Genomic DNA, 53,711 nt, shown 5'->3' on the forward strand with positions numbered 1-53,711 from the left:
TCGCAGAGCCGCGCTGGCTCAATGAGTATGGCGCTGGTTAGCTGACCAAGAGGTCACGGGTTCGTTCCCGGTGTTGACCGAGAAAGTTCCTCGGGATTTTCCGGTGTGGTTTGCTCTTGTAAATGGTGCAGGACGAAGGGCCTAACAAAAATAAAATGTAAACTGCGGCAAACAATGGGACAATGACTATTATTAAGGATGAGGTAAATTTGAAGAGTTCAGTTGTTTTCCTACTATTTCTAATTTTGAAAGAAAAACTGTAAATAATAAATAAATAAATAAATACAACATACGGCAATTATAAAGAAAAGGTGTGTACATTTTCTTTGAGACGTATATCTAATGATTGTTTTTATAAATTCAGTCTTTATTATTATAAATATATTAGTTTTCGTTTGAAGAAAATGAAACTGGCAGAAACTTAACAACAAAAATAAAGCATTGCGAGGAATGTGTAACTTTTTTTCTGTTGTTCTTATTATTTCATCAGCGTAGATTTATTTAAAGACACTATGGCTATCGCCACTGATCAGCAATGTTTCTTTTTTTTTTTCGTTTGAGTACGCATACAAAGTATGCAACAATTCAGACAAACCTGCCCATTCATATTTAAGTCAGAAGAAAACCTCAGAGACTAAATTATCTTGAAATATAATTTTGGTCGAAAACCTTTAAATAATGATTATTATTATTTCATCAGCGTAGATTTATTAACATACATAATTAATGAATTAAGTGGATAGAAGAAGACATGTCTTTAAATGGCATTTTAAAAAGACGTATTATCAGCACATAACATTTCTTCGTTTCGTTGTGAATTTTCCGGCAGTTCTAATTTTTCCAGCAGAATAAAATATGTGGGAAATAAAGGAATCCCAATCATCAATTCGCATTAGCCATATCTTTTGGGGAGAATCACATACACCGGTGGGAAAGCGTATGATTGACTTCCAAAGCCTTAAACTTTCGAGTTCTCGTGTTCCTGCCGCCGTCAGAAGCCTGTGTGATGAAACAAATTATTAGTATTCGCTGGGATCATTTCCGCATTGAATACAAAATCTCATGGGTAACATACGGTTGCAATTTCATCAATTAATGTGAGGGTTGGGTAGTGTAATGGAAGTGACAATGAAAGGATGCATCATTTAACCCCCTCTCCTCAGGACGAATTCAAAGGATTAACTAACAGTTATAAGAGAAATACTTCCATAAAACTTACCGCATTCCTTTATATTTGGGTCTACATGGTTGTACATTGTTAAATCGTTGAAGAAACGTCGAGAATTACAACAAATTTTAATTTAAAACTTTATTATTAACGCCATATTTTTTTAAAACCATCATATTTACAAAACTATAATTTTACTGGGTGTGATTTGATGTGCCATTAAAGTTTAAATTCAATAGCTCTAACCCATTATTATAGCTTATCCCTGTGAACTTTGGTTAACGGTGGTCTTCTGCAGAGATGTTTAAATATGAACAATGTTTAAATAAAAGAAATATTTAGTCACTCGAGGCTGTAGTTTAACGGCTAAGGAGTAGTCCAGAAAGCAAACACATCCACAATAACGGATTTTTTGTGTCAGGCCACGGAAAGATTATTAGTCTTCAAATGATGATTTGCCTGAATAATCAAACACGTCACTTTGATTCTAACAGCGGCGACCCTCCTCCTCTTCATCGAATTCAAACTTTCAAAGTTTATTTTACGTGCACGTCAATGTGTACACGGATGAACCTCGGTTTGCCTCCCCATGCGAACGATCACCAACCCCTGTCAAAAATAAAATCTCCAAGTCTACGTCGAGGTGCGAATCAGTGAATTTTCCAGACAACTGGTTAGCTAATCACTAGTTATGCCTAAACGGTGATTACTTAAAGGGACTATCCCGATTTGAATAGAGTCTCAAAAATAAAAGTCCGGGTACGTATGAAAATTTAGCGCCAAAATGTAGAGGAACGGTCTACTTACCCTGTCTCAAAATTTCAGCTCAAAACATTAGTCGTTTGGACGTGAACTACAATATTGCTTATCTTTTAAGATTTCGGGTCATTTTTTTCGTTGGGTGACCTGATAATCGATTCCCGTTACTTTAGACCAGTGCTTCTCAACCTTTATGATACAATTCCCCACGCGAGAAATATTTTCTCCGCTATTCACCCCTGGCACTATAAAACTTCAAATTACTAAAAACTAAAAACTGAAACATGCTCATTAGGTATCGTTTCAAACACATATTTAATGAACGGATGCCATGGATTTACACATTAAAAGCACAATGGAGATGTCATGACCCTTGTTTACTGAGCACCTTGTGCTTGGTGTTTTTGAACAAGGGTCTTAACATCCGGAACTAACTTTGTTAACTTCAATTGAATATTTTCGAACTTTCACCTTCGCTTTCGTAGCCATGATGTTAATTCACTAGGACACTAGCATTGGTGTGTGATACTACAGGTAATAATGCACAATCGCACAATACAGTGCTTATTGTCACATTGACACGGAGAAACTGAGAATTGAACAACCAGTACTAAGGACAGGTTATTGAAATTAAATTTGGAACCCCTATTCAGCTCGTGCAGAGTTAGGGTGTAAAAAGAAACCAAGCGATCGACGATCTATCCTACCTAGCTGCCTATAATCTATTTCACATTGAGATAAGACTAGGTTATCTAGATAACAAACCTTAATCTCTCAACCCTCCGTGTTTCGAGATAAGAGATGAGGCCATTGCCTTCAACGTAGCACATGCGGGAGCGATTCGCACCCGAAATTTTAAAACAAGATTGACAATAATTTTAATTAAAACAACGATTGATTATTGTTATTTATAATATTTCTACCACACCCAACTACAATTAAGCATATAATCCTACCTGAAACGGGTACAAATCGTCGTTTTTAAAATCGAGGCGTTAAGCCGTTACTAAGGCCGCCATCTTTTTAAACGATACGCTGTCATCATGAAGGCGGGGCTAAATATAAGGCTTTTATAACAGCCAATCAAAAGGGCAATCTAAAGCACAGTAACTATGAATGGATTTCGATGTCGGTGAAATGTCAGACAAAAACAACGCTTCATTAATTTAAACGCGAATATTTGGAGTTAGACGACAGTTGTGCCACTACATTGGCCTCTGTAAGTTTAATTAATCATAATAGCATAAACTTATCTTATTTTAAAGATGTTACATGCATTAATAAAGAAATTGAGTTTGCCACTTGGAACTAAAGGCATCCAATCGTAGCTAAAAACAAACACATCAGTATATCTCAACGTTTTTAGCTACGTTCTCGTAGCTATAGGTTACCCACTTCCCGGACAATCAACAGTACAGCGAGATATGATAAGCGCCATTATACTCAGCGTTGAAATTAATTATGCTAGTGCTAGTCAGTCATTTAGTTTCCGACCAATGACTACGCAGGTTTGTGGTCGGTAACATTTTGACTGATGGCTCCCGGTCAGGAGTCTGAAAACTCAATTCATGCAAATTCCCCCCTAATCACAAAATTCACCCCTTTGTGTATAATTCACCCCCCAATTACCCCTTTTTCCAAATTTCACCCCCGAGCACATGGACCCCGGTTGAGAAGCACTGCTTTAGACGTATATACAGTGAATGACCAATGGAATGTACTTGATAATGAAAGGAAAATTTCACCTACACATTATTTTATCCAGATACCGTACAAAAAAGCTTAGGAGACCGATCTCCATTTCGAGAAGAAGACTTACGGGTTTAAGTTGTTTGAAAACGTATCACGTATATTGAGTTAGTTGCTCGGACCTAAGGTAAAGGGTTTTAAGGGATTTTAACACAAAATTAAGCAGTTTTTTTCTCCAAAATATTATCGGGATTGGCCCTTTAATAACAGGAAAAAGTATCGTGTATTATTCTCTTTATAGTCAACTGAGACCTATGCGTGCCACGGACTTCGACTAAGGCCAATAATGTACTGGGTTAAATAGAATTTTATATAATAATTGGCTAGGGCTATTGATGTTATAATTTAAATTGAATGCTATGATATGTAACGATAATTGGTGTGCAAATGAACTGTATAAGATTATTATATCATAATGTACTCTGTTCTTCAATATTCTCATCAAATGTAATTAAACGCCCTTCTGTTGGAAAATTTACCTGCAAAAAAGAAAAATCAATATATTATGCGTTATATGTATAGAAAATCAAATGTCACCTAATTCATTGAGTTACTTCCCTTCAAGTAAATAATTCGTACATTGCTCTCTTGTGCAGGGGGTGGGGGGAGCGCACGTGCGTTGTATCATAAGGTCTGTCATGTAGTCAAGTGGTCAAGGAGTAGGTCACCTGACTAACCTCGTGCGTTTTCTCCGATATCCTCCCACCACCAAAGCCCATTAGGCTATATTAGGCTATCCTGTAACTACAAGCTAGTTTTCTTGTAAATAGCTTGTAATTACAAGATACGGAGAACCTTATTAGGGTCAATCACATGAAAAAAAAGTGTTCTAACTAGTTTATTTCAAGTTCGCCCTTGGCTCCTTTAAACATACATTATGCACGAGCTAATTCTGCCTATAGCAGGTCTTTCTTTGGACCTTAAATGTTATATTAACTATTAATTAGACATTAATTAACATAACAAGACAATAATCAACCCCGATTTTTGACATATTTGAATTATATCCGTTGATGATTAACCGTAAAAACGCTTTTTGTTTTCGTTCGTTTTGACTTTGCACAGTTTTTAAATTTCTGTTTAAATGTAAAAAAATTGCTAAACTCGACAACTTCTGCAGACAATAAAAACTGTGCCAAGTCAAATCAAACGAAAACAAAAACAGACAAAAATCAAAATTTAAAGACGTTTTCCGAAAAATATAGCGTTCTGTGGCTTTAAGGGGAGCATTAAAGGAGCTAAATCGCTAACATTTCGGACCTAGAAATTAAGCCAAATGGATCGCAACGCATATAATAATGTAATCTGATTGTATATGAACTGATTTACATTCAATTGTTTCCGTTTTGACTATAATTTCAATTCAGTTATGTCCAGCGAAATACGGCATGAGTCTCAACCGAATAGAAATTTCTAGCGCCTGGTTATTCCAGTCTATTGCGCATGCTCTCCAGATAAGTTATGGCGTCGCCGTTTGGCATGAGTTGTGGAATACGTCTAGCCTCGTTCTTTCTGGTCACTTGTTATAAATGACGCCGAAACGCACTATGGTACACGATTCGTGTACCAATGGTAAAATGTTTATTTTGTCTTAAATATTGGATATCAGAAGCCCACCCTTTCCCGGTAAGATAGCAACATCAATGTTGATTTGAATTGACAAAAAATTCGTGTTTTCAACGTGTACGACTTTGGGCGATATTGAGTTAGAGACTTAGCATTTAGCTACTTTAATATTGATGAATCATGATATTAATAAATGATATCAATGCGTGTATGAAGTTGGTGGGAGTATGAAGTTAATGAGAGAATGACCTGTATGATTTTAATCGAGGCATGAAAATAACGAATGATATTTATGAAAGCATGACATGAAATTTGCCGATTCTGTAATATAAAATACAGTATGGCGTTGGCCTAGCTATTCGATAAATCGGTGTATGGCGGCCTTAAAATAAGTTACTCATGGTCTTCTCCGTATCTTGTAATAACAAGATAGGCTGTCTTAGGCTAAGATAATCAGATTTTTTTTTTATTTGATTGACCCTAATGGTCTTCCGGAGAAATGACCTAATTTGTGTCGAGTGGACGCTAAGCCTCCCCCTCTCTCTCTCGCTCTCTCTCTCTCTCTCTCTTGTTTATATATGTACGGTTGGTGTGTTATGGTTACTATAAGTCATGCATAATCTGTGGTAGCCTGCAGTCCGAATTCAAAGGTCAAGTGGACGAATTCCGTCAAATCGTGCAAATGGCACGTCTTTTATGAGATAATTCCCAAAATTTCAGTGCAGAAAACCCCCCAGCACAACCATTTTTAATTATTTCTTTAAGAATGTAGGATTCGATTTCGTCTTTAACGTTTACAGCCATGTTTGTGCATATTTCACTCTGATGCATTTCGTGGTTATACAGAATTTTAACACCAGTTATGTTTGAGCTGAAAATCTATAAATCGGTTGTAAAGGTTAAAACATTTCACATACTCCTCCATTTCCACTACCTTGACCATTCACTGGATCTATATTCACAATTTCTCTGGATTGATGTCTCCGATTAGATTTTTCTGATATATTTAATGTCCCATTTTTAAGCTAAAATATAAAACCAATACGTATTGCATATATTAATACTATTTATATTTAAACCATTTATCGTATTTTTAAATATTTTTAATTAAAAAATATTGATAGCAAACATTCTTTTTTTGTTTACAAATGATGTATTTTACAGATTTAAGAGAAAAATTGTAAAAAAAATTGGAGGAATGGGGGCGATCTTCAAATGACATGAAATTTCGTTCATTACTATTTAAATTTTTGAACTTTTGATTTTAAACTTAGTTTTCTAATTTTAAAAAATCATTTCCTATTTGAAGTTCAAAATAATAATAATTTCAACTTAATCTTTAAAATGAAATAGGAAATTAGAAAATAATACAAATTAGAATACACAATCGTGTACTAGTTATAAAATGTTTATTGTGTCCTAAATATTGGGTATTCGTTTCTCATATTTTCACGGCAAGATAACAACATCAGTAAGGATAGAAATGGACCAATATTGAATTCTAATTTGGATTTTTAATGTCAAACATTATGGGAAATATTGAGTTAGGGGTTTAGCAGCAGTCCACGCTATCTGGAGGATATAATTGGTGGAAGACGATTACATTACAAGCTAATATATGTATGCATACCTGTAATTTTTTACCTCTAAATTTTCTTTTAAAAATGAAATCTATAAAGGCTGTCAACATAGCTAACACTAGTCCACCAATTAAAATATGAAAAATCCCAGACACATTACTTAAAGTAAGGGCACTAGTTGATGTATCCTGAAAAAATATATAGAATTTAAACTGTCAAAAACATATTAAGTACGGTGCCTGTTTTTACTCAAATTACAAGCGACAATCTAAAAATTATCTGAAAACTTCCAGAGACGACAGCTTGCTATATAATAGTAGGTTATTCTACAAGAGAAACATGATTTTTCAGTGTCAAGTATTGTTTATCAAATTGGAAATAACGAAAAAGCTTGTCTGTACACCCCACAATTAAATAAAGATCTGCTATTGGTTCTACATAATAATTATGAGTTGGGTTTGGCAATTTTTTTTTTTGGCGGGGGGAGTCTAGTTTTATTTCATTCTATGCTCTTCGTTGTTCCAACAGTTATTCTAATCTTTTAATTTTCACGCCTTTTACCGTAACGCCATTTTATATGTATTTGGTTTAAACATATTATATTACAGATATATGTCTTATTATAGTAAGGGGGGTTGGATGGCCGAATGGTTAGCACGTGCGTGCTGTATCATAAGGCCTGTCATTGAGTCAACTGGCGTGGTTTCGAATCCCCGGTTGTACGTGACAAGGATTAGGGTCGCCTATCCAACCTCGTGGGTTTTCTCCGGGTCCTCCGGTTTCCTCCCACTGCTAAAGACCCCTACGCGCAAGCGAATTATTGAAATAAAATTGAACCATTTGTTAGTCCCGAAATGACCTAGTTTGTGTCGAGTGGACGTTAAACCCCATTTCTCTCTCTCTCTCTCTCTCTCTCTCTCTTATTATAGTAATAGACGGAGTCGTGCCCAAGGTAGACCAGCCTCTGCTTGGTCTTCCAAAGACCTGAAACCACTTCGTCATGGGAATATTATTTGTCTTTTGTGTATTTAACCATACTTTGAGTGATAATTCATTATTGAACAGTGCTATCAGGGAATTAATTTTTTTTCACATTTTGACTTGCATGCTTAAACCACATTTTACCAACAAATACAAAGTAAAATAAAGGACTTTGCAATTAAAACATACATCTCTAAGAAATCGATATTTTATTTGCCGACTTGAAAATCAATTTAAATCTTACCTTACCGCCTCCATCTGGCCCACACTCTCCCTTATCATACCACCATTTCTGTTCTAGTTTATGAAGTTCACCAACTTCTCTTAATTCTAACACAGCAATATTTATAGGGTCTCTGCAGTATAGAAATCGTTATCATGACATGTGTACATTTCCCTGGGGGCGGGGGATGTCCCCCGTTTCAGCTATCTCGACCATAAATATTCCACTTTAATTCAATTTTCTCCTCTTGGCATAGTACTGATAAGACGTCCATTAAACAATTTACTATTTAAATGTGACAGTAATTGTTATTTACATCCTAATTCACAATGAAACAACATGAGATATTAGGCCCGTGCATATGCATTACCTACATTTTGAACTAAAAGGGTAAGACCTTGTCCATTTGCAATTTGTGTGCACATTCGTGTACTCTTCCATTGATAGGGTTTAACGCCGAACTCATAAAGTAATTTATATATAACAGATTTAAATAGAGTACTTAATTTTCTTGACAAGGTAATAACCATTATCTAATGACTCATATTTCCATTTTAAAAAATAGATCCGTTAGGCCAGAAGCTGACATCGAATATCTAACCACCGTTGCTCCATCAAAAAGCAATTTGATATTTTAGTGAAAAAATGTGTTAATTATAGCATTCTCATTCCAAAAATCGAAGTTCTAAAAGAAATAGCCCGTAGTTCTGATAAAATCCGCTTTTAAATTTCGCGCTCCATATCTTCGCCCAATCAAACAAAATGGAGTGTTTTGAGAGGTTCCTTGTTGACTAAAATGGCCAGGTGATATGATTCGACCAATGAGGCGCTTCATAATATAAACATGGCAGCCGCCGTGTATATTATTCGTATGTAATAAATTAGCCTCTATCATCCAGAAAAATATTCTACGAATATTAGTCTGGATGCGTTGTCAACATTTGAAAATAATAGGTCATTGGCTAGATTATCCGGTCTTTTACATTATCATAAACAAAGTCTAAGGAGGATAACAAGGCCTAAAACAAGATGTTGACGCCCATGAAATTGATTTAAGAATGTCATTTTAGAAAATCCATTTGATTGCATTTCCAGTTCAATACCCAACACTTTTATTTTTTTTATTGTAAAATTTCTCTCTTCGTGGGACTTATTGTGGGAAGGGGCGCAACTCTTACTATAATCAACTGGATAATCAACTACATAAAAAAACAAACTACCGGTTACGCATGGGCAATGAAACTTTTCGTCAAATATTGATAACGGTGCCAGACCCCCGTACGTTGAAGACTAGGAGGTTCTGGGTGACCGAGACTAGTAATCAATTAAGTGGAAGGTTAAGGCTTGAATACATTCAGATAGGACAAATTTAGGACCATTGCTGAAGAGTGGCTGAAAAAAGTCGGAAATGAAAAAGGTTAGGGCTATGATTACAGATGATGGCGAATCTACGACCATATTATAAGTTCCATGTACCGGTACGGCGAATTTGAAAATAATATCAGGTATAAAGTGTTTCACCAAATTTACTAATAGAAAAGATACAAAAATAGGTTTGATTTGTATTGGATCAGTATTTCATTAAATGATTACAGTTGGAAGACTAGAAGCGATTTGCCAAGGTAAGTAGTTAGTTGAAAAATAATGTTTAGACAGTTTGTTAATAATTAAATCTACATTTGTTCATTATTATTGTCTTTTGATAAATGAGTTTCTATGTGCAAACTCATAGTACACATTTGATATTTCGAGGGAATTAGATATCTATAAAAGGAAGCGATTAACATTGCACAGCTAACCATAGAATGTAAATAAACTTGTGTTTTTCCTGATATAACCAACCTAGGCCTTGCTTATGGACGATAAATTCCATTTCTTTATTCATTAATACATCCACCTGCATTTATTTCAGAACCATTCCATAATTTAAAAGTGAAAGGTTATATATATTTTACCAACAGAAAATATGACGGATAAATTAACAACCTGATCTACTGATACAAACAATACTGACACATGAATCCAACAAGAACTTTGTATAATTAATGCCAATTCGTTATGGATGCATCCATGGGGAATAAATTCTACTTTAGACTGTGATATTACAGTGACAGTTATGATATTTGTGTTTTAATTTGTGTTTTGTGTACACTAAATATTTGTCTGTATAAATGCTGTCTATTTTTTTTAAGACTTTTATGCTGTTAATAACCGCCCTCTCTTCAACAATGTGGAAAAACAGATTGGACTATTGAAGAATCAACTGAGCTTAACACTCTAGATCTTTGTGGGTTAGTCCCCGAATTGCCAAATAAGCATTCCCCCGACCTATGCGCCTGACCATATTTAGAGTACATTAAGACCTTTTCTTTCTTGGAACCGTGAGGGGTTGGTTGCTGAATTGTTTAACATGTGCACGTTCGATTGAGTCAAGTGGCGTGGTTTTGATTCCAGGCTTGTACGTGACAAGGAGTCAAACCTCAGGTTTCCTCCCACAGCTATATGTTGTCCATTGCCAGGCCCGCTGTCCTACACCACTGACAAGCGGGGAACCATTTCGGAAAATACAGTTGAACTTTCTCGACCAACACCGGGATCGAACAATTAAGGGAGCTCAAGGTTTGTGAGCCACCGTGGACCCCAGTTATGGGGCAATGAAGACAGGTATACACAAGATTATAGCATTCTATGAGGTACTTTTGCTGAACAGCGGCGCTATAGATTAAAATCTTATTTCAAATTCTGTCAAAGGCCCTTCGTCTTGCAGCAGTGAAAACAGGAACCAACGCTGGAAAATCCTACGGTATTTTCTTGGCCAACATTTGGAAGGATCGAACCCAGGACTTCCTGGTCAGTGGGCCACCATGGCTCCTGATTTCTGGACCAACCAGGCTGATGAAAACATACGTATGGAAGCCGATGGTTACTATTTAGCTCCTTCTGGACTTCACATGCTAAGCTGAGAAGCTGCGACAAGTGGCCAGTCTCGTTCAATTGTGGGTTCACTTCCCTATGAGATTCAGCGCAAAGGAAATAAGCAGTACGAAGCCAATAAACTTCTTAATTTCGCCTTGTTCATTTCTGTCCTTTGCGCTGTTAACGCATATCAAAGCAAGTCGAAAGAAATAAATAAGGCGATACAGAGAAGTGAATGATTAATTTTTGCCTTTGTACTGAAACTCAGAGCGAGGCTGCGATATTAGGACCACTTGTCACGGCTTCCTGGCTTTACACTTAGTAATTGTGAAGGCAAGAAGGAGCGAAGGAACACTTGTCCATACATATGCTGTGTAATGTGCTATAAGGAAATTTTGTCTGTACAGCGGTACTATGACCTACTTTTATTATTTTGAATACCAACTGTTTAGGGTTCTTTTATGCGCCACACGAACGGATCTCTTGGTTAGTGATGCACCTTACTGCCTGAGTGGCGGGATGCAGAATTTATTTGTTTTGGGTGGGGTGGGAGATCCCTACGTCAACCCAAGCAACAAAAAAAATCAAATTTACATGTTTCGCAGAAATAGAATAATTAGTGAATTTCGTACGTTTTTTGGTGTAGGGGCGGGGCTAGGGATCATAGGCTACTGCCTGAGTGGCGGGCACAGAATATTTTGTTAGGGTGGGGCACGTCACATCACTCCAAGCAACAAAATATTAAAATTTGCATGTTTCGTTGAAACACGTACAATAATTTGTGAATTTATACTGTTATTGGTGAGGGGATGGGGCTAGGAACCCCACATATGGATCCACCACTGGTCACAAGTAGAAATAACGTGTAGGCCTACGACAGAGTTTACAAAATTGGGTCACAATTTTTACCAGCCAAACCACCAGCATACATATTTTATCATAGTTCTATACATTTAAAAGAGATAAATTGTGACTAGTTTCGTTCATATTTTACTGATTCAACTCACGTTGCGTGGTTCTGTTTATCTTAAAGTGTTTCCATATATAGAAAAAAGTGTCATTGTGTCTGCATGTGTAGTAAATATTAAACCACGTGTTATCGTTTGTTTACATATCAAAATTAGCCAATTAAAGACACGTGTCCAAATATGGTTTAAAGAGTAATCCGCCAAGTGTGAGCGCTAAATAAAAATACTGCGGTGTTAGAACCTTAGAACTATCGATATTTATATCCAGAATACATACCTCTATCAGTTAAAGGAAGGTCTTTTACAGTTCCTGATCCTGGAGCAAAATGTGTTTTTTTCTGATAACATTATTTGGTGTCAGCTACTGGCCTATATTTCGGTTTGAATTCATGCACTTTGGGCTACAACAGGAAAGGGGTAAAAACGGCGGAGCGATCATTTGGTCTTAGATTTCAGAAGCAAAGCTTCCTGGTTGGAAATAATCGTGAGACAATGGGAACTAACATATTCTCGGCCAATGTGAAACCTACACCAAAAACTATTTACATAAACACACACAGAAACACAAATGTAACAATATATTATTTGATTTAAAGCTGTACCCTGCTATTGGTTTACGTGCTTTTATTGCAAAGGTAAAAACACTCGAATGGAAAAAAACCCCGACCGAATCCAGTTACACCTAACGTCGTGGTTAATTAGTGTTCAATTATTTTCGGTAATTTACATATTAAACCAATTTTGACTAGTAATTTTCTTGATTTCATGATGCAAGTTTGATATTCAAGCAATATTGGTATGAAAGCATAATATTCAGTAAGCCCTTCTAAGGACGTTAGCAGTATGATCAATAACACCATCTATAATCGTAGAAAATTGTAAGATATAATCCAATCTTTGTATTGGTGAATCTATGTAAATGATATCAAGTATATACTTTAACATATAATCGATAGTCCTGGAAATACAATATACCCTCACTGTTATTTGTTAGATGATAAATCGTGAAGATGATAAATAAAGCAAGTATTTTCTTTACCTTATATCTGAATTTAATGGAGTAGCAATACCATAGCCTTTAAAATCTAAATTTCTTCCTACTTTCATTGTATCACAGGGTTGTCTTTGATTTTGATATTCATTCATTGCTGATTCTAGTAAAAAGGCATACTTAGCCTTAGATTTACGAACACGCTCAACACCTTCATCAACCGTATCAGCAAATACACTTGGTCTAGCCTCTTTCATAAAAGTCCACATTCTACTATAAACTAACACCTCTGTTTCCTATCATGAAAAAAATATAAGGGAGGTTTAGAAATAGTTTTAAACTAAAAGTATTCATTTTCTAATAACGCGCGGAAAAAGTTGCTCGATTGGTGATTTTTAGCTGACGTTTTTCTCGTATGAAGTGTGCGCATGTGGAGGTTTACGTTCTGGCGCTCAAACACGTGTTATCTTCCAATAAGTCAATTAACCCCTCTTATTTCTGCAAATTCAGCTTGCAAATGGCAGATATTTTGGACAAGGCGGCGACAGAACGTTAACAATGTTCGGCCCCATGCTGTAAAGAAAAAATCCTCACTTATGACGTCATTTACACGGGATTCCCTAAATTTGTCAGCGAGTTTTCTATACACGTGAAGACACAAAAAATCGCGCGCGAAAACGCGTACATGGAAAGCTGGCCTTTAAACTGGTCGTTAGCATGTGAAAACGTAATAAGCTATACTGTGCACAGTAAAGTGTATGATTTTAGACACCTGACAACATACACTGAATAAATGTTTATAACTCGGCCACATTTTTGTGTAATTCAGTTGTACGGCTGCAATAGGCAAAGTTCGTTATACATGATTGTTGACATTTTCTATTCTTACGGGAGTACTCCCAGAGAATTAGTGATTTAATCTATATCAATGATGACCTTCATCTATAGTTTGTGTCTCAAGTCGCTCAGTCGGTTTGTTCGTATCATACAGTATTAGGTTCCTAAATAAACACACTTAAAAATGTATAAAGAAGTTAATATAGTTTGATATCGCTATCGATGGGTTGGTTTGGGGCTATATAACTATATTACTAATTTCTCTGTATTTAAAACAAAATGTCCATATTTGCCCCTTACTATATAAATGTTAATATTCCTACAATTTTTGTGTAAGTGGTATTTGTTTTCTCTTAAAGGGGCTAAGCAATTTCATTTCAACAAATCTGAACCCAAGCAACATATCTACAAAAAAATGATTGGATTTATTGGGTGCTGTGGTCAATAGCAGAAAACACCAAAACCCACCTGTTTAAGGTGCCCTTTCTCAGCCTCTATGGGGCCGATCAAAAACAATAACCAAGCAACACTCCTACCAAACAGGAACGAAATCCATCAAATAGTTTACGGGGCAAATCGAAAATGTGTTAAAAGGTTTGATATTTCACCCGTCCCTATAGTGACGGTCAACTTCATTTAAACATCACACAAACAGACCCTTTAATTTCACTTAAACAATGAATCAAAACAGGGAATTGCAGAATTTAAAAAAAAGATACATTAATAACTAAAATTTGTCGCAGTATTTTACTTCTTAAATCCAGTGAAGTATTCTTTCATTTCGATTGAACAAAACTGGACAACTCAACCATTTAAATACGCATACCAACCTTAAAAAATTCGTACGAGGAACCTTTTGCTAAGGTTCCATATTTAATAGTAGTCTGTCTTTCTAAATCATCTGCTGACCCTATGGGTGTTAGCATTCTTTCTATAGTTAAAAAGGCAGCAAGGTTGGCCGTATAAGATGAGATTATAATTAAAGTAAAAAACCACCAGGCACTTCCCACTATTCTCCCGGACATCGATCTGAAACAAAGTACAATAGATTGTAATATAACAAGCAGGTGGTTCTTAATGTGTATATGTTTCGCTCTCGTCGAACATCCAAATCCGATCGCAAAGAAAAATAAACACGGCTTAGCATTGGGTTGTCAAATCTTTCACGCCTATGTTGGACATTGCCAAACAAAAGAAAAGAAAAACAACAACCAACGACCATTTTATTACTTACTTAGTGAATAATATATAATGTTTTAGTTAATGATGATCGCCATGAGAATATATATATATAAAACAAGACATATTTACTCGTAAATTCACTTTAAAGTTACGTAGTGACGAGATATTGCCTAATTCCTAGTATTTAATCCCAAAGGAATATTACAGAAACAATTTGCATTAACAACCGCCAAATCTTAAAAGAAACAATGGTCTACGAATTTCGGTTGTCGACTAATCAAAATAGTTGATACGCCATCCCTTGATGGTTTTACTTCGTAGTATTATAAAACCTTTAACCGCTATACAACCCTCATGATAGTCCGCCCTTCATAGAACTGGATTCGATTCAAATTCGCCCCCTCTTTATTTTCTTTCGAGTCAAATAAGAAAAGTCTGTTTATAGTGATGACAAATATCAGATTTTAAATGTAGTGATACATTAAAAGCCATGGCCAGGAGCGCTCAACAAGGGTTGTTTTTAGGAGGAGAGTTTGGGGACCCCCTGAGTTTAGTTCAGTTAAGCAAATGGGCTGATTTTGTTGCCGAGTGGGCCGTTTTTTCGAGAAAATGGGCTGGTTTACCGGAATCTCTTACACATTCAAACAAACCAAAATAGGCCTACAGATCAATATTCAATCGAGTCATTTAAACATTAAATTATACTATACTTACTGACATAACTGGGGGTAATAATTGATTTTCTAACGCTGAGTGGGCCGATGTTTTGATGGCGCACTATCCCCACCCCCACCCTACCTAGGAGAATATGGCATTACCGATTGTGAAAAACATTAATGGAATTTTTATGGTAAACAATCGTTCTTATAGGAGGATCACGTGGCTAAGTGGGTAAGACGCTGGCTCGCTAGCCTGGCGGTCGGGTGTTCGATCCCTGCATTAGCCGAGAAAGTTCATCCAGATTTTCCGGCGTGGTTTCCCCTTGTCAGTGATGCAGGACGGAGGGCCTGACAAGGACAGCTGTCTAGTCGTTCGGATGGGACGATAAACCGAGGTTCCGTGTACACATTGGCGTGCAAGTAAAAGATCCCTTGGCAGTTGGAATTCGATATAAGAGTAGGCCGTAGCGCCGCTGCCCGGGGCAAAATTTCCCTCATAGCACACTGTATGGCGTATGCCCGTCTTCATTAGCCCAGGTTAGGAGTAGAACAGTAGGACGTTAAACCTCATTTCATTTCATTTCATTTCAATCGTCCTTAATATGAGAAAACCATGGACTCTTTCCCTGAAAAACTGTGTTCTGTTACGACGAATGTGTTTAGAATTATATATTACCTTGGTGAAATATCCGATCCCTGCTGCATAAGCGCTCCGAGAGCAAACCATAAGGTGTTGCCTAAACCAAATACATTTTTTGTTACTCCTGTATGTTCATCTACCATCCATTCTAGCGGACTAAAACGTCCGACAAGAAATAAAATAAAACCAACAGTAAGAAAACCCAGGATGATACACAACCATACATTATCAGCTAATGGACTCATGAAGGAAAACACACCAGGTTTTTGTTTTACGGGTTTCTTAATCATTATACTAATACCGGTGTTGAGAAATGGTTTCGAAAAGTCCACGACTCTTTCTCGAACCTGAGTTATTGTTAACGGTGCAATAGCTATATCGGCTTCCTGAAATAACAAAAAAAATGTTTTAATACTATGCTTTAGCTAAGTATAACCAAAGTTATTGTTCTCTTGGAATGTGTTTCAGTTGTATATAGATATACATTTGCATATTAATATTTTCATTATTATTTGTGGGCTATCTGGTGCGGTGGACCAACCCCTCTTCTAATGCCAAACACCACGTTTTGGCAGCCATTTTATTTTAGATACGCCAAATACGATACATTTTAAAATATGAAAAAAAATCTGAAAATTGCACTTCCTCATTTCGGATACGCCACTGAAAAATCAATGACTTAATGACTTAAAGGGAGTTAAAAGAATACGCATTTATATACATACTGAACAATGGGAGTTGCTGTGCATGACATAAGAGACCTTATCATTTGATATTTTGATGTTAAGTCTGCAGGTTGGATCGATAGTACTTAGACCGCTAAGACCATCAATTATACAAGCTCACAAATATCCTTCTTATTTTGTATTCAATTGAGTAACAACAAATTGTTGATTATGTAAACACAAACATAGCCAACATTCTGCGAGATTGTTTATCTTCTTAAACCAAGTTTTTGCCTGTCGATAAAACCATAAAAGCACAAGTAGAATCATAGACTTATTGAAGTTCTCATCCCGTTAATAATTTGTGATATGTGTACATGATTGAGTGAACACATTATGGGAGGAATGTTGAATGTCACACTGCAGGGATATTGTGACACATCTTTGGTATAAATTATTCAGTATGCCTGCTTGGTTAACGTATTAGAACTGTGATATCATTAAAAAGTGAAATCCCTTCTCATACTGATCAAATTAAAGAGCTGTTAGGTCTCTTAATAGGTGTTTGTTATTTATTGCAATGGAGACCTGTATTTGGCTAAGTAACTTGTTAGATCTGCTTTTATACGTACGTTTCACTTGTAGCACTGATCAGCCTCTCTATTATTATCGGTCTATTTTGTTTTAAATACCATTTATAAACCAATATGAACTGTGTACATATCAGAACAGGTGCCACTTCTGGACCGAGGTCCAGAACTTTTACCATGGGACAAAAACACTTTGCAACTAGCCAATATCTTCAATAAGCATTCGACCAATACCATAATAATTGAACAATAACTAATGTAATATTATGTGAATTACCTCCCTAACCAGTTCTCCTATCATTCCTGTCCAAGAACCATTTGGTAATCTAACACCATACGAATTATCTTTTACCAATCTTATACAATAATTATATCCTAATAAATCTGCTATCATTCTAGCTAAATCTATGCAAAAACCCTCGAATCTATCATCACCAGTACATGGATTACCATCAACTGGATATTTTTCTACTGTAAATGGGGGTTCCTGAAACGATTGTACAAGTGTATATTTGTTAAGTTAAATTTGCACCGAATATTTATATAAAAGTGTTTAGATAAATTAATTGCAAGTTTGTAATCTAGATCTTTGATTTTGCTGTCTTTGATGTTGCAAAACATAATCATTGCCACTAGTACAAATCATACGAGTATAGTGTAGTTCTGTGGTCTGCATCCTATCTTCATACTATGGTTCAACTACCACTTAAGCCAAACAGACTATTCTAACAATAATTATCTAATGGGGATTGTCTTGTAATTTATAACCCGCTTGAATCAAGAGAATATTATATTAAATATTGCCAATCTGAATCAAAAGCATATCAGTTTAATATTACCATCCTATTTCAACAAAATGCTATTTTAAATATTGCCAACTTAAGAGAAAATCATATCAAATACTACCAACTTGTATCAAGAGAATGTCACATTAGATATAAGTTAATGTTATTTTTAATATTACCAACTTGTTTCAGTGAATGTAATAATAATATCCATCTTTTCTAAACAAAATGCTTCATAACATATTACCAACTTGTTTGAAGGGAATTCTATATATAATATTACGAACTTGTTTTACAAGAACGTTACATATATAACAAATTATATTATATTAAGAATGTGCTATATTATCAATGTGCATCACCACATCACCGACTTGTGCAGATACAGTGGTACCATAGGATTATATTCAAATATTTCTTACCAATATTGTTGTAACTATTCTAGTTCTATTAACAGGTAAGTTTCTCCTTTCATTGCCAGGTTTTGTCATATTGGTCTGAAAATTGTTTTCTAAAGTCCATGTTCCTACCTGCAATTATGTGTATGGTACAGTTTAGAGCTCCAACAGAATCAAGGTTGAATATACCGCACACAATCAAAAGTACTATTTAAAACATGTATATATCAAACATTATCACCCAATAATACATTCTACAGTAGATATCGCTTATGTGATATATTTCATAATCTACTGCGATATCTCCTTAGGAGATATCGCTTTACATGAATTTGATTGGTCAGTTGAAAATGAACTACTTTTTTTTATTTTCAAAGAACAGTTCATTTCTTATTAATAAAAGGTAACTTTTTTTTAATTAAAAATTAACTATTGTATTCAATTGACCTTGATGGAAACACTGGGTCAATATAAAGGACTTTGCAATGGTTGAATTGCTGTCTAGTGAAATCTAGAGCAAAGAATTATATTTATCTATTTGTGCATGTAAGAAGGGATTGGGTGATAAATAAAATCTCCTACTCGTCTTTTTTGATATCAAAAAATATCAACACTCGTTGATAAAGTAAAAAAAAACTCGGCAGAGCCTCGTTTTTTGTTACTTTATCAACTTGTGTTGATATTTTTTGATATCAAAAACGACTGGTAGGAGATTCTCTATTTATTCAAAACGATTAATAAAGCCAACACATTGCTCATGAAGATATATCTTATACACGTATACGTAATTCAAATTAATTTAATTAGTACACATTTAGTACAGTTTATGATATTATTGTGCTTTTAATGAAACATATTTAAATTGATGATCCATCATTGCCATTGCATTTCTCAGATTGATTATTTAACGTTTAATTTAGAAAACAAAATCAAAATACAAACGCTAGATAACGTCTCGGTCTGTATTTAATCGGAGTTAAAAACAGGTCTATCAATAATATCTCGCGGATAACAAAATGGCGGCTAGATTATTACATAGCCAGTAGCCTAGATCCGTGAAATTTCAATTTAACATATCTGTGTTAATACTGAACGGAACTGAACCGTGTTTGGACTGATATTCCTATTCGAGACACATCGAGACTTTAAAGAAACGGGAATTTCGACATGTTAATGAATTAATAACATACTAACCCGTCTTAGTTTTTTCTCGTATTCCATATGCATAATATCTACTTCTTGTAATCTTCGTATACCATTCTTATTAAATGATACATTACCAGTTAACCCTTGGATCTGTACCTTTAATATAATCATAGTTAACGATTGGTCTTTCATTACAACAATGCACGTGTAACTAAAAATACACATACACCAATTGAATAAAAGGCAACGTAAATGAACAAAAAAAAAGAAAAACAAGGAATTTAAAAATATATTCAAGCTTTTTTCTATATAAATAATATTCCAATGGCCAGACAGGGCATGTGTGTGTTGACTACAATGATCTATAATATCTATAAAATTGTCAGATTCATAATGTCTTATTTTCCTTTTAACCCATAAAGATTGAAGGCCGGGTAATTTGATTTTATGAAATAATGTGTAATAAAAGATGTTTGAAGTGTTAATTAAGGACATTATTGAACTACGGATTTACGGCATAACTATGAGGGTTTTATGAGATAATTCCAGAATCATAATTGAAATAGATCTAAAAATGGTGGTAAATTAATTTTCTTTTATAATATCTTACCGACGTTATAGCTTTTTGAATAACGTCTCCATGAGTCCATGGTCTTAAAGGATCTGACCGACACTGTATGCCTTTACTGTCATTATTATAAACAGCTCCGTGACGTAATGTTTTAAATACACATCTATCGTCATCTGTACACCTATCTAATATTTGTTTAAAGGCCTGCAGTATGACCTCAATACCATCTACCGCCAGGGCAACGTCTGTCTGAAAAAGAATATGTGTCAGTTTTGTTCTTTGAATTCGCAATTATAAGGTTCCATTATAAAACGAAAATCCTTGTTTAATAATTAAAATACCTCGAACATTTAGATAAAATGTGGAGAGGGTGGGAAGAATTCAATTACTGTATTATTTATTTATCCAGAGTAGACGATATTATTTAATTGTTTGGACATGATTTAGGTCAACCTAAGAGAATAGTTGTAAACAACATGCTTACATCTGACTGTTTAATTTAATTACACGTACGTCCATTAAGCAACATCTATTTCAGAATCAAATTTTATACACACATTTTACACGTAATGCAATTAGACTAGACAATTCACCTTGGATCCCATGCAAGACAAACTATATTAATTCTCTTCAGCTTGCAAGTTATATTTGCTTTTTATTGACGTATCATTAAAGCAATGGATACACATTCTGATATTTTCATTCTCTCTTATAAACATGCGTATAAACAAGGCGCCAACATTCACAAACTTCTGTTTGTCTACAAATATACTACCGTAGTCCGAGAAGTTTATAGAGATTGCAGTATATAAAGAATCAATATTAATATTCAAGTTATTGTGTATACTGGGAAACAAAAGGAACGACGAACATAATTTGGGTCAAAGAGCAGGCTTTGCCTCCCCAAATAGTACAGTATAGATGAGGATAAAGGGCATTTCTTTTGTCGATGACTACATTATAGCACTACGAGTATATTGCATGTATGTAATCAATATTTTATGTTTTACTTACAGAAATCCGACGACCTCGTAGCTTATTTCTCACTTTGTTTGGGTCTTTAGGCGGTTTTAAAATTTTTGCCAGTTGGTCTTGACTTTGTGGCTTAAATAATCGAAATCCCGTCACATTCACCCCTCCGTGAATAAAAGATTTCAGATCCAATTTTCCAATATCCTGTAAGAGAGACAAGTTATTACTGTTTTTACTGTCGTAAATATAGAGTGTTTGATATTCCTCAACATGCTGGCAGCAACAATCCCTTTTATCGACGTAAACGGATATTGTGGCTGAACTCCAGAGACCACCTTTAATCCGATTTAAAAAAGTTAGCCATGATTTACCTCACCGCTCAACCACTCAAATTAGTTGGTTACCAGCAATAATGTGTGCAAAAAATCTGATTACAAGCCTATATCGAAATACAGAAGCAATCTTGCCAACACATATATGTCTTGACGAAAATAATTTACTTGCATCAACCGCATAGACGTCTTTTTGTTCAACATAAGATGCATAGCCTAATCCAAAAGTGTTTTCCTTTATTAAAGTTCTATAATTTGATGAAATAGAGTGTAGTTATGCCAAAACCTAATGAAAAATATGTATAAATTTTTATTTGTACAGATTTGTGTAATGATAATGGGCCACCCAAATGGTAATCTGTGAATATTTTGTGTTGTTTAATTGTCGAGATCTAGACACCTGAAAACCGTACTGAATTTCTAAAATATTTTCCAAAAATTACTCACAAGAATCTCACACCCGATTTAATAACTTGATATAAACAGAGAAATATGACAAATGTGTTGTACAGGATTGTGACCTTTTAATTAAACATTAAATTACGTTAAACATGATGTAGCTCAATTTAGATCGGTTTCGTTCAAAGCTACATTATGTAATTCTAAATCTGCCTATTGAAGGTCGAAATTTTGGCTTCACCTGTTATAAACTATTATTTAGACATTTATTCACATGACAAGCCTAAATTAAACTCACTAGAACATCGAGTGGCCGAGTTTTGATAAGATGACAACAACCGCGGGATTTAAAAAAATATAACGATCAAATGGATACTCATGTCTCGATTGCCAAGTACCGTTGCTACTATAATAAACATATTCATATATCATTATCTATTCTAAAACTACTATAGCAAGAACAGCCAGCCCATTATCTAAATCTTACAAAAAACATCTTTCTATAATAACAACCTTATTATTTATCTATAATAAGCTAAATAAATTTGTAGGTATTTGAGAGTAACATAGATGAACTTGACTAAACATTTATTGGAAATAAAAGCTGAAGATAAAAACTGCTGTAATTCATATGAGCTTAAACTACTTACTGGTCCACCTAATAAATAATGATATCCATCTCTATTCATACCAACATCAACAATCTGAAATATAAGATAATATTAACTGAGAACAGATCTAATAATAGATGGTTTAAAGGAGTGCAGTATCTAATCCCCCCGGGTAAATAATATGTACAACAGAAACTAGGATTGTAACAAAGTGATGGACAAGATATATCCCGATGGGAGACAAACACATTATTAAAGCCTGTACACGTTATATAGGTAAATTGGATTAGTGCTAAGCTTGCTGTTCAAGGTTCTGGGATTTTGTTTTATAACACGTTACAAGTTAAAATGAATTATTGCTAAGCTGACCATGAATGTTTTTTTTTGTTTTTTTTTAACGACACGATTCCAATCCGATTTTATCTCGAGCTCAATGTGATTTGAAGCTAAGATATCGCAATGTTCCCGGGGACATGCCTCAAACCCAAGTCAATCCGTTACCATTTTCAGGCTACATATACCAGGAGGAAGATGATATGTAAAACGAAGACACTTAATGAACCTAAATTTGCCTAGAATTAGGAGATAATCATTTTCCAAAAAGCATTGTCTTTAGTTTTGGAATTCGACAAGATATTTGTAATAATGAAAATGGCACTGTCATTATATTTTATGGGTAGATGATTTTAATTTTTATAAAATAATCAAATTGAAAGTAGACAAATCAAATTGTAAATAAAGCATTGGTAGACCCACTGTCAATCTAGACGTAATCAGTACAGATAGAATACAATTTAATATCTTCTAAGAATAGAAACAGTTACTTGATTTAATAAATGTTGATAGGATGTGGCGCTAGACAGAGCAATAACTATTCTTTTCTTGTTGTGGGTACCAGTCCTGTCCATTCTTCGTAGCATTTCATGGGAGTCATTTAAATTTCGGATACGTCTGGCATCAATAATTATATTATTCGCTGGGTCTCGGAAAGCATCATACAGTTTTTGCAATTGCCATAAACCTGAATACGTAAATGAGAGCAAATAATCTTATTTTTGTGAAAGACAATATAACGCAAACAAAACATTTGATATCGGTCGATAGCTCGTGCACTTTATCAACGAAAACGTGATTACCAATAGAGCAGAATAATTCTTGAAAAATATGACGCATGCAGTCATTATCAATTGAATTAATCAGTTGGGAATTCTTGATGTTTTGAGTGCACAGAATATATTTAGTGATATGCTCTCATCAAAAAACGAAAGAAAACAAATTATTGATAAATGTCTTTCCATAATTTGTTAGGCTTTTATTTGTACAACAGAATATTAATGTAATTTAAATGCTCAAATAACAAAACAATATTAGTTATTTTTATGTGAAATAAATCTAGTTTAGTCTGTTGGGCGCTGAGTTTAAAAGGAGACCAGTTGGTATTTCAGTTATGCAATCACCCGTTTAAATAATTTCACAGGCCGTTTAACAAACTGTCACGTTTAAACGTTCTTATTGTTAAACATGACTATCAATTTAAACTTATAAAAGTTTATGTTTTGAAATAATGTTTATCTATCTACAGTGCTACTTACTGTAAACACACGTTATTTGTAGCAAACCAATTCAGGAATTAAAAAGTATTTTCAAACGTTTAAAAGTTTATGTTGTTGAGTTATTTTGTTTGCCAACCAATTTAAGAATTATTAAGAGTATTAAAACGTTTTATTTGAAAAATGTGGAGGTTTGTAAATGACCATAAGTTTGCAAATGATCAAAATACGGGTTTTTATAAATTATAACATTATTCTTACTTTAGGCATTTATCATTTTTAAAGAATTAAAATTATTTAGCATTAAACATGCATTATGCAAGAGCTAAATCTGTCTACTGCAGGTCTTTCTTTAGGTCTGAATTAATGTTATCTAAATGATTAATTAGACATTAATCAACTTATCAAGATCATAATCAACTATCGATGTCATCATCGTTAGCAAGGTCCAGAGTGAAGCAATTTAACTGAAATATTTTAGCATATTCTGTTTCCATTATCGATCTTTTAACTCTTATAGCAAGAACTGTCTGCTCTTTATCTAATCTTACCTATTGCCTCTTTAAAAAAGAAAGTAAAGGTCAATAGGCGTTTTTCATTATCAGAATTTAAATCATTAATTAGTATTTCATAGCAAATTAATGAGCATTAAGAATTCATCAATCTGATTAAAATACAGATCTATATTTTTTTTCGTTTTTTTTTTTTTTTTACTTTCGATGGTCTACACTACATGAAGATCTGACAAGTTGTATTCGAAGGTCGTATCAGGGGTCGTACGAGCGGCTTTTGACCCAATGACGTCATACATTGATTAATCAATCAGCGTAGACGTTTCTAGTGGTTTACCCACAGTTCCGTACATGGTACGCCAAGATGTCAACGTAACAGACCGTTCCATTGGCTTAGCCCTCACTTCAACCAAAACGCCTGTAATATAACAACTCTTCCAGATCCTAGTGTAGTAAAGACAAGTAAAATGAAATTTTGAACTATAAAAACGAAACGAAATAGAATTTGTGTTTTAATCAGATTGAGTATTTATATATGTCAGTTAAAAGCAATGCAAAAGATAATTATTTAATTATATATCGCTAAACTCACCATCATCGGAATCAAAGAGATAGTAAATTTTACCCCAACCAAACCATTTAACAAGGTCTATGATGACTTCAATATAAGAGGGGCTCAGGCTGATTTCGTAACGGTAGCCATCTCTGACATCATTTCTGTTAGATGTGAAGACAACGTACGGTATATTTAAGGCCTGGCTGTAAGATTGGATGGTATTAAAAGATTTAGGTTTACTGGTACCAAACAAAACAAATACACCTTTGTGAAGTTGCGTACAAACTGAAACAGGAAAATACAACATGAAAAATTAGTTTTCCCTTATAATACAATCTAAATTCAACCGATTATTTCTTTTAAAAGTTAATTTTCGTGATTTCTGCGTTTCTGGAATGATATACTGGACTCCCAAGACAAAAATCTGGATTTTTTGTTCTAAATACTCATATATCTTTAATAATTAAATACTCCGGTCGTCAAACACTATGTTACCCTCAATCATGTCCACAATTTCAATGCTTCCGTGTTACATATTGTGACACGAACACCATAACATTGGGGGCATAATTATTGTTTTTACCATGACCTACCTTCAAATAGAAATCATTTACATTTAGACATGATTTACAACTATTCACGTTTAATAGACTCTAACCACGTGTCCTGTCATTCAAGGGCGATATTCGTGGCTTTCGTTGGAAGAGAAGATGATTATAATTGCCAATTAATGAAGGCTGCAGACAAAACATGATCCTTTTCGAACAAGGGACATAAATTGGTGACATTCATTTACTCCAGCCCCCAGGTTTCATCAAACATATATAACTAAGGGTGGCTTCAATTAGGCACTTTTAGACCATTCCATCCTTTGTGACTTTGGCATTCTATTACCGATTAGCCGCTTCAATGGAATCCCCTTTAGAAATCAACACGCTACTATCTAAACAGCCAATAAGTGCCCCTCGCTAGTCGAGTGACAATCAAAGGATTTTTTTTTACCAAAATCGTGCGTGAGGGGTAAATAATTGAGCTTATAAGAATCGATCAATTGGTGGATATTGTAAAATATTTGATTAGTGAAATCTCCCTTTCAGCTAACCGCCCAAGTTAAATTCCTTCCATCGTTTTCACGTCTATCAAGTATTAAGCTAACGGGAAATTACTACTTGGTCATCTTGATTTCGGTCTTTTGACCCTTCACCTTTGCTATATGTCTTCCTATTTTCAAATAATCAATCCGGAACTAAAATCGAGGGGTTTAAGACGGTGGGGTGTAGAAAAACGTATATACTGACATTTATTCTATGTCAATAATTTAAATGTATCTAAAAAATTTAGGGAATGAATTGAATTTGTTGCAATATTAATTGAAAAGGATTTACCTTATTTTATAATTAATTAGAAAACCATGTGATATTTACATAACGCATAATATGCATAGGAATGGCCGTGTAGCATGCAACCGTACAACTAGCTATATGAACTCCTCAAAAGGGAAGTAATAGCACGTGTATTATTGGCCGTGCACAATCATAGTCTGGTGGTCTGGACATGCACATAGTATTGTGGACTTGCTGTATAAATATATAAACCAGTGAAACTGTCGTGCACAACAAACTTATGTTGAACTTGACCGGTCAGTTATAGTTGTGCCCGTAACTACGAAACCGGAAGCCGTAAGCCAACGTCGCCTAGCCTATGTTACTTACCGGTCCGAGCTACCCCAATTCACCAATTTTTAGCTCCGAGGCACCCCTAGTGTAGCCGCCAACCCTGAACAAACAGACAGACAAACACGCGACAGTAACAAGTATTAGTATAGATAATAATAAGTTATTTACTCTCCATGATAACCCTTTCGGAAATTATGTAGATACTGTAGATACTGATTTAATTAAACTTACTGGCTTGACTTAATTTGTAGCTATCTGATACATCGACTATATCAATTGTAGTGTTGAATAAAATTCTAGTATGTACGTTATTTTTATTCTTATAGGCTATTACCCTGGATACGGCTCGCTCCACATCTTCTGCTGATTTATCTAATATAATTCCTGCAATTAACCAGAAAATAAGCCATCAATTACAGTCTAGACTAAGTTTACGTTGGATAAGTAGTATGTAAAGATATGCTTTTCTACTGGGGGATACATTGGCAAGACAACTTAAACCCCAAAGTACGATGGCCTTAAAATTACTTCAAAACACACCAGGAGGGAGAAGACTTGGTTTTAAATAAGTCAATAGAGACATTATCCAGTATTTAGATACAGTGGAATTTTTCTTCTCTGCAAAAGGTACCTTAATTGGTCTTCGATTAAAATGGAACATAAAACAAAATCTGCTAAGTGGTTAACTTAAATTAAATACATTCGTATATTTTACATTCATGGTTATTTTCGTTTTGTGGAGCTTCTACATATGTTGCTATATATTTCGTCTGATGTCATTCGGCTGTACTAATTATTCATTAATATAGACACCGGCATTCCATAACTAGTTATTATTTTCTTCCACGAATTGAAATTATCCTCTAGACAGGCTGATGTGACAAACTCTACCAGATATAGTGTTATTATTTCGTAAATTTTTCAATGAATATAATTATTTTTATATAAAAGAGCGTGTAATTTGTACAGTTGGCTGCCAAGTGTTTATAATATTTATTATTTTGTTTTTAAAGAGCAATTCTGGGTTTGTTAAAAAAAATCGTAAAATTCATGCGTATCTGTTCTTCCAGGGGTCACGTAACAATGTAGAATGCGTATTGAATTATTTAAATACCAGAACTGAAGGCTGGTACGCTATGATATGATATAACATGGGATGATGATACTGATACAATATGGGTAGACCATATGAGATAAATGGGTAGGTTCTGTTATCTATATAAGTGATGGTGTTTGACCGGGTGTAATGTCTGTCGCCTGTCTGACCTGGAGTTTGTTTCTGGAAACTAATGTGCACAAGCCAATTATTGAAATAAAAATACACCATAGGTTATTCCCACATGTTGATTTATTCACTGTCACACAGTTCGTTGGAGAAGACGCACTGATCTTTTAATTTTTCTATGCCACCATACCAGAGTTCAGGAAGGACAGTTATTAAAGACTGCCGCAATCATATAGACTGTGCGAAAAGGTTTAGGGCAGGAGTTTTGTCAAATCCTACTTTTTATTCACGATGATACAATGTCAAGAATGCGGCATTCTGTCGTAAAGAAGACAATGTCTTTTGATAAACTGAAAGAAGCAGTGGTATTATGTACCATATATTGCAAAAACGGGAGAAAAGACCAGAAAAGGTCTTAATACCACGTCTGCTAAATAGCGACACAGTATTCACATTACAGATTGTGCGGACTGAATTCAAACTGAAACGCGCCACACTGAATGCGCATAACTAGCAGAAGTGAAGGTCATTCATATCCAAGATGGGTGCGCCCGTCATTCCTTTTCGTTTTCGAATTTTGGCAAATTGAGTGTGACGCCTAAATCCTGAATAAGACTTTATTCCGAGTTCAATTCAGATTAAACCCCCAGTGTGAACGCACCGTAAGTACCAGTAAGGCGGCCGATTCCGATGCAGGGATTTAATTTATACATTTTTGAGGACATTTTTTAATGAATCTGAATTATGACGTCAAAAATGTTTTTTACCCGATTCTTTGATACAACTTCATAATACTGGCGGCCATCTTCGATTCATGTTAATTATTCAACACCCCTACCATTTCCAGCGTCACATGACGCCATTAAATATGCTTTTCCCCCTGATACTCATAATACATTATAATGCTCTGAAGAGAGTAATGGCGACCATTTTGGATTTATGTTAATTACTCAAAACTTCCACCCCTACCAGAGGGCAGATACCCCTCTTTCAGAACTCCGTGAAATAAATTATGTTCCAGTTTGTTCTCGGTACACACTATACACATATATATTATCTTTACCCGTCTAATGCTCATTGATTGTTTGTTATATGCTGTGTGTCAGCACAATGTCTTCTACTGATATGCCACAGTGCATTATTGAACATATGGTGGGTCTTACATAAATATAGATCGTATCTGAATAACAACAAACCCGAACAGAACTCATATAACATTGATCGATTCATAAACAGCAAACTGTAACTTTGTTATAAATTGAACTGACAAATGAATGCATGACCTTGGATGTTTGAAAAATAAAATACCACTACAAGTATGAATTCATCGCTTAGCATTCGGTTTTATATTTTCTCAGTTCTATCCAATTTCGTTTTTAGTGTTTACTAATATTTGTAGTGTCCCAGTCAAAAGCATTTAATCAATATTCACATAATATTTTCGTTGGTCGTTTCTTATATACTCGGAGGCAAAAGAGGCGCACTTGTTTGATAATAAAACATTCTTCAACCACACGCAATGCACTGTAAATAATATTTGTGTATTTTTACCGTACATTGACTGGCAGAAAGTTGCCAGAAAATTGACAAACAGTGAGTGTAAAATACTTCGATGTAAATCTGCATTGTTCTCGTAAATATAATGTGAGGTAAATTTACATTCACTCTAAATTTACACGGTGGTTGTAAATTTACCTCAAAGTTATCTTAAACTGACTGTAAATTTACACCTCAAAGTTATTTTACACTCTCTGTAAATTTACGTGGTGTTTGTAAATCTAAATCTACCATTAGAGGTGCATTTACAAGTCGTTGTTCAAATACAGTGATTTTACTGGCATGTTTCTGTTAGTCATTTTACGGTAAAAATACAATTTGAAGTGTATAATATTTACTTGAAATATACCTTGATATTTTATAAAGGAATGTGTTTGTCCCCACTCGGCTAGGTAGTCTTAGGTTTGATTCTGGCGAACACATAAAGTTTTGCGGACCTTTCAGCCGAGCAAGCAAAACATCATTCGATAATGGAAAGAAATTCAATGAAATGGGGTTTAACGCCCTACTGTTCTGCTTCTTACAATGGAAAGAGTAGGAGGCATGACACGAAGCAAAATGTCCCACACAACCCCTTTGTATAGCATATAACTGTCTTTATACGCCAGTTAGCTAGGTGCATTCAGATTTTGAATAACATGTTTCTCTAAAATAGACTAATCTGACTGACATAACATTAAATATTTTGCACAAAATTAGATATGTGGAATAACCGATTTGAACACTATTTGACAGTAAATTTACAATTTGTTGTAAAAATACTATTTCAAATGGCATTTCTGTTAATATACATCTCACATAATGTAAACTGACATATGGTTGTATTTGTACATTACGTTTGATGTAATCTTGCATGTGGCCAAAGAGAGAATAACCGATGTGGCCACTATTTGACAGTTAATTTACAATTTGCTGTAAAAATAATAATTCAAATGGCATTTCTGGTTATATACAGCTCACTTAATGTAAACTGGCATATGGTTGTGTTTCTATATTAAGTTTGATGTAATATTACATAAGCTTTGTATTCATATGCATTTACATCGTTTTAAATGTAAGTTAATAAACCATGTGATATTACTTTATTTTAAGTATACTTAAACCTGAAAATATACTTTAAAATTTTAACAGTTTAATAGAGATCTTTTACGTGCACGCCAACGTGTTTCGTCCCATTCGAACGACTAGACAGCCACCTTATCCGGCCCTCCGTCCTGCATCACTGACAAGGGGGAACCACGCCGGAAAATCTGGATGAACTTTTTCGGCCAATGCAGGGATTAAACACCCGACCTCCATGCTAGCGATCCAGCGTCTTACCCACTTAGCCACCGTGACCCCCCTTATAAGTGGACTATAGACTAAAGGTAATGAAGCGATGTACAATTACACGTTTCCTGTAAATTGTACACAAATTCCGTATTTAAACATGTTTGAATAGTAGAATTACCGATAAAAACAGTTAAACATACATTATGCAAGAGCTAAATCTGCCTGTTTTAGACCTTTCTTTATTCCTGAAATGTTATCTAAATTATTAATTATTAATTAGGCTCCGATTTACTGTTCGACTTCCATTCATGATTTAATCATGAAATGGATAATCGAGACTATGTTTTTTATCGTACCGACTTTAGTAATGATGATCGAGGCTAGGCCGAAAATTCAATCGCTAAAATCTCGGTTCAGAGTGGATAAATTTGACTGAAATTTTCAGCAAATTCCCTTTACATTATCTAGTTTTTAACTATTATAGTGAGATCTGCCAACTCTTTATCTAATCTTCCATAATGTATCTTTAAAGTATAATATACATGTACTTTTAACCAACATAGTTGTATCAATACAAGTTACATGTAATAAAAATACACTTTTATTGTTAATTTACCAATTTATTTTACAGTAATCACATGTTACCGCACTAATACAGTAAATTTATAGTATAAAAACATGCAGTGTTTTTTTTTACAGCGTTATGTTAAAGAAATTATGTATTTTTTTCTCTGTAATTTTACATTTATTTTTAACAGTGTGTATTACGTTAGCTATTTTATGCATGCGTTAAAGGTACATTCTTATAGGAAAATACTGACGTTTTGGTCCATACAGATTAATTCCCACTCTTATAAAAAAAAAAGAGGGGGCTATATTGGCCCAAACTTATTGAACTCGACCAAATTCCACCCTTTTCTGTCGACTTGTTTTAGAGCACCATATTCATCTTTTCCCCTATAGTTCAGAACAAGATACACTTTTTCCTTCATGGTCGGTTTTGAAGTGCTAAGCGTAAAAATATTGATCGGAATGCAACATACTTAAAATATACAGTTTATTGAAAAGTGCCGAAAATTAGCCTTTGTGGTACATTTTTTTTTTCAAATTTAATTACAGAAATACAATTTCTGACTACTATACGTTCTCATCATATCCAATGTCGTCATTTGTACCATTATGGTAGTGTGCATAAGTGTATATTTGTATTTATTGTTTTAGTATTTTGTCTTATTGTACTTTTAACCCTTGTCGGTGCACGCGGGGTCTCCGTGGACCCCATGCACATGTTTTTATAGTGTTTTGTAATAACTACTTTCTGAAATTTAATGACTTTGTCTCCTATACATTTTTACGCGAAGCGAAGAGATGGGTATTCATCTTCTTCCTACATGCATAGTTATGTTACATGCAACCCCCAAACCGCTGCGTGTTACATTGTAAACCACACCATAATTTACAATTATAATATTTTTGTAAACCACCGTGATTTACAATATAGTACATGGTAATGCAGGGACTTATCTAGTGACAGTCAATTATATTTTTGAATTGTCAGATATCCTGCCACAGTCTTCGAAGGAATTGTTAGTGAGCAGAAATTCGCCCGTGTATCTATTATCACTCGTCACTTCAGTCAGTTATATAGAAGGATAACCCATTTTTCCTTTTGCGTTCGTCACTTCCGTTTCTTGAAATTTTCACAACGCATCTATCGTAGCAATGATCTCTGTGTTAAAATTATATTTGGAACGTGTTTAACCAGTTCTATCACATATGTGATAATGACTGTCACAAATATTGTCCTTTAAATTTTAACGCAGTCTTGCATCGAAGTGGGCGACGTTGAACAGTAGCAAGGTGGCTACGGCTCTCGACCGCCGTCAGTTTCCCCTTGGGTCGGATTAGGAATAAGAGAGGCCCTAGGCAATCCCCAACCCTCACGACTAGAGGAAGATGAAAATGTGTTTTAAACATAATTGATGAGGGAAGCCGAGGATCATGACGGGCGTTTAAGACAGAGTACGTGTAATAAAGGCTTTATTATGACAGTGTCAATACTATTGTACACCTTGGTCAATCATACGATTCATACGGTTGGTGGTTCGAATCTCACTTTTAGATGAATTGTTCATTTGTCTATTTGAGAGTAATTGATATGTTTTATTAAGATCATTAAGTTTTATTGAGCACGCCGATAATCCAATGAAAGCTCGTGGACAACTACGAAGCCAATTCCCGTCGGCGCCAGGTAAACCATGAACGACTACAGGCTTTTTAAAGTATTTCTTTCAAGACGTTTTGATAAAACACATACTAATGTATTTTAGGCTGGTAGTAAACACCATACGTATGAAAAGATAAAAATAAATGTTAGTTGTTCTTCATCTATTACCGTCGATTATCTCCAAAATAGCTGAATTACAGACTAATTTCATGGGTTATTGCCTCCTTTACCCAGTTTTTGTCAAGTCGTTTCCGGTCATTTTTATCTTTGTGAACTAGCTATAGGGGTGTCAAACTTTGGGTGACGAAAAATGATGAATTTAGATAGGCTTTGATATCCAGTCAGTAAACATATCACGTTCGCTCGAATCGTCTGAAATTAATTTTGTGGTAACAGCACTAGGTCTGTTTCCTACGTATAATAAAGGTGCCAGGACTTGCCAAAGTTGATGTTTGAGAAAAAATGTTTTTTTTAATTATCTCAGTCAGGAATAGAAACATTTATCTGATATTGCACATTTATGTGTTTTGAGATTATCCCAACTTATAAACAAAATTTGGTTCAAATCTGTGATTGAAGCCTTGACGCCTGGTGCTCTCGTGGACGCGTTCTCAACTAATAAGAATGACCTGGACGAGAAGTATATTAAGATAGGGATTTGTCGTAAAACACCAGGCATCTAGTTTTCTTTAGTAACTAGGTACAATAAGCAACACGACAAACAATGTGACAATATCTGCTGTAATGTCTCAAAGCTTTGTTGGAATGGGGCAGCCTCGTGTTCAGATAGTGGAATTCAGAACCTCAAAGAAAATCAGTATTACTAATAGAATTGAGACTGTACATAGAACGTCTTGTACTTATAAACATCCTAACAGGCCTGGAAAAAAATATATTAATTGATCCCCCTTGAAGAATCTTTTTAAAGGCTACTAAAACTCAGTACGCAATCTTTCAGTGCCATTTGACACTCTACGATTCAGCTTGGTTGATAATTTACGACTCCAGTCAGGGGTTATAAAATCACCTTGATCGAAATATCTAAATGTCTTACTTAATATCCGCGAAAGCAGCGTGTAAAAGGTTGAGGAAATAAGCCGTCGGTTAGTTGCTAGTTGTCATTCTCCTTATGTCCAATTTAAGAAGCAGTAAATACCCAGATCAATCATAGGTCTTCATTACATCGATATCCTGTTAGTAATTTATATACACTCAATGTTAGACAAAATCTTGTTATCCTCGTATTAACAAGTCGATGCCAGTGGTATCTTCTTAAGAAGCTTGTAGCTTACATTAGATTATGGGCCACCCTTGGTCACATTACTCCAAACCAAGTTAGGACCATTAAACACAGCCCACGTTTCTGGTTAAATTAATGGATAAATACACTGGTCAACTATTTGTAGGCTAAACCGAAGTTAGTCCGAGCTCAGTGTTATCATAATATGATCTTAGATTATTCACTTATATAGGGAGAATTATCTTGGTTGAAAGATGAGATTTACGTATAAAACAAACGAAAATATCAACTTATTTATTGCTATACCTATCTAACATGATATACCAGTCACACAATTAAATTTATAATTTTAGTCAATTTCAGAAGTAAATAATCACTGTTACCGTAATTAATTTAAAGACATGAGTGAAACCTGATCGGTAATAATAACAAAGGCATATACTGTAGAATATAAACCCGAGCAAGATCCAATGTAATTCCAACTTCGAACGGAGGACTCTCGACTCAATTGTTTTATTTAAATACATGAACGTTTGAAAGTTAAACTGGACAACATACAATTAAACATACATTATGCAAGAGCTAAATCTGCCTATTGCGTGTCTTTCATCAGGCCTGAAATGTTATCTAAATTATTAATTAGACATTAATTAACTTATCCAGACCATAATCAACTCTCAATGGCATCGCTAGCCTGCGATGTTTATTGGATTAGTTTCCGATTTGCTGTTTGAGTTTCATTCATAATTAAATAAAAAAATGGATAATCGAGACTATGTTTATTATCCTAAAGACATTAGTAATGGTGATCGAGGCTAGCCCCAATATTCAATCGCTAAAATTTCGGGTCATAGTGGATCAATTGACTAAAATTTTCAGCAAATTGCCTTTACATTATCTAGTTTTTAACTATTATAGTGAGAATTAACAGCTCTTTAACTAATCTCCCATAATGTATCTTTAATTTGTCACTGTGAGACATTGATCAATGTATACATGCAGTAACATGAATCTTTCCATTGTTTTAATATATTGTACATTTATCTTTCCATTGTTTTTAATCTATTGTATATATATATACGTCATCGATTCCTGATGTCAGCTATGATTGTAATCATGATCTATATCCTATTCGCCGCGTTTATTATAAATAATCGACTGTAGATTTGTCACATGAATTAAAGTTGTCTAGTCTCTTCGGTATCTGATAAGTCAGTACCGTAAGTCGTGTTGTGTCTTAGTAAAATATATGGAATATCCAAAGTTTAGAACTTCCAAAATATCACCAGCCTGGTGGGGTTAATGGATCAGTTGGTCTCTCTGCTATGTCTTCAGTAAAACGTCGTGTGTTATTTTAACCAAATCGATCAAATCAATTCCGGTTAAATATATTATAGATGTAGTATTTTTAAGATACAATACGCCCACTCTATGTCTCGAAAAAAAAACGATAGCCACAGACAACAACTTATCAGAAAGGAAATCCTTGACGTTGACCAAATTTGATAATGATTCTTTATGGCTCAATCGTGTTCCAAGTTTCAGAAAATCCGTTAAGAACTAAAGCCCTCTCTCATGAACCCAATGCTTCACACTGAATTAAACAAAAATAATCTAATAAAAATTTGGGCCTTTATCGCTTTTACGAGGTTTTCGGATAAGGAACAAAGGGTGGGCTGGGGAGGGGGGGGGGTGTAATTTCGGAACGGAAGGTCGCGGAACCGTTTATAGCGGTTACAGAAAAGTCGATATAACTCTAGAATGGAAGGTTGTTGAAAGCTGAATATCGATTGGGTTTATTTTCTCACAAGCCCATTGCTTCAAACCAAATTTGAAATAACAAGCCAACAGTGAGGCTGATGTCCCCCGCCGAAATAGGAAAATAATTAGAGGACACATATAAATTTATCACAAATTATCTTTTACAAAGTATTGAACAATCAAACAGTATATCTTTACTTATAGTCTAAGCATACAATGTTTTTGATGGAATAATTATAGCATATTAAGGGGAAAACATGCTCTATGCCTACAGATCTAGAGTTTGGTTGTATCAACGGGTCTATTTTCCATCTTGCTGCAAGTTGTGCAAAGTTCACTGTTTTCTTTCTGTCATTAAATGTCAATTCATTATTGCATACTACATATTTAATTAATTTATAATAGTTTCTTTTTCAATTTGTTTTTTCCATTTATTTGTTTATTTACCTTGCCTATATTCATTGTATTGGATTGTATTGGAATTGCTCAATTGATCGATCTTAGTCAAGGTATTACTGTAATGAAACTATACACCAAGTTTCATCACTCTCACTTAATTAGAACTAAAGTTATAGTGTCCCAAAGCATCAACCAATCAAATTGTTTATCTACTTAATTAGAACTAAAGTTATAGTGTCCCAAAGCATCAACCAATCAAATTGTTTATCTCTGCTTACCCTAAGCGGAACGGACAGACAAACAGACAGACGGACGAACCCATTTTAATAGTTCCCTGCTTTCTTCGAAAGGCAGGGGACAATAAGCATGAACATTTACTCAATTCGAAGATCAACCAATCAAATTGTTTATCTCTGCTTACCATAAGCGGAACGGACAGACAGACAAACAGACAGACGGACGAACCCATTTTAATAGTTCCCTGCTTTCTTCGAAAGACGGGGGACAATCAAAGTAGGAGAGTTATTGTTTTCCAAAGTCTCGACCAATCAAATTGCGTATCGCTCTGCTTACCCTGAGCAGAAAATGCTCATTATCAAACTTAGTCAAGGTAATACTGTAATGAAACTATACACCAAGTTTCATCAATCTCACTTAATTAGAACTAAAGTTATCGTGTCCCAAAGCATCAACCAATCAAATTGCTTATCTCTGCTTACCCTAAGCGGAAAATGCTCATCTTCGAACTACATCAAGGCATTGACCTAATCAACACATACACCAAGTTTGAACATTCTAGCTCAATTAGGAAGAGAGTTATCGTGCCCCAAAGTATCAACCAATCAAATTGCTTATCTCTGCTTACCCTAAGCGGAAAATGCTCATCTTCGAACTCCATCTAGGCATTGACCTAATAAACACATACACCAAGTTTGAATATTCTAGCTCAATTAAAAGTTATCGTGTCCCAAAGCATCAACCAATCAAATTGCTTATCTCTGCTTACCCTTAGCGGAAAATGCTCATCTTCGAACTCCATCAAGGCATTGACCTAATCAACACATACACCAAGTTTGAACATTCTAGCCCAATTAGGAAGAGAGTTATCGTGTCCCAAAGCATCAACCAATCAAATTGCTTATTTCTGCTTACCCTAAGCGGAAAATGCTCATCTTCGAACTCCATCAAGGCATTGACCTAATAAACACATACACCAAGTTTGAACATTCTAGCTCAATTAGGAAGCGAGTTATTGTGTCCCAAAAAGTGTGACGGACAGACAGACGGACAGACAGACGGACGGACAGACAGACAGACAGACGGACGAACCCATTTTAATAGTCCCCTGCTTTCTTCGAAAGGCGGGGGACAAAAATACATTAAAAACTGTAACCACTATTGTATTCAGAAGGTATCCGGAAAAGGGGTGTAACCCCGGTTGTAGATTTCGTCCTCTCACAACCTCAATGCCTCTCAACCAATTTGAACTATAGCATTGAACGCGTTCAAAAGGTTTTCGGAAAGGTGTGTGGTGGAATGCTGAATATCGATATTATTCGTCCTCTCGTGACCACAATGCTTCACGCCAAATTTAAAAAAAAAAATCTGTTAAAAATTGTAGCCTCCATTAAATTCACAAACCAATTGTTGACGGACGGTCGGAAGGGCCAACCAATGTGGGTGTATAAAATGACTTTAAGAGTTTATGAAGCTTGGACTTTTTTTAAGTACCCCTAGTCATGCAACACAATCTTAATCGTGTGGAAAATATACCGTCTCACGAGCCCGTGGATTAATTTCTTTAGATGATATCCAAATATGGGTAATACGTATGATAAATACATCCAAATACAAAATTGGTTGTTTTGCATAAAATGGACGAAACCGTCAATTGTACATTGGCGTTCTATTTATGTTCTTCACTAATGTCAGTTGAGAAATTGGCAAATATACCATTTCCTTGTTGAAAATAAAACGTTTACTTTTCAATGCGCCATGATTGCCCCCAAAACAAGGGAGGTAATGTTACCCCCGTCCACCAGGTATCATTATACGTGCTGCTTAACCACTGACCTGGACAGTGGAGACAACTCCCTCCTTTCATTATGCAGACTTAGTTTTCCAAAGAAATATGATACCCTGGGCGAGTAGACAATATCTAAAAAATTTATGATTCCTTTCATAGTATAATTGAGATTTGACAACCTATAAAGCAACATAAGGAAATAATTATGATGTTGCTTTCTTAGAAAATATGAAATTATAGACTTAAGATTTTATAGGTCATTTATTTCAAATATATATATATATCTAACATCCAATGAAAAACCATAATACCTACGATTTTATTTAGCTTATAAAACCGATTAATGGTGTTCTGATTCGTCAACCAATAGAGTGCTTGTCAATGAGGAAACAACCATCGACGACATCTTTACAGGACTACGATACGAGAGAGAGAAATGGGGTTTAACGACCACTCGACACAAATTATAGGTCATTTCGGGACTAACACATGATTCAATATTATTTCAATAATTCACTTGCGCGTAGAGGTGTTCAGCAGTGGGAGGAAACCGGAGGAACCGGAGAAGGCCCACGAGGTTGGACGGGCGACCCTACTCCTTGTCACGTACAACTGGGGAATCGAAACCACGCCAGTTGACTCAACGACAGACCTTATATGTGGCTAAACAAATCAAACGAAACAATATTACGTAGATTAAAGTAAATATTATACGGATTATCTGAGTAACAGAAATCTAACATTATGAACAATACGTTAACTCCACTTGATAATTAAGAAGACGGTCGGATTGCACATTACCACTCTCGACCAAGATCTGTAATAATAGGATATCGCACCGATTCTGATACACAACCAATTCCAAACAAAAACACTACATATCACTGGCATATTGTGATAGAAATTCCCATTTTGCTCACAACGACTATTTGTTTTTATTTTGAGTCACTGGATTTATTCTCGCAGAAAATATTTTTCTAACTTGCTGCCATGGTCTTTTAACATTAAGCAAAGTGACGTATTCTCTTTTCGTCTCATCAATTAGTACTTAATAAACAAGCACGAGTTCGTTAAACCCAGATTTGCTATCATTTATTTTGGCTTCGTCTAAAAAACGGTCTTTAGACTGTCAAAAATCTCCAGTTACTCACAAAACCAAATAATGACTCAGAAGAAAACAATAGCTACGTAGTTTGTTTTATCTTTGACTAACGTGTTGGTTGAAAGACATGATTTACATTCTTAAAAAAGGAAGAAAGGTTCATTTTAATACAAATTTTGAAAGCTAAAATAAATTTCGTATACAGAATTGTAGTATGATTCCACAAACCACAACAAAACAGAAGTCTTGACGTGTAGAACGATAGCAAATGCCGGGGGGGGGGGGGGTCACGGTGGCTAATAGTAAGTGCAAGGGAATGCACCACACATAATTTACACACAAAAAACAAACAAATATACAGACAAGACACAATACGCAGAAATCACAAACAAACGAACAATTCAAACTAAGTGAATGGAGATGGGTGTAAGACGCTGGCTCGCTAGCCTGGGGGTCGGTTGTTCGATCCCTGCATTGGCCGAAAAATTTCATCCAGATTCTCCGATCAGTGATGCGGGACGGAGGGCCCGACAAGGAAAACTGTCTAGTCATTCGGATGGGACGAAAAACCGAGGTCCCGTGTACACATTGGTGTGCACGTAAAAGATCCCTTGACAGTTGGGGTTGGGGGTGGATGGCCGAATGGTTAGCACGCGCGCGCTGTATCATGCGGTCTGTCATTGAATCAACTGGCGGGGTTTCGATTCCCCGGTTGTACGTGACAAGGAGTAGGGTCGCCTGTCCAACTCGTGGGTTTTCTCCGGGTCCTCCGGTTTCCTCCCACACCTAAAGACCCCTACGCGCAAGCGAATTATGGAAATAGAATTGAACCATGTGTTAGTCCCGAAATTACCTAGTTTGTGTCGAGTGGACGTTAATCCCCATTTCTCTCTCTCTCTCCCCCTTGACAGTTGGATTTCGATATAAGAGCAGACTGTATGGCGTATCCCCGTCTTCATTAGTCCAGGTCTGAGTAGAACAATAGGACGTTAAACTCGATTTCATTTCATTTCATTTCTGATGCAAATGTATTTGTCTAAACAAGTCAAAAGAAACAATATTTTGTAGGTTAAGGTAGTTAAGTATTTCATACTTAGTATTAATCAGACAATTCTAGCAAGTTTGAATGAAAATATTAAAACCTCTGAACGGCAAAGAGATGGTAACGTTTCTTTTACAAGGAGAATAAAGGCAGCTTCAGACCAAATTGAAAATCCTCCCACATCAATGATGTTTCACACCATATTTGAAAAAACATTTAGCCTATACCGTGTTCACAAGGTTTTCGGAAAAGCGGGTAACTCCAGAAGAGAATGGGGCGGTACGCAGAATATCCTCTCACGACCCCAATGCTTCAATACAAGAGTGGGGCGGGAGGGATACTACGGACGGAAGTCGAGGAACGCTGAATGTCGATATGGTTCGTCATCTCCCGACACAAATGCATCACATGAAATTTGAAAAGAAAATCCGTTAAAAACTGTAGCCACTATCAAGTCGACAAATAACTCGGTAACACGGAATATGGGTAATGATTCAAAACAACTTTTTAAAAAATCCGTTTATAAAACTGTAACATCTAACGCTTTATCGAGCCAACTGTTAATTAAGGGACCGACGGACAGGGGTGAAGACAAAATGTAGGCGTATATAAATAGCAGTAAGTCCTTAAGTGTGACATATAAGTGAGCTCAGGATTTGAAATTTATAAATTTACATTTTCTGGTCAAAGTTTAAATGTGTGTAAGTTACGATGTGTAATGAATACTTGTAACAATGAAGGTATATTGAGAACTATTAAATATACGTGATTAAACTTTTTGGAAGATTTTTGATCAGATCAGCGTTGATTTAATGTCAGTTTAAAGTATATCTTTATCTTTTAGGGTGTATATGTCTACTGTCTCCCACTTTTAAGTTTAACGGAAAACTGGTAATGGATGGAGATTTGCAAAACAACCAACAAAGGGAATACACTACAATATGCCCAACCCTTATCATAAGTTCTGACGCTAAGTAGTGTAGCCATTATACCATCGTTTTAATAAAAAAAATACCGTTTTCATGACTTGTTTCTTGCTAGAAGAACTGGATGCTTAAACCATAAATTAGTGACAGTTTTAAAATACATTTTATGTTTTAAATTATACATATTAACTAGGATATGATGTATATACACGTGTGCAATAATACAGATCTTATAATTATAGATATTAAAATACTTTAAATTGTTAGATATAGGAACCCAGACACGTAAATCACAGTTCATATCGTGTGAAATCAACCAGTTTAAGTAGGGAACCACCACTGGTATAAAATAACTGGATTGATTTCGTCTAGCCCTTTAGTTGTCGTATCGACATCTGCTTTGCTCCTTTAATTGATAAATGACCTTCATATGGTGAGCTGTTTCATTAAAATATCATGTAAGCAATTTATATACTTCAAGCTTCACTTTGTTAACACGATGACTTGATTCAGACGATGATAAACCATTTCAATTACTGTTCGAGTCCGAGCCCTATCTTTATATATAAAATGGCTACATGAAAGCATGCACTGAGAACAGTTTGCGACTATCTCTGGAATCTTCCAGTGATCGTTGAACACCAAAGAAACTATGATAAGCAGTAAAATTGACTGCCATGCCATAAATGTAATTATCCTGAAATTACATAGTTGATCACTTCAATGGAAAATCTATAAAATTAGAGCTCAAGACATTTCTGATACAATAAAAATAAAACATACGGTTGTTGTTGGCTTTCACTTCTAATAACCTGTGACGTTTAGCGATAAGAGAAGACATAGATAGGGTAGAAATTACAATTAACAAACAAAATGTAATTATCTAGAGTTTTTATGTCAGTCATAATTACCTCCGTACACACGCGACGCCATTTATATAGTAATTATATCCGCCCTTCCTATCTACTTCTAGCTTTCCGATCAAATCGTATTTAACAAGAAAAAAAATAATTTTATTTTGTAATCATTTAATGGAAACACGTTCAATAATTGTTACAAAAGATACGAACAGGAGCGATAACAATATATGATATAAAAACGAATGGTGTATTTCTAATAGAGAAATCAACAATGACGTACTAGAATACCATTCTTTATAATCGGTATAGATAACATGCTAGAAATCAATAGTAGTATAATAGGGGTTAACGTCTGTACTTAGATATTTGGCTACTTTGAGCTGTTCATCGGCCTGAAAGAGGAAGAAGCCTTAAGACTCTCCCACCCTGACGTCTTAGTGCAAACCCTGGGGACCACCAAAACATGCCCTCTTTATTCCAGAGGAGGAACTACCTCATGAAACCATACAACAGACGAGGCTGGGCTGGTTCAGGCATGGCGGTGGGGCAGTCTTGGCCTTTCCCTTCTTGCCTATGGTAGCCTTGGTTGCAGGCATCTCTCAAAGGTTCCAAAAACAACAAGCAAAGGCAATTTGGCAGTAAAGTTGTGCTCTCGCTGAATGAGAAGCGAAAACTCCTAAGAGATCTTGAGCGTCCATGAAAAAGGGTGACTACTTGTATCAACTCGTATTTGCTCGCGAGTCATTCGTGTCAGGTAGTAAGCAGCAATGGTACCCAGCAGAGCGTCATAGATCGTCGGTGATCCTAGTGCATCTCAACAGAGCGTGGTGTTTGTCTTGTCCACGGCTGACGCCGATCACCACGATTTGGAAGCATGATTAGATGCGATCTGGCGCCTTTGGTTACGATCTGATGCGATTATCATAATTGACAATTAATCTTGTTGATCGTAGAAAAGTTTTGAACCGTCCAAAACTTTTCTACGATCAACACGATTGCCATGACTGACCTCAAGATATGATAAGACATGATAGGATCACCACGATTACTCCACGATTAAGGGCACGATTTCAAGTGGGAATCTTGAATAACATTGTCATGGATGATCGTTGGATTCTACTAAGAGGTTGGCTTAAGCCACATGATTGGCATGGTCGCGGGTAACAGGGTCATAATCAAATATAATGTTGCCAAATAGTCAAGTATAAAATACCAAAGTATCCAAATTGATTGAACTTTGCAAATAAATAAGAAAGGATTCGTGTGTTCTAGTCACCAAAAACGACGCATGTGTGTCTTAAACATTTTCCATTGAACTCGCTTTATAAAGTAATGACTCATTGGATTAGTCAGCAACATGTCAAAATGGCGTTTTGATTTTAACTGATGCATTAATGATAAAAATAAAATGTTATATAATAAAATTGTCTGTCCCCAATCTGCCAGGAATCACTTAGGAATACCCCGAACCCCTACGAATTGAGCTGATGACGGGTTCGGCAGCGATCGGTAGCTTTTTTATAGCTTTTAGGGATCCAGAAATATACCAAATTTCCAAGAATAGTGCCGAATATCGTAAACTTTTCGTAGTTCTTCTATCGGTATCATTCGTTGAGATCGAAGTGTATTTGTAACTAAATTCGGCATATTCCTTAACAATGCGGCCTATTAGTACAATTTGGCATATTCTTAACTCTTTCCAAACTCAATTGCTACAAATTTCTCAGAATCGAATAGAAAGCTATCACGGACGATAATAAAGGGTTAGGATTCGTAGACCGGACACTAAATTTCGTGGCCGAGTTACGAACTGCTACGAACAATACGAATGTGTAAGTCAGGCATTAGGCTGACAAATCACGATCACTCAAGACTACCTATGTTTGGCAAGGACCAATCGGACGACCACTTTGGTCGCAGAAAGGTTTTTGAACATGATCGAAAACGACGTAAAATGCAATCATGTCGATTTTTTGTCGTACATCAATAATCGATCTCTTTTAAAGTAAGGTTTATAGAAACGCTGATGTATTAAAGACCCACACCCGGTTCTGTCTGATACATAAAAAGACCGAACCCCAGGTACTGGTGTACAATATCCAATGGATCAGAAAAAACCCCCACGCGAATTATTATTTTAAATTAATCTGTAATGTATCCCCTTCCGTACCAAAGGGTTTGTTTTAGATATATACCTATATACTAGGGACTTTTGTCGGGCATATCGCACAATATGATGATTTTATCAAACTGCCACTGGAGATATGTCTGTATCTAATATATTTGCTATGACCTGGCGTAAAATTCCATAATACATAGTTTGGGTATGAGTGACCATATCGATATGTTTGATTTTTTATTAAAACATTTTGCATGCTTTAAACTGATTCATTATGTTTCTTGATGGATATTGAACCGAAAATGGATATACATGCCGTGTCAGTCTAAAGTAATTGAAAATTATGCGCTTGATAAAATATCTTATTTCGATTTTCTTTTCTATATCTCTACCCCATTCATTCCATATTAATTTAACGAGGATTGCGTTTTTACATAGACTCTTCAAAAAGTAGGGGATATGAAATGCAAATACCTATGCAGGTTGTGATATGATAAATAGTCATGGACACTTGACATGCTTTGAGAGTATGTTCACAGATGAAGAACTTATCGCCCCAACAGAACCACTAAGCTGCGCATGAGACACGCAATAGCGCCATACACATGGGAGGGGTTCATTGTCAAATTTGACACTTCAAGGAAGGGTTGAAGAAAACTGCCTCATGCTAGTTTATCTATCCATGTTTGCTTTCCTATCGGTTCTTGCATAAGATTTACCGTTTGGTGTGTATCTTTGCTTTAGTGTGTTAGTTTAATTTGATCGGGAGACGTGTTCGACGACGTCAACCGACAACACTGCAAGAATTGGCCGTGGCACTGTAAGAGGAGTGGGTCAGATTGTCCCAAATCGTGATTGGACGGTTGATTAGGAGCATGCCACGAAGAATTGCTGAATGTCTGAGGATTGGTGGAGCAATTAAGACAAAAATAAAAAACGTCAATTTTCACTTTTGTCGGTGTATCTCTTTGCGATGCGAGTGAAATGCGACCGTCAGATAAACCGCCCATATGAACTGTTTATGTTCATGTGTAGGCAATTGGCCTGTTATTAACATACATTGGTTACCCCTAATAAGAACATCAGTGTATTTCCGCAGTTTTGCATTGTTTCTGAAATGAAATGAAATGAAATGGGGTTTAACGTCCTACTGTTCTGCTCCTAACCTGGACTAATGAAGACGGGCATTGTTTCTGAATATCCCCTACTTTCCAATTTCTATTTTTTCCCCCACAAACAAAATTCTTACGAATTCGGTACCCAAAGCAAAAATATTAGATAAAATCAATCTTAACTGCGTAAAGTCCGGATATGACGTCACATCGGTGCATTCGTTAATCGTTCTTAAACATACATTATGCAAGCGCTAAATCTTCCTATTGCAGGTCTTTCTTTTGGCCTGAAATGTTTTCTAAATTATTAATTAGACATTAATTAACTGATCCTGGCCATAATCAAATCTCGATGGCATCGGATTTCTCCGATATTAAATAGATTAGAACGGTTCAGCCATATTTTAATTTAATTAAAAAATGGAGGAGCGAGACTTAGCTTCGAACAACTAGTATGGTGGTTGCAATTATGACACACGTCTTGTCAAACATTCAAAGGCTAATATCTTCGCTCGCAATAGAGTAATTGGAATGAAATTTTCAAATTATTTATTTTACATTATCTATTTTCGAACTATTATAGCAAGAATGGCTAGCTCTTTATCTAAATCTTACATAATGTATCTTTAATGTATTTTCTACATATTAGTCCGTTAAATTTTCCCAACTCCATAGAACTAGTAATTAGACAAATTACAATAAAATGGATGTTAAATATGGCGATTATATAGATGGTGCACCATGTAGGTATTGCATATGTTATCTGAGGTCTGAATACAACCAATAAAATACCAAATTATGGCCGTAAGTTCTTTTTGGAGAAATCTGCACAACCTTATAATAAGTTTATATGACAACGCAATAAATTACAGCAAAATTTCGACAAGGATTTGATTTAAAAATTGCAAGGTTGAATATGTATATGAATAGTGTACATATATGCTGCTGACCTAAAGGTGTTATCAAGTTTTCGGCGAATCAAATTTACATTCAAAGACTACAGCAAAAAAATTGAATATCATATTTGATCAATACGATAAAATACCACTTCAGTAATACGATATTGTACCCAATGATATAAAATCAGATACGATTCCTTTTTGTAATTTTTCTTTAAAAATATTGAAAGGTCTATAGTAATAAATCACGTTTGTGAACCTCTATTTGTCTAACATGATATACTGCCATCTTTAAACTTCCTGTAAAATGAAATTTCCACCCTTTTTTTTTACATCATTAGACTGTAAGACTTATATTTTAGGGTTAAAATATTTGTTTTGGTGTAGATTAAGTTGGAAGGAACATAATATTTGACCCGGTTCCAATAAGTACATCTCAAAGTGTGTGTGCTAGGATCATTTTTCAATGTCAGAGAAAGCACGTTCTACTGATTAGCCTACTGATAGAGAAATCAATAAACAATTCAAACATTTATCACTCAACTAGAAGCTAGCCTATTGTCCCATGTGGACTATTTTAATTTGATTTATGCGTTGATCAAAGGTTCTTTTTTAGTTGATGTTATACAAAAAACTCAAACTAAATCAAAACAAGCTGTAACTCACATGCCCAGTTAATGTCTGGAGCTGGCATCCTTTAACTTGTAAAAATTAGATTTGTATGAAATATGGCTATCTGTTAAACTTACCGGAAAGAAACTCCCTGAAAGTTAAATGCTTTGATTTGAGACGAAAGGCTGGGCATCAAACGGGTATATATATAAATATGATAAAAACAAGTTTATACGTATTACTCCATCATATCATTATACTTTACTCAGAGTTACTATTTGTATATATATACTTAAGGAGATCCTCAGTCAGTGCTTAATATTATCAATGGCCATCAATAACACAAATGTCGGTTATATACGGTTACCTGAATAGCAGGGCTAGACATTTTGACCTTATTATGTATTACAGCATAATAAAAATAGTACTACAACGTTTTCTGATCAGTTTAATATTTGATATTTCCGAAGCATATAACAATATAAGATCTAGCAAACATTTTTTCGCTAACTAAACTCAGACCAGATAATTCCATGTTGTAATCCCGAGTCAAACGATATCGTCTTGGATTAAAACAAATCCCCAACAGATGCCAGAATTATTGTTACTGGACTGGGAATACAAACAAACGTCAGTCGCCTCAACCAGGCTTCCCGAAATCCACCAATGGCAATTTTTACATAAATGAACTTAAATGAAAGTGGAGGCATACCGTGCACGACACCCATCATTAGTTATAGATAAATAGTGTGAAGTTTGTGGCTGGATATCAGAGGCTGTAGCTAAAGGGATAAACATAGGGCCAGGGTCATCCAGTTACAAAAACACAACAATGTGTTACGTATGTTTTATGAGGTGTTCTAGAAATAATAAACACACCTTGTCTCATGTACAACACCCACTTTTAGTTAAAACTAAATGGGGGAACTTGGAACTTGATCTGTTAAATCAAAGAATTGCTTCGGGTGTTCTACAAATATGAGCATCCACTGTCTTGCGATGTGGTTTTAAAAACGGAGTTACCCACCTTGTGGATTAAATACAATAGCATAAGTAATGAGTTAACGCAAAATCAATTGTTATTTCATAATCTTATTAAAACAAACAGTTTGATTTTCTTCCCACAGTAAACAAAAGTTTAAAAATGTTACGCTGACTTCTCCTTATCATCAGTTCTGGCCTTGTCTAGACAACTTCCTAAAAGACTAAAAAATCCCTTGTCGTTTTCAATTACCCTTTTAAAATAGCCAATAATATTATTTATTGACACATGAAACAAATTGTGTAATCTCTGACGAATTACAGTAAAATTTCAATCGATCTGTCTTGACAGTTGAGAATAGCCATAAGAGAACCTGAGTCCAACGAATTGAGATAAATTTAATCAGCCCGTCTTTTGTATTACTTAGTATGTGTATATATGTCAAATAAGTCTAGTCACATAACATGGTTCCTTATGTAATGAAACAAAATGTCGAATTTTTTGCTTTGAAATAATATATGTCAAGATTATTGATAGACCGTGTTGATATCTCCAGCATAATATGCTTACATTAGTTCACTGCTGTCACAATAGAATTTAGAATTTAATTTTAAGTCTATGTACATGTGCAGATGTCAGACCAAAAGCACTTGATGACGTTAACAGCATATTGTATAGTGTGAGTGGAAATATTTTTTGAAGAGTGAAGTGATACAGAAATGTGTATGGAGTCTAGAAACAATTTCGTTATCGGGAACATCACACATTACCATTGTTAATAGCTTTTTCACTTCTTCTAAATTTGAAACTTAAATTTCAAGTACATCCTTCTTTAAAGAGTTTACTCTCCGAATATTTTAAGCGTGAGTTTCTATTTTAATAGGACAACCTAAGCCAATTTGACAATAATCTAAAAGCTCCGCCCGTAGACTGTTAACAATGTTTTAAAGTCAGACACAATAGCTTCACGTATAATGGGTTAATAATTAGCTATAATTTATATGTAAAACCAGGAGGACAGGGCGACTTTTGTTTACATCAGCCAACGTAGTAGATATATTGAACACACGTAATGTGCCTCTATCATTTTCTAAAGACATCCAAAAAAAGGAAAAAAACTGACACTGACATTTGTCAGGGGTATTAGATGAAGTCATTTTACGTGATAAATCAGACACTCGTTTCGATTATTAATGTAAGTTCCTCTTAAAAGTCATGGTAAAACGAATCATCATGTGATATAACAATATATCATTCCATATTTACATGACTGAGAATGTAGATGAAGTCCACGCTGAATTCAATAAAGAATGGTTGTGTTGTAATGGAATAAGAAAAAGGTATGAATATTAAGTACGTCGTTTGAGGTGTTGTTGAAGTAAGCGAAATAATCTCGACAAGTTTCTAATCATGGTCGTTGATCGTAAAATAACATTAAAGTTAAACTTCTTTCAAATTAAAAGTTTAAAGAGCCAAACCTCATTGATTTAGGTCAAAATGAAATAATGAATCGGGCTGATTTAATGTGTTATTTCTGTTAGATTTGGTTTCAAAAGATTAAGCCGGTTTGTCTACTAATATTACTTCAAGTTTTGGCTTTCTCTGTCGACAGTGGAACACAATATCGGTAGGCTACATGTAACACTGGAGTTATCTATACAAGCAAACCCTTTAATGGAGATAAACTGTCCGAATGGTTTAACGGGTGCGCGTTGGATCATAAAATCTGTCATTGAGTGAAATGGTTAGGTTTCGATTCCTCGCTTGTACGTGACAAGGCGTAGGGTCGTCTGTCCAAAAGCGTAGGTTTTCTCCGGATCCCCCGGCCCGGTTTCCTCCCACTTCTAAAGACCACAAACAGGCGAATTATTGAAATGAAATTGAACCATATGTTAGTCCCGAAATGACGTAGTCTGTGAACGTTAAACCCCATGACTACTCTCGTGTCATCTAAAAAACCCAACTTAAGTGAAATGAGGAGCAAACCTACCAAGGTAATTAACATCATTTCTTTAGGTTATATTGTTATAGATGAAAAATATATAGCCACTGCGTTACATAATCGTGGTAAGTCCTTGTGAATTAGCAAAAGGTTCGTTCAATAACCGTGGAAATATCCGACCGTGAGCTAGAAATCCTATTCAAGACATATTTCTTTACTTATAAATTACACGTTCCTAATTACAAATGAATTAGATACCAGTAGGCCAGAGATTCATTTTAAAAAGAAAGTCAAACATTATCTGTATAACATATAACAAATAGTAAAAGCTCGTATAATGTCCCAAGAGGCAACATGGAAAATAGAACCTCGGAATACCGATACGTAACTTTCGATAAACATAACTTCCAAATAACACAACAAACGATTGGCCTAACATAACAAAACATCGCCTTCCAATGGGAACTGGTTTTGCCCTATATATTGTCAATGCGAAGTTAATGTACGTGAGAATTTGCTTTCATAATCGACAAAAGGAATGAAATGGGCCTTAACGTCTCACTGTTTTGCTCCATCCGGGCTACTGAAGACAGCTACTTTCAGGAACTTTCAACAGTTAATATAAATATGAAATTTATGCCCCTGAACTAGTCCTCCATAACTAAACATTCTGATACCACAGCCGCCTTTAACTATCTCTAACGACAAAAGGTTATTACTTTCTAAAAGAAGATCACTTTATTGTACTGCGAAGAATGTAACACAGATTCGTTTTATAAAGGACATTTCCAAAGTCCCCTTTCTTCAATATACCAAGATTGCAATTCTTTCAAGTATGTAGCTGATCATATTTTTAGCAATCTGTTTGTATGTTACAGCGATTTATGCCAATATTTTAGCCCTTATTTTTACCATGCAATGTTTTTTGTTTGTTTTGGCGTTGTTGCTTAACAATACCATCCAGCAGACCACCGCCACATAGCCAGGTCGTCGCATCGCTTTGATTACTATCAGGGAAACCGTAAGCAGATTTTCAGAAATGAACAGGGGTAGTGATAAGAGAATGACTGAACAACCGTAGTCGCGAGTTAATTAGTTTAACATGACAAAACACCCGATTGTTATGACCAGGTCACCAGGTTTTCTTTCTTAAAAAAAAATTTATAGCGGGAACAATACTGCCCTCATCCCTTTGATTACTACTCTGTTGTATTCAATAAATAGTTTTCGTTCTTTTTTTTAAAGAAGGGATTTATGGCCCTGTGTTGATTTTTACATTATTGCAGTGGCTTTTAACAATTTCAATTACTGGAATTCGATTTAACATCTATGAATTACCTCTTTTTCTACAATTTGAGCATATCTACAATCATTTTCTCTCATGACATAACCTAGAATAATACATTTTTTTATTCAGATGGTGCCTTTCATTTCCTCATTTTTTTGCGGCTTTTAGGTTGCCTCCTTTGGGTGTTTGTTTTCGCGTGTAGTCCCGCGTATGAACAGACCAGTATTTTTTACTTACAATGTCCGGGTGTTGTTTATATTTGGTTGTTATGGGTGGTGCTGTTTTCTTGCACTTACTAATAATTGTCATTTAAGACTACTTTTTACCTCATGGTGCTAGTACCACCATACGGAGTTGAATCGACACTCTCGTGTTCTTCTTGTGGACAGTTCGTTTGTCACCGCTACAGCCGTTCATAGCACAAACTTGACGAATCTCGCTGGGAATCCCGGGGTTGTTCTAACCAGAAGGAGTCGAACCTCTCGCGTTCTTCTTGTGGACAGTTCGTTTGTCACCGCTACAGCCGTTCATAGCAGAAACTTGACGAATCTCGCTGGGAATCCCGGGGTTGTTCTAGTCAGAAGGAGTCGAAATTGTTAAATATTTGTACTGGACTCTAATGAAAGTTCCTGATTATTAACTTAATGATATACTATATAACGATTTATGTTAATCTGACAGGGTACCCACGACAACTATTTTATTTGGGGCTATTAAATGCGCAGAACCGCGGGAAATTACCACTGAGTCATGGGGACTACCTTATATTTTTGACCGGTCGAAGATACGAGCACCCTTTTATTCATTGATTTACTCAGATAATTATTTGATGCTGATCAACTCTGGTTTTTCTAGTCTTCAGAGCACATGTACAATTCCACAGACAAATGACACAACAATGAGTTTTTCAGAGCACCGCCGAGTTCGAGCAGAATAGAGAAGACGATAAAGGAATGTTAACTGAACATAATGGACAGATTTCTGTATCCCTCCGAAAAATATAAATAACGTAAGATATGAACGCCTACTCTAATTTTAAAATCCCGGAGCATAGAAGAGGGACTGTGATGGATATAGTATGCGACATCACCACCATAGGTTGAACCGGAGGTGCACCCCCAGCAGCAGCATCACCAAAGTAGTAGTAGCTGTAGGGTTTAGAGCATGTCTGGTTTATGTGCAGACAGAGCTATGTACAATGTAATTTAATTTTATTTAAATTTATAACTGGGCTTTTTTTGGGCACTATTTTAGGACAATGTATGTCATACTATCAGTCAGCCATCCGTTAAGACTTAAAATTTTCGAATTATTCAATTGTTTATTCAGATTCTTTCAGATCCGTGCAATGGCAGTTAGTTATAGCGAGAAAACCTTCTGATTTCCATTTATAACTTAAAAATAATGATACATATAACGAATAAATACAAATGAGGAACCAAATACTTCTAGATAATACACATAAATGGTTATTTCAGACGATCTTTGTGCAACAAATATGTTTGTTCCAACTGATCTGTTCAAATATTAATGAAAAATAAGAAGATCTAAATAATTGCCTAAATGTTTAAATCTAGATTTAACATTATACTTACCAATTGGAACACCCTGGGATCCTCCGGCAAACTTGGCTACCATGACAACGATGATTGCTGACGCGACAGCTGCATATTTCTCTTCCATCTTCTTTTCACGTAAATAGTCTATTCCTTACCATTGCTGTCTACCTGAAGGACTAAAAATACCAAGTCGTTGCATTGCAATGTTTGTCGTGTCCCGAGAGCACACCCAGTGATACGAAAATTAGTAGGAAGTCTCTTCTTATAGCATAACTACATCTCCTCTTTTTTTACAATTTTCTTCGAGCTGTATGTAGCATGATTTACCAATTAACATTCTCCGTACTCGGATCACGCCAACTTTGACTTGTTATAAACGTATTGTTTACGACAGCTGAAACTTGCTGACAAACGATCAGATATTTTGCCAATAATCAGGTTTACACATTTAAAACGAAATGAGCAGAAAATATCCCAGATATATAAATTGAAGTTATTACTAGGAATCCAGAGACTGCCTTAAATATGTAACAAAATCACCTACCTCATAAAGCTAACGAGCATTTTGCGAAACTTAGA

General features: G+C 35.3%; 1 protein-coding gene across 1 annotated transcript; it reads right to left on the bottom strand.

The window, feature by feature from the left end:
• Positions 1–1,319: 1,319 nt before the first annotated feature.
• On the bottom strand, positions 1,320–53,346 carry LOC126829736 (glutamate receptor 1). Its single transcript, XM_050559847.1, has 17 exons — positions 53,169–53,346; positions 27,214–27,366; positions 25,343–25,591; positions 23,513–23,709; positions 22,728–22,781; positions 21,389–21,550; positions 20,414–20,623; positions 19,852–19,959; positions 18,682–18,789; positions 17,752–17,961; positions 16,256–16,605; positions 14,569–14,767; positions 12,950–13,197; positions 8,048–8,159; positions 6,873–7,010; positions 6,160–6,267; positions 1,320–4,155 (listed from the first exon to the last, which is right to left on the bottom strand). The coding sequence occupies exons 1-17, from the start codon at positions 53,254–53,256 to the stop codon at positions 4,087–4,089; spliced, it is 2,763 nt and encodes a 920-aa protein (XP_050415804.1). The 5' UTR covers positions 53,257–53,346; the 3' UTR covers positions 1,320–4,086.
• Between the last annotated feature and the right edge of the window lie 365 nt (positions 53,347–53,711).

The sequence above is a fragment of the Patella vulgata genome, chromosome 8 (assembly GCF_932274485.2).
Source record: "Patella vulgata chromosome 8, xgPatVulg1.2, whole genome shotgun sequence".
In the NCBI taxonomy this organism is placed as follows: domain Eukaryota; kingdom Metazoa; phylum Mollusca; class Gastropoda; family Patellidae; genus Patella; species Patella vulgata.

What these genes read in the sequence shown, in the direction of transcription:
- LOC126829736 (XM_050559847.1), bottom strand. Translation starts at nt 53,256, where the DNA reads ATGGAAGAGAAATATGCAGCTGTCGCGTCAGCAATCATCGTTGTCATG. An exon ending in ACGAGAAAAAACTAAGACGG is followed by an intron (nt 18,790 to 19,851) that starts GTTAGTATGTTA and finishes ACATAATTGCAG; the next exon opens with GTAGGAACATGGACTTTAGA. An exon ending in GGATCGGATATTTCACCAAG is followed by an intron (nt 14,768 to 16,255) that starts GTAATATATAAT and finishes ACTTTGTTTCAG; the next exon opens with ATCGATGTCCGGGAGAATAG.